Below are 72,089 nucleotides of genomic sequence, written 5' to 3'. Positions count from 1 at the left end.
TCTTTTTCCAGGTCATATTCATGCTGCTCTAGCGTAGGATCATTGAGCACCTGCTTAGTTATCCTTTGAGAGCATTATAAGTTTGTGATAAGGGCAAAACTATTCTTATCGTGTGACACAAATATGGCATCTTCCACTTGATAAAGGTTAATGGAGCATATGCTTTGTTCCTTTCCTTTTATAGCTTTATTGCTGCCCTTTCTCTGCTCCCATGCCACTGTCCTTCGCATATTTTTGTATCTTTCAGTTTGCTTGTTTTGTTACCCATCACTTAGCTTGTGACACTCGAATTTATACAGGACCCTTGAGGTAATGTGAAGATACTAGCACTTTATCTCTTGTTAGTTTTTATGTGATGATTGTTGCACAGTTTGAGGCTGGGTGTTTTATTATTATATTGTCTGTTCTCTTTCTTACTTCTGAAGAAAAATAAACCACAATATACAGTATTTATTTAACAAAAGGAGGTCTTTATTAGCATAAACATTAAATATCTGAATACCCAATTACCACAGTGTGCACTCTATAGAGCTTGAAAATCCAATTCAACCAATTCCCAACCCGACTATTACCATGACATAAATCAATCATAAACTGCTTAGTTTAAATCAAACAAGACTTAGGTCATGTCTGGTGACTTTTTTGTGACCCTTAGTTAGCAACCATATTATCAGGTTTCTTTCTTACAGAGATCATTAATTATCAGTACTAACTTGTCCTTAAATGCTAAGATACTCCTTTAACAAAACAAGATATAAGTCACATCATCCTCACATAACACTAATGACTACTGCTGGAAATGTTCAATGGGTTTGAGATACTTAATTAACTGCTATAAAGATACAGATTTGGCTAAAATGTATAGAAAATAACTAGTATGAATCTTTTTAACATACATTCATTACTTATTGTTAAACAACAAAATATATTTTTCTAATGATAAGATTTAAAGTTAATAGAGTAGAGTGCAAACCCTGAATAGAGACAAATATCTACATAAATACAAAACAAATTGTGCATATACTCTTCTACATTACTGAAATTATTTTTCTATGTATTATAATAGCTGCTTGCATGTGTATTTTGAATGTACTCTCTCAAAATCACTCATATTTTCCAAGGATGGACCCCTGGATGGAGTGCTGGACTGTCACAGGGTATAGACACGCATACACATCCATGCTCGCATGTGGCTAATTTACTACCACCAATTAACTTAACACACTCATCTATGAGATGTGAAAGGAAACATGCAGCAGCCATAGACCTCTGTCACTAATCCTGTTTGCCTATTTTTACAATTACTAACTTTTAGGGATATATAGTTCATGGTTGCGGTGCTCTTCCACCCAGGACTACGGTCCAGTAGGTTCTGTCAGTAGCTGTCTCTCAGATTTCATCCAGGTATGACTGTCTTACTTACGATTTCTTCTCTCATTAGGTATGACTGTCACTGTAGCTTACTTCTTAGGAGTTGTCTCTTTCTTTCAGCTGCAATTGACCTAACTGTTTCAAGCCCAAATAAAATAGAACAAAATATGCAAGCAGGAAAACAGGCTTATTAAGTTTTAAACTAATAGCTTGTGCCATTAACAAATGCAAATAGTGTGTGGTAATTCATACAACCTGATTGTTTTATATGTTCAATCTCTTAGGCAAGAGTGAATGTAGTTACACAAGGACTTACATTGACATCCCCCTTCCCTCTGAGTTTTTCTTTCTCTGTGGTCACACACGTGTGCATGGGAGGCAGCCAAAGGGCTCAAAAGAGGGTAATTCCATGCCGAACCAGGGGATGGCAGAGTGCACTGATCCTTTCTCTTTTTCCTCTGCAAACCAACCTCAGGAAATTTCGCCTGGGCCCGATGATGTTACTCCTGATTCTGGGGCTTGATGACGTCACTTCCGGTTCCCGGGTCATATGATGTCATTTCCAGTTTTGGACTAATGTCTGTTAAGACTGTTTGATCGAATCTTTGCCTCAAGCCTTTTTGCTATGTTGTCTGCATCATTTCACACAGTACAAAGTTTACTTACTGGCTCTGTCTTAGTTGTCTGGGCTCAAAAATCTGAATCCTTTTTTTCATTATTATTTAGATTTGATATACTTTATTAATCCCTGAGACATAAATTGTCTTTTTTGTAAGACCTTGTTGGGTCAGAGTTCATGGTCAACCATTCTTCAATGCTCTTGGTGTAATCATCAGGTTAAGAGACTTGCTCAAGGACCCAATGGAGTAGGATCCCTTCTGTCAGTAACGCAATTTGAACTGGCAACCTTCCAGATACCTGCCCTGTGTGAAGTTTGCATCTTCTCACCATACCTGTGTGGATTTCCTCAGGGTGCTCTGGGTTCCTTCCACAATCCAAAGACGTGAAGATTATGAATTGGCTTTGCTAAACTGGCCATAGTGTGTGTTTGGTGTGTGTGTGGGGGTGGGTGTCACTCTCTCCAGGGTTTGTTCCTGCCTTCTGCCCTAAGGTAGCTGGGATAGGCTCCAGCACCCCTGCCACCCTGATCTGGATTAAGCAGATTACAAAGTGTGTATGTGTGTAGGTGGTTAGGGGAGTGTGTGTTCGCCGTGTGATGGATTAAATTACACTGGTCTACAAAAAATATTTTTTGTTTGCTTCTGGGAAGTTCAGAGCATCTCTTTATTAAGTTTTTTACACTGATTTCATATATGAAATCAGAATTAAACTAGCACGTCAGGTTTGTGAAATCCACATCATTGACGTTTTGACACTTTTGAGTATCAATATAATATATCAACATGATATCTGGAGTTTGGACTATCTCCCACCAAAATTGTTTTGATGTGTTTATTCTGAAAACAAACCAGAAGACGATACCAGAGATACATTAAAGCATATTCATGTCAATTTACCTCAATATAAAAGTGAGGTCAGCATGCCCAAAAATGTTGGAGGCACTCACTCCTGCGCTTGTACTGCACATCCATCTCTCTTTGCAAGAACCAACAGTAGTCACCCATCATGCTCAGAGTTAATTTTTCCCGATATCAGTTTTCCATCACCTTTATATCTTGATGAAATCTTTCCCCATGCTCATCTCTGATATATATCAACAACAGCAACATTTATTTATATAGCACATTTTCATACAAAAAATGTAGCCCAAAGTGCTTTACAGAATGAAGAAAAGAAAAAGACAAAGTAAGAAATTAAAATAAGACAACATTAATTAACATAGAATAAGAGTAAGGTCCGTTGGCCAGGGAGGACAGAAAAAACAAAAAAAACTCCAGACGGCTGGAGAAAAAAATAAAATCTGTAGGGGTTCCAGGCCACAAGACCTCCCAGTCCCCTCTGGGCATTCTACCTAACATAAATGAACAGTCCTCTTTGTATTTAGGGTTCTCACATAAGGACTTGATGATGATGGTCATGCAGACTTCTGGCTTTTAATCCATCAATGCTGGAACATCACGGTGCTTTGGGTAGATGGTGGTGGTGCAGGCCGCCACCAGAAAGAAACCGGAAAAAGAAACAGAAGAGAGAAGGGGTTAGTATGGATTTTAGAGCCACCATGAATAGTTATTATAATAAATTGAATATAAAGAGTATCAGGATTAAATTAAAGTATATATGGTGGAAAAAAGTTGAGATGAGAATGTAAAATGCGTCTTCAGTGACATTCTGGCTCTCATAAGCTAATATACTTTCAGCATATTTTCTACAAGCTCAGTATAATTCTCTGCTCTGTGACTGTCAAGAAAATTCTGGACAACCTGCATGAATGAGGGTGCCGATTCAGTTGGTTTCAGTTTCCTTTTGAACTCATCGTCAAGCATCAGTTCACGTATTTCAGGACGAACAAAAACACCTTCCTTAATTTTGGCTTCACTTTTCTCGAGACCAAAATTATTTCTTAAATGCTGAAATGCAGCACCTTTACTGTCCAGTCACCCTAGTTGTCCAAGACCTGGAACATCATAACTAAAAAAATGGGACGTGCTGGATGAAAACAGTTTTCAGATTTGGAGTCAGCAAGTGAAATTTGTTAAAGTACAGGTGAAAGAATCCCAGTAGCATAATGCTTGTTGACCAGTGATTTAGCGGAGGCATTTAACAACCAACAAGAATCAACCAGGTTTAAATCTCAGGCAAATCGGCACAGTAAGCTTGTGGAATGAAGAATACGCTGAGATAGAAGAGCTGATAAATCTACCTAAGGCATTAACAGCATACAGCCCTGATCTGACTGTTTCATTTACTTATGCAGCTGATGTGTTTACCCAAAGCAACATTAAAATGTTACAAATGTTAAAATATTTCCTTTTCTCAAATTGGAATAGGGAACACACTAAGGGACTTGCAATATAGCAAACTGAAATAGCAACCTAGTGGTTTCCAGCTCAGTGCCTTCTCCAGTGGGCCACAGTGCCAGTTATTACCTCCTGGATATCTTTAAAAGACTATAAAAATAAATCCAGTAGTTCGTGTGATTCATGTCTTCAGCTCTCCAATTAATTTCTCAAGAGTCCTCTGTACTAAATGTGTGGCACAACGTACTGTGCTTGTTTAAAGCTCACACTACTGCTAAAACAGAAAAGCCATCCACATAATCAGGCACACATTCTGTGCCAAGCTCTCCTTTACAATTTATCAAATGAATTTTTGCTTGCTGCAGATGATTGTGCCATCATCTGAGCTTGGCATATTTTAAGTGAAGCAGCTTCTCTTCATTTACATATAAACTAGAGTGATTTATCAAACTGCACATCATTTGACATTCTGATCAGATTTTCAAGGGGCAAGTGCAAAGTCAAGTACAGTGCAGAAGCAGAGAGATGAGTGTCTCAGCTGAATCTTGGCATGGCTTTCACATTTACATTGCCCTGTTGTGCTTGACGATGGCCAGATGAAGATTCCTGTTGTTAGCCTTATAAAGATAATATTAAACAGCTATGTCCAATAAAGAGAAAAGAACTGGAATGTTAAATTTCTAAGACGTTAAAAATACAGGCCTTTACTTTAGTAGATGTTGCTTTGGAAACAATTCCAGTCTTCTCTATCACCTTTACACATCTGGGGCCTCATGCATAACATTGTGTGTAGAAATCACACTAAAACTTGGCATATGGACAAAAGCGGAAATGTGCATACGCACAAAAAAATCCAGATGTATGAATCTGGGCATATGCCAACTTCCAAGTTCTGTTGCCCCACCCCAACTCCTCCCAGAATTGTGTCTTTGAATGTGCAATTCAATATAAATAGCCCCTTATGTTTTGCGTTCTGTGAAAAGACAGTGGCAAAAGTACGGGGGGATAAAGAAGAATTTCAGCGAAAACCAAGTAGAGGCAAGGAAAAACATACTATTTGTTTACTTAAGCAGTGATATAAACAACAAAAGGAAGTTGATCGAATGACAGAGTGGCAGAGAAACTCAAAAGTTTAAGTTCAGAAAGTTGCACAGTGCCCGAAATAAATAAGAAGTGGTCAGATATCAAAGTCGCCCTGAAAAGGCGAGTTGTAGCCCACTGTCTGAGTGTCATATGGAAGCGTATTAGGGTACAGAGAAAAGAAAAAAAACTGGGACACAGTGGGGGAAAAAAGGTTGAAATTTCTACTTTAATCACGTAGTTTATTTTGTCTGAATTGTGCCAGGAGCAGTAGAGTGTGTACGCCTGATGAGCCCAAATGAGGGCGAAACACGTGTCGCATACTCTTTGCATTATTTGACAGTAAACTATTCAACATTCCATGATCTGCTTCTCGCAACCGAAGAGGGCACCATGGTGGATGTTTGCTGAATGTCAGACCAACCACAAGCGTTACCTGGTAGGTAACCACCCACACAATTCAGGTCAGGATTCAGACTATGATTGCAAAATATATATATACTAGTCATTTATCCCGTTACAATAACGGGCGCTAGAACAGTAGTGCATAAACATTAGTAGGAACAGTCTATATTAAATGGCAAGGGACTTTGACCTCATTCTTTTTGTTGTTCGTATTTTCCTTTCTTTCAGCCTTTCTTTTGTTGATGTTTACTTGCTGAGCTGACTGTTCTTCATGGGCTGCCGCCGTGTAGTGTGTGTCTTTAATTTTCTGTGACAGTAATACTATCTTGTACGGCTCTATTCAATAAGGGCGCGTAGATAATTTAGTTCAAATGGCTCTGGAATATGTGAAGAGCAACAGGTGCAGATCTTTCTTTATGCGCGCCTTTATTCGCAGCACCCAATTGAGGTCGTCCTTTTGAGGCTCGCCTTTTTGTGCGCGCCCTTATCGAAGGATTCCTGTGCGCGCCCTTTTTGAAGGATACCGTCTTGTACGTCCGCTTGCTTGTACGTCCGTAATATACGTCCGTAATACACCTTTAATTTTCTCTGGCGGTAATACAAGCGTGCGCATCGGTAATATGCCTTTAATCTCCTCTGACAGTAATACTGGCTTGTATGTGGCTGTAATATGCATCACTGTATTGTGTACCTTTAATTTCCTCTCGCAGTAATACTGGTTTGTATTTCCGTAAAATGCCTCTAACTTTCTCTGACAGTAATATCGCGCATAGCTCCGTGCCCCGCGCATGCGCACTTCACCAGAAGACACCCACACACGGACACCTGGACGCACATAGGGATTTTTTATATATATGTATATATATATATAATATTGTGAAAGAATAAAGTAACACAGGTTTAATTTTGAGGGGTTTCCACCCTGGTTTACTTGCAACATAAAGTATCGTCTCCACAATACAACTCAAGTGGTCACACCGGACAAAATACAAAGCAAATGAGGGAATATTTATACAGAGGGACAGGAAATTGAATCAGGGATGCTGGGAAAACAGGGAGGAATGCTGGGATGGAGACGTCATCAGCTCGTGACTGGAGGGTATACAGGAACCCGGAAGTATGGCTTCCTTTTGTATGTCGCGCTTTCTTACAGTGGCGAGTCCTCATATTGGCTGATGAGACAAGAAGAGAAAGGTTAGTGCGCCGCCTCTGTCCCTCGGCATGGGTTGTTGCGATGTGGTCTGAGTCCTTTAACTGCTCCCCATGCGCTCGTGCGTGACAATATATAATATATTAGTTGTCGATGACCACACAACTTTGAAAAGATGTGTCAACTATGACAACCCAACAATGTTCAGCATATTCAGCATTTATGGGCTCATCTCATCTACCCCTGGGGCCTTCTCACTTAACCAATTAGCCTTCAGGCCACAGATCTTGGCAGTTGCTTCCACAACGGAGGCTTGGAATAAGGTCCATTTGGACTCTCTGTCCTCTGCCTCCTAAACATAAAGATACACCTCACTAAGTGATTACTTTATAATTAGACTGCTTCTTATTTTATTTTTGGTCACACTTAGCAAGAGGTTTTGAGCCTACTACTTAATTAGTTTGAAAAGCATACCTATTTATTATTCTAAAAAATTAATTAGGTATAACTGCGCAGCGAGACAGGTCGAGATGCTGAGCAGGTCATGATAGTGATAATTTGTTAAATTGTACGTTTTGTAAGAATTTTGAGAGACCCAATGATGAGCATTGCAACCTTATATATTCACCATCCCATACTTGCCTTCTTTTTGTGTGGACTTTATAAATTCTCCTCACATTTATTTTGCCATTTCTTTTGGTGTTCCCATTTTCATCCTGATGTTAGTTTATTCAGTAATTGTAAATTGGTTCTATTGCAGGTGTGTGCAAGAGTGTGCACAATGTTGGAATGATGCACCATCTACAATGAGTTCCTGTCTATTGCTTGATGCTGCCAGGACATCCCCCTGGCCCTCTGATAACCATCCGACCATCCATTTTCTAACCCGCTGAATCCGAACACAGGGTCACGGGGGTCTGCTGGAGCCAATCCCAGCCAACACAGGGCACAAGGCAGGAAACAATCCAGGGCAGGGTGTCAATCCACCGCAGGACACACACAAACACACCCACACACCAAGCACACACTAGGGCCAATTTAGAATCGCCAATCCACCTAACCTGCATGTCTTTGGACTGTGGGAGGAAACCGGAGCGCCCGGAGGAAACCCACACAGACATGGGGAGAACATGCAAACTCCACGCAGGGAGGACCCGGGAAACGAACCCAGGTCTCCTAACTGCGAGGCAGCAGCGCTACCACTGCACCACTGTGCCACCCCCAATTGAATAAGTAAGCTTGATAATTTGGTGTTATTTTAAAATACTAATTTTCTGCTGAGCTGTTTTTCATAGTTCTCCCTGAAGGGAATAAGACATCTTTCTACAGTATATATTTAATAATGTGAAAACATGTTTTCAGAAAGGTTTGCAAATATATTAAAAATCAAAAACTAGAATCTCTCCTTCAGAGAAGTATTCAGACTCTTAATTCAGTACTTGTTAAGAAGCTCCTTTGGCAGCAATTCTAACTTTGACTTATCTTGGGAAAGTCTCTACAAGTTTTCACTCCTGGATTTGGCAGTGAATGGTAATGGAAATATTGGTTATTAAATGTAGATTGATGGAAAGAAATGTCAAAAACTATATAAAATTAAAGCTACAGCATAAGAAAATGTGCAGAAAGTGCTTTCTCAGTCACTGTATTTGTGTTTTTCAGAGACGCATTGACTATGGACAAGTACTGCCTGATTCTGTGGCCCATTTTTAACTGTATTTCTGTTTCTAAAGAGCTTCTGTAAAAAGACAAATTATCTGCTGGGGTCAAAAAAAGACCTATCTATCTATATGTCTGTCTGTCTCTCTGTGTCTGTCTCTGTCATTATTATATAGTGCCTCTCATATCTATCTATCTGACACTGGATATTTCTGACAAAACTAAGTAAATACACAAATAAATATAAAATAAAATGTCTCATTCCATCTTAATGGAAGAATGAGTGTCTTTGTGTCCATTGCTATGTCTCTGTCATTCCACTGCATGGTCCGTCACAAACATTTTTAGCAATAAACTGCTTTGCATTTGTCATTCCAACAGATGGCACATCACAGACATTAACACTGCTTTTATTGACCCCAAATGGCATATAGCAGCGACATATGCATTACATGGTGCACTGCAGATGTTAATTACTTAGATTTCAAACTGTCGTAGATAATAATAATAATACATTTTATTTATATAGCGCTTTTACGTGCTCAAGATGGGTAGCCTAGCTAGTCAATAAAAGTACAACGTTATTTGAACATAATTACATCTTGAAATATACTGTATTTTTGGTTGTTGCTTATTTCTTTACGCATTTATTTAAACATTTCCTCATTTATTTATTTTAGTGACACCACATGCTACATGAAATGCAGCTTGAAATGCAAACTGTTATTTTCACCTGTCAAATTTGAGAGGACGGCTCTAGGGAATTATGCATTTTAATTAGTGAATCAGCAGCAGAATGCACATAACTATAAACCACAGGATTCTCAAGGCAACCAAAGTGCATTCTCAGGGTAGTGACTGTGTGCATCTGCTGTGGACACGAGTGCAAGAAAAATTTGGCTACCATTTCCCATCAATCTGTCGCATGTAACAAGCTTCATTTTGTTAAAAAGAAAAAAACTGCAATAGATTGACATATCTCTTAAGAAAGCCATTGCATTTTGGCCATTTTTGAACCAATAATTGAACTTCAGGAATGCCAGTACCTTTCAACCCAAGTTTCAGCAGTGCTCAGTTAATTACACAGGTTTCTCTAATAACCAGTTGACTAATTAAAGATAATCTAAGGAGGCTGACCATTAGACACTGAAGGAATGGCTGCTGAAAATGTGGCTTTACTGTCATATGTGAATTTTAAAAAGACGTCATTTCAAGCAGTAATAGCAACACTAATAATGTCTTGGCTGTATTGTTAAATTAATTTAAAAAATATGATTAGAAAAAGGAATCGATTTCTATCAAAAATATGAACATTTCTGGGTGTGCCCAGACTTTTGACTGGTACTGTACATTTTAAAATAAGGTTGACTTGACTTAACTTGTGTAACTGTTGCTCCTCTAACCCGACAGACAAACGCTCAGGACACCAGTTAAAGGTACTAAGAAGAGTTTTAATTCTTCTTCTTCTTATTATTGTATTGTTCTAAGCACCACAGCCACCATACACAAGTAAATAAATAAACACAATAATCACAAATATCTCCTCCAAACCTCCCAGCAAGTTTTGTCCCTTACCTCCCATCTCCAGTTTCCTTACTGGGTTCACAGCAGTCCTTTATATAGTGCTTGACTCGGAAGTGCTTCTGTCCTTCCGTCCATGTCACTCGTCAGCACGTCCAGGTCAGATGGAGAACTTGTAATTTCTTCAGCCCAGAAAGTACTTCTGTGCTTCCCTACCCGAGACTTTGAAGTACATCGGTGCCATGTCAACAACAGGGACTCCCTAGTCTCCCTGCAGCGTCTCCTGGCAGCACCAACGGTACCCAGCAGGGTTGTATTGCCGAACTCTAAGTCCCATAGTAGCCTGCGGGCATCTGGGGCACTGCCACAGTCCAAGGAAGCTGTCATCTATTGTCCTGAGGGAGGCAGTGTCCTTGATAAGCTGCCTTCCCCATCCTTCCATTACTGGGGTGTCCCAGCTGGGATAAACTGCCAGCCGTCCCTTACACTTGTTTATGAATCACTACAAGGCGGGTTGCACAAGGATAGCAAATCAAGCTGTTTTCTGCTGTTTCAATGTTGCTATAAGCTGTGCAGTCCCGTCAAAAAGACAAAGACAATTTGGACCAGAAATGGACTTGCAGTACTCAAGGTCTAAAAATCAAAAGTTAACAAATGAACTTTTCTGATTTCATTTTAAAAAGGTTAGAAATCAAAGAAGCCCTTGCTAAGCCAGAGCTCTGAGAAATTTCCGATAGTAAACCTGGGCAAAGTATGTAAAACCATAAGGATAAGTTTCTCTTCTGTTAGCTACGTACAATTTAACAAATTATCACTATCATGACCTGCTCAGCATCTCGACCTGTCTTGCTGTGCAGTTATACCTAATTAATTTTTTAGAATAATAAATAGGTATGCTTTTCAAACTAATTAAGTAGTAGGCTCAAAACCTCTTGCTAAGTGTGACCAAAAATAAGATAAGAAGCAGTCTAATTATAAAGTAATCACATAGTGAGGTGTATCTTTGTTTATTATTTTATTATATATATAGTGTATATATTATTATACAATTATGGATTAGAAAAATTAATTATACTGTAGAATTACCACAAAGCAGTTTAAGAAGAGACTGCTTTCGAAGCAAAAACAACAAAAAAATACATTCAAGAAATGTTCACAACTGGCTTATAAAATGAGTGTGTTAAGAATTGGGAAACCCATTTTGGCTAGGTAGGCTTTTTTTTTTTTGCTTCTGATAATTTTATATTTTTAGCTGATGAGATTTCATTGTTTTGGCCACTGCATTTTTGAGCTTTATTCTAACCCATATGTTTTGATTTTACAAATGTTAACAACAACAACATTTATTTCTATAGCACATTTTCATACAAATAAGTAGCTCAAAGTGCTTTACATGATGAAGAAAGAGAAAAAAGACAAATAAGAATTAAAATTAGGGAACACTAATTAACATAGAATAAAAGTAAGGTCCGATGGCCAGGGAGGACAGAAAAAACAAAAAAAACGTCCACATGGCTGGAGAAAAAAATAAAATCTGCAGGGGTTTCCAGGCCACGAGACCACCCGGCCCCCTCTTGGCATTCTACCTAACATAAATGACCTCAATCAGTCCTCATTGTATTCAGGGTTCTCATGGAAGTACTTGATGATGACGGTCACATGGACTTCTGGTCTTTAATCCATCAATGTAGGGACATCACGGTGCTTTGGATCGGTGGTTGGTGGCGCAGATCACCACCACAGAAAACCGGAAAAAGAACAAACAAGAGAGTAGGGATTAGTATGGATTTTGGAGCCTCCATGAATAATAATGAATATACAGAGCATCAGGATTTAACTAAGATGATGCTATGAGAAACCCATGTTAAAGTAATGTGTTTTCAGCAGCGTTTTAAAGTGCTCCACTGTATTAGCCTGGTGAATTTCTATCAGTAAGCTATTCCAGATTTTAGGTGTATAACAGCAGAAGGCCGCCTCACCACTTCTTTTAAGTTTAGCTCTTGGAATACTAAGTAGACCCTCATTTGAAGATCTAAAGTTACGATTTGGAGTGTAAGGTGTCAGACATTCTGAAATATAAGATGGAGCAAGATTATTTAAGGCTTTGTAAACCATAAGCAGTATTAAGTTAAGTTAAGTCACAAGCAGTAGGGTGTTGTACCGTGTTAACCATTATGGATGTAATGAGAAGTCAAGTAAAACGACGTCTTTTATTGGATAACTAAAAAGACTACAACAGTTTTTAAAACGAACCTCTATTCTTTGTTTTCTCTGACCATTCTGATTATTCTAACCATGCTGTAACTGTTTTTGAAGAATGCTCCCTCCAAGGCATTTTGCTGAGGAGTAATTAAAAGATACAATGAACAGCTTTTCTCCTGCCTGATTACTGAATTATCCTGTTAGAGGATGTTTCTTTCTTTAATAAGATGTTAAATTTCGACCACAACAGACACGGCACTTAGTAAGCACTTTGCTGGCACCTCCAAGCTGCTTTGCCCTTTTTGCCTGCCTACTCTCAGCCTCACTCATATGCCTACTATCCACCAGCCCTGTGAGGCTTACTCACTGGTGACCGGATTCTAACCTGACACTTACACTTTAGAGATGTGTCTGAGGTGCTCTAACATAGCAATTGTGGAGTTGCTTTTATGTCAGCTTCTCCAGGTAGACCTGTCCTCCTCAGACAGGACTCAACCACCCAAGGAGGATGTCCCTCTCAGGTTCAGACCCAAGTGCGCTACACTGTTATTTTCACGGCGTACTTGGGTGCCTTGAGCATGGGAAAGGCGCTATATAAATAAAATGTATTATTATTATTTATTAACTCTCACAGTGCACTATTGTGCTCCACCACACTGGTTGAAAAACACTGCTCTAGATGACTGTGTAGCATGCAGCTGAGGTTCTTGCCTGGCTGGGACGCCTCCATGCTGGGAGGACCGGGGGAGCAAGTGTGGCCAGAGTGTTACCTCCCCCGGGGTGCTAGATGACAACCCCCCTGGGTTGTAGCGGTGCCTCAGACTCCCGCAGGGTTTCATGGGAGTTGGAGTGTGGTGCAGCCCTGTTGGGATCCGCAAGTGCTGCCAGGTGGTGGTGCAACAGGAGCTGCTGAGTCCTTATGGGCAGTTCTTCCACCACACTAAGAAGTGCTGCCGGAAACGAGTAATCAAGCACCTGGAGCACTTCCAGGTGCGTTATAAAAGGAGCCAGCAGCCACCACTCGGGGAGCCAGAGTCAGGAGTAGAAGCGACGAAGCTTGACCTGAGGAGTGAAGGAGTAGAAGGAAAAGAGTAAAGGAAGGGATTAATTGTTTGTGCTGTGCTTGTACCAGGACTGTGTTCCCACAAGGGAAAAAGAAAATAAAATCAGAGTGTGCATTGAACTTGTGTCCCATGTGTGTCTAAAGTATATCGGGTTCAGCTGGCGGTGCCAGCCTGGTTGGCCACAACTGCCACTGCTTTCATTCCACTTGCATTTTTCAGAAAGATGTTTTAAGACTCTTACCCTCGTTGTTTTCCACAATGTTTCGGCACTTTGAAACAGCAAACAGGGAAAGCAACAAAACACATTACTTACACCACATCCAGTTAGCCAACTTTGTTCGTCATAACAAGAGCAGAAAAAGTCCATGCGTAAGCTCGTCCTTGATCACTTACCTGCTGCTGAATTCTTAAGTCAGTTCAGTCCAGTCCAAGCTTCTTTATTTTCCTTTACTCTTCAAACGAATGATTTATGAAGGGGTGTTTCATTAAAGAAGTGCCAAATTTTCTTTGATATCTGAAGTTCCACTTGAAGTTGCGATCTCTGTAAAAGTTGCGCTCGTTCATCTGTAGTTACGTTAATGGTGGTTGTGAACTGTGAGCTATTGACATGAACTTGAAATGTTGCATTGATGATTCTCCATTCAAATTAGATTTAAAAAACCTAAAACGATACTAATTCTCTGACCATAAATGTGGGAGTGTTCGGAGTGCAAAAATCTGAAAGCAACCAATTAAAGGGCAGCCTCAGGTCACATGCTCAAGAGCTTTCATAGACTCTCATCTGACTGGTGTCCTTTGTGGACGAAAGTCGAGACAACAGCAGGCAGACACCAATAAAAAAGTAAAAAAGCAATTTCTTTATTCTTGGTCAGAGGAGGCTTGCAGCCCCTGTCAGCCAGTTCCACTGACAGTTAGATCAGATAGCCTAACCAAGGATGGGAGTTAGCTCAGTTTTATAGTAGTTTGTTTACTAAACAAAAAGAGGAAGTATGGCAGTTCAATTTGAGGTCAAGCAGAGTCTGCAAGTAGCTTAAGATGACACATCAGATCAGTACTGGAGAAGTACACGGTAGTCTTTAGATAAGATGAACTGTTGGCATATCCATAGTCCCAGGCTTCCTACCCAGCTTAGGCTATGCAATTCAGCTATGGCTAATTTTGCAAAACAGTTACAGAGACAGCACTTTGTAAAACATGTACTTCCCTATTCTTCTGCAACATCAGGGTTACAACACTTCAACGGCTATGTGGCAGTAACAATTTAAGAATCTTATTATAGCTTACATTTCACACATAATGATCATCACACATAATAATTGGTTATACAATATCAAAAGCTACCTTAAAAGTTAGTTTAGTACATTTGTCTTACAGAAATACACTCTTGCAGCTTAGTGTCTGTATTAGATTACATTTGTTCAGTTAGCTTAATGCCTCCTTATTTATTAATACATAAGTGACATGTTTCTTATAGTTCTATTAACATCATACTTTATTATTTGGAAAGACTGAAGCACCTTAATTTTAAATATGTCTTCCTCGCCTTCACTCAGGAAATACAGGTATTCGCACAGAAATGAAACAAATACAAGTTCAAAACAATTTTAATGGATGTTGACATGTGCTGACACCAGGCACATTGAGCAAATACATTTATTTCATGATTATTTCACATTGCCTCAATAATTTAAGTACAGTTTTTAAAATATTTGGAGGAGGGCAGTGCCCAAGTGCTCCACATTATAAACTGACATTGATGCAATGTGCTCTCTACATACATGACACAAATGTATATGTTTAATAAAGGTCTTTTTAGGAGACTTTTTGACTGTAGACAGTTTATCATATTTAGAAGCCTGCTCTCTGACAAAACAGGTTATCGAGATTACAACTGCCATTTGCAGTTCAAAATCACTGACCGTACTTTGAGCGTTGACTTCATGAGGTGTTGGATTGGTTTAGAAATGTCACACTCGGTGAGCTGTCTAATTTTTCCACCCAGCTTTTTAAGCAAAATTCTCCCATGGTTGTCTCCAGATATATATATTATATTTCTGTCTCAATGAAACTGACACCTCACAAAATCTGGTGTCCTGTGTTCAAATTCCATGTCCAGGTGTTGTCCATTTAAAGTTTACATATTCTATGTGGAATAATAAAAAATTTGAATCAATATATTAAATGATAGTTGAACAAAGAATCTTGGACTGAGGACCTTTTGACCTATTTTTGTACTTAGATAAACAAATCTAACATGCCTTGATGATTACTATATGTGTGCATTTGGGTGGATGGAAAATATATTATTATGCAAACCAGCTGATGCTAAGAAAATGTATATGTATATATATTTGCAAGTATAAGAGTTCTTTGTGTTAACCATATGAATGCATTAAGATTGTTAAAAGAGGGAAACCATTACCTGTATAATCATTTTAACAATATAAGTATATTACTAATTTGTATTAATAGGCTGTAGATTAATTGATTATTAATATGACTTACTTAAATTAATGAACTAAAGATTAATTGTTTATTAATAAGACTTACATATAAAAATTAAGTGTGTACGCAAAGCTGAAAGAACAAACTTGCAACATTTCTGTCAAACTGCTGACTCTTAGTCTGTACTCAGGAAAACTGCTAATCTTTTTTAAAGTTCAGACGTCTGTGATTTTTGTTTAATCAACAGTAACAGGTTCTTTCACTTCATCTTCAGTTGTTTTGAACAAATGTGTTGTAATATTACTAAATTCCCCCCAAAAATTGTGTAACCTTATCCCATGACAAGCTGTCTCTGTACTCTGTTACAAAAATCAAGCGCACCCCCCACAAGATTGGGCTATTGCTGGTAACTGTCAGTGACACAAGCTGCCATGAGCTGGAGTGGTCTCTCTGCTTACCAAGAATAAAGAAATTGCTTTTTTACTCTACATCTGCTGTCTGCCTGCTGTTTACCTCGAACCTTCGACCACATCTACATCTGCATTGGTTTTTCTAGGGTACTCCTGTTTCCCCCCCATATATACAAGGATGTGCTTCCAGGCCGTTTGACAATTTTAAATTGACCCAATATGAGCGTATGTGGGTCTAGCTATGTCCCAGCTAGTGCTGCTGGGATATGAATGTGCTTCAGCAGCAAAGGGTTTAGGGATACTTGACTGAACTTTTCCACCTGACTCCTCTCCTCTGCCTCACTCCCTTTATCAGTCCACCGCGTAAGTGCAGAATCATCTGAGAATATACCATTTAATGCAAACATCAAGACACTTGTTGTACTAATAATATTACACCATACAACCGTGTCCATTGATGCCCCCTTGATAGATAGATTTTATTTTTGCAAAACAACCTTCATTGATATAATTGTAAAAACAGTATATAGCATCACCCAACAGGCAAAAAAAACATTACAGAAAAATAAAAATAATCTTATTCAATATATCAAATGAAGAAACATTTCCAAAAAAAACATGTCCTAAAACACTCTAAGCATAAGTGAAAAAAATAAATTATAACATCAAGTGTAACTCTTCATCTTCACATTCACATAGCACACTATTTACACACCAAACATGCCTAAACCTTTCCATATTTTTCGTACATTTATAAAAATTTAAATCCACCAAGATTCTACTTTTGCCAAGCCTTTTGAAGAACCCAATTGTATCCTGAAGCCCAGACCCACTGATCTTATTTTTGTGGGTTTTCCATATCGTCAGTTTTCCTTGACTTATAATGGAGTTCACAAGATTCACGTTATACCCCTGTTCTTTTTGTTACCTTCCACCCAAACAAGAAATCCACCTTGTTATATTCAATGCCCAATGTTACAATTTTTGATCAGAGCAACAAGAGGCTGAAGCCTCATACAAAACATAAAGCAGCGAAACATGGTCTCCATTGTACTACAAAAGGTACAATTATCAGCAACCCCAAGACTAATTATTGCTAAAATGGAGTTCACCGCTAAAATGCCATGCAACAGCCTCCATTGCAGATCCCCCACCCGGTGAGCCAATGGTGGCCTGTACAGCGACCTCCAGGCCGGCTTTGCTCCCTCTGGAACAGTAAGTTTGTCTCACCAAGGTGTGTCTGGAAGCGTCTTCAGCTGAGTCTGATGGTTGACTGTCACACATTCTTACAGCTGCTTTCTTGTCAAAAACTGCAGTGTTACATATGGACAGTAAGCTATTTGTTTTATTACCTGTCCACTCACCTGCCGGGGACACCACAAGTGTAGGAAAAGCATAGTCACTGGAAGGGCAAATCTTTGTATCAAATAAATTTTCTATAAGTGTTAAATTGCTCTTGAGCAATGATGTTCTTAATCTATTTAAGAATTTTTCAAATAATCGCAGACAGTGCACTCCTGTCTCCTCTGCTATCGTTGTTGTGTCCTTCCAAACAAATCTGTCCAAATCAAGTAAATGACTAATTTTGGTCAAATGGCACCGTACAAAATTGTGAGCAAAATGTTGTGATTATTCCCAAGAGCAGCTGATATGAGGATTATATAGCAATGGTTCTTCCTGTACCCAAAACAAGGAAGTATTGTCAAAATCCCTTTTGACCCATCAGTGAACACCAAGCACTTAATAAACTTTTATAAAAATCCAGTAAATGTGAAATATCAATCTTGTCCAGTTTACACAGCACTGTGTTCTTCCCCAGCCTCATTTGTTCAACCTGGTCAAGAAAAAATCAAGCTAAAAATGTCCACAGGTGCTGCTCTTGTGAATATAACAGTTTTTGTAATGTTTGTAAACGGAAAGCAGCCACTCGACCCACAACATCCATAAGTCCTCATCCAGTGGTAAGAAGTTCACAATGGCCTCTTCTACCTGCTTGATCAGCTGTGATGGGGGCTCCAAACAGATGCACTTATGCCACAGGCTGGTTATTAACAGCCAGCATCCTACCCCTATAAGATATCTGGGGGAGGATCCAGGACCATTTTACCAGTCGAGATTGAATCTTTTGAAATAATCCCTCCCAGATCTTACATACAGATTGTCCATTGCCAAGATAGACATCCAGGTACAATAATCCTCCCGTGCTTCACTACAAACCCCCTTTAAGCTGGGGTGGACTCAGTCCGGCAGAGTCTCCCACCAGCAGAGCACTGCTTTTGGCCCAGTTTATTTTAGCCAATGACATTTTTTCATAAGTCCTCTGACAAGCTGTGTACTTATCCACATCTTCCTGATTCCTGATGAGAACCACAATGTCATCTGCATAAGCTGTAACTTTAAATGGCTCCAGCGTATACTCCGGGATAGACAGACCATTCAGCATTCTTAACTCCATAAAAAATGTCACCAATGCCAATGCATATAGTATTCCAGAAAGAGAGCAGCCCTGTTGAACTCTTCTTTGAACTGTAAAAGGGGTGCATAAACCACCATTGACTTTCACTACACTAGAAATATCACTATAAAGTAATTGAATATTTATAACAAAATTCTCCCTGAAACCAAAAGCCCTCATCACATCCCACTAGTAGGAATGACTGACCCGATCAAAAGCTTTCTCTTGATCTAAGGAATGTAAGCCAACCTTAAAATTAATAAGTTCTGAGGAAGCCAAAATATCCTGTTAGTCAGAACAGTCTGGATTCTGTTGGCCCAATGCTTTAGACAAAGTCTTATAGTCTGCACACAGCAGTGACACAGGCTGCCAGTTTCTAATTTCATATAAATTTCCCTTTTTAGGAAGGAGGATTATCACTGGGGGCGGCACGGTGGCGCAGTGAGTAGCGCTGCTGCCTCGCAGTCGGGAGACCTGGGGACCCGGGTTCGCTTCCCGGGTCCTCCCTGCGTGGAGTTTGCATGTTCTCCCCGTGTCTGCGTGGGTTTCCTCCGGGCGCTCCGGTTTCCTCCCACAGTCCAAAGACATGCAGGTTAGGTGGATTGGCGATTCTAAATTGGCCCTAGTGTGTGCTTGGTGTGTGGGTGTGTTTGTGTGTGTCCTGTGGTGGGTTGGCACCCTGCCCAGGATTGGTTCCCTGCCTTGTGCCCTGTGTTGGCTGGGATTGGCTCCAGCAGACCCCCGTGACCCTGTGTTTGGATTCAGCGGGTTGGAAAATGGATGGATGGATGGATTATCACTGCTCTCCAACAGCTCTGGGGTAAGACACCAGTCCTGATAATCTGTATGAAAACTTCCAGCAAGTCTGGACCATTGAGATCCCAGAATTCCTTATAAAATTCAACTGGGATCACATAAATACCTAGAACCTTGCCTACATTAAGTCCCCCCTCCCCCCCTCCAAAGCATCTGAAAGTTCTGATAGAGTCAATGCAGCATCTGGGTTTGTAACATCTCCCTTAGGAAGTTGAAAAATATTCTGCAACAAATGACATCATTCCTTGTTAACTTGAACCGTCTTTGCAGTATACAAAGTCTTATAGAAATCCCTCACCATCTCCCTTATCTTCACTGCCTGCTGTTGCTCTGTCCCATCTGCTGCTCACAAACAATATAAAACTTTGCTTTTTGTTGCATCCATTTAATTTATGCTCTGGAATCGTGATCTCACTAGAGCCCTTTTAACTCTGGTGTCCAATAGCTGAGCCAGACCCCTCTGTTTATCTTTAACGCTGTCTTAGTTGTGTGTTTGGGCCAAAATCAAAGAAGCCTCTGGATCTCTGTTAGCTCAGCTTCAAATTCAGCCATCTCTGATTTTAAACATTTAGTGACATTTCTAATGTATTGCTGGCACAACACTTGAATCTGCACCTTCCCTAAATCCCACCATTGTTGCAGGCTGATGAACTCCCTTTTTTTAATTTTCCACGTGTTCCAAAAAAACCTGAATATTTCCTTGAAATTCTGATCTTGAAGTAAACTAGAAACAAAGTGCCAATTAGCACTTTTAAGTGTGTAAGCCTAAGCAGCACTCTAAACTTGTGATCAGACAGCCCAGTGGGTGTGATGGAGCACGATTTAAATAGTCCAAGGTGATGCTTGAATGTATAAATGTGGTCCAGTCTGGCCAGGGACACCTCCCAGCCGCTTACTCTCCCCACATGTATTGCCTGCTCTCCCCATTTTTTCACCTCCATACATCCACCATTTACATTCTCCTCAGTATCCTCAGCAGTTCTTGGGCTGAGCGAGGATGTGGCTCAATCCTGTTATTCCTATCTATTGGTGAGTTGATAGTGCAGTAAAGTCGCCTCCCAACACTATGATTTCTACTGAACTGCAATGCTCTAAGAGAGCTTCCACTTTCTTAAAAAAACTGAACTCTGTCACTGCCATCATTTGGAGCATAGACATTTATGAAGCTAAAAAACTTCCCCTGGATTTGTGCCTTTACTCTCAGTAATATTTTGGACTTTCTCTTTAGTTTACTTTAGGGTTGCCAGATGTCAATTATATATGGGGCATGTCCAATATTTGATAATTTTGTCCCCTGTCCCGTACTGACCTTTCAGGGACACCCAAATGTCCCGTACAGTAGAACCTCTGGTCACAAACATTTCCGAACACGTACAAATTGGGTTACAACCAAAAAGTTTCGCATCTGCTCACAACCACACGCTCTGGTGGCGAACAAAAACACTGGAGGCCAGTTTCCCTTCTGGTTTGTACACACCAATGATTTCCTATTCTCTGTATTCTAAAGCAGAAAGAGGCCATTAAAGCAGCTGATGTTGCAAAAGGAGTTACAATGTTAACCAAGCAGAGGCCTCAAGTGCTGGAAGAGGTGAACAAACTTTTGCTAGTGTGGTTGAATGAGAAGCAACTTGCAGGGGATAGCAAGCAAGATAGAGAGCCAATCATATGCAAGAAAGCCAGGAAGATTCATGGTGATTTGCTGAAACAAAATCCTTCTTCAAGTGGCGAAGGTGAGGAATTTAAAGCCACTAGAGGATGGTTTGAAAAGTTTCGCAAGAGAAGTGGCATTCATAGGTTTTCTCAGTGTTATTCAATGTTTTTACATTTAGTTTACTATTACACTGTGCATTCTATGGTATAATTAACTATTTTTGTGCTTACAAATCTTAAAAAAAAAAAAAAAATTCCTTACAGTTTGTACGGTCTGGAACAAATTAATCGTATTTACATACAATCTTATGGGGAAATTACATTCGGGTCGTGATCAAATCGGGTCGCGTCCAGAGTTTTGGAATTAATTATGGTCGAGACCAGAGGTTCCACTGTATATAGTAATATAGGGAGAGATTTTAAGAGTGCTCCGTATTTCTAATTTTCTAATCTGGAAACCCTAGTTTAATTAAAATATTCTTTAATATCACAAGCTCTTGTGAGGTGAACATTGTGGACAAGGATGGACTTTTTCTCAAAATACTATGTCACAAACAGATCAATATCTGAAAAGTATTCTGACTTATCGACTCCTTTTCGCCAAGCATCTCCAATAGAAAATTTTTTATACTTTGGGCACTGTAACCCCCTTTGTCTTTTAAGTCTTGCGCATCAGACACCGTGGATGAATCAGAGATACTACATTCCTCTTCCTCACTTTCACTAGCTACCACAGCGTCTTCCTCCATCATAGCTGCTAACACTGCAAAGCTGCCTGCGGCGATGAAAAAGGCGGCCGCACAGCTCTCTTGGTCAGCAACAGGTGATTCCGCCATGCTTCGTTTTTTCACAGATCCTCCTTCAACTGTAAAATGGTGCTTTTGAGCTGGTCGTTTAAACCCATCATTGTTTTCAGGATCTTTAACTTCTTCCATTTCAGTCGATGCCCACAAACTGTCATCCACAACAGCAGGTAGTTCTGCTGTAGCCCCACTCCCCTCTTCTCTGTTCACAGATTCGTCAACACGTGCACCCTTCTCTACCAGTGCACGAATAGCAGCCCCCTCACTGGCTGATCTCGCCGCTACTGAGGACACCCCCTGCGCTGCACTTTCTAGAGCTGATGAGGATCCAGTGTGCTGTACACCTTGTTCATGTCCTCCCTCGTTATGTGCCATTGTCCATTGCCACACGCTAAACATTTCATCTCGTCTGAGGTAACAAAAATGACTTAATCGTGACCATCAAGCCTAAACCGCATAGTCATATTAAGATCCTCGTTCATCTGGTTAAGCACCTTATACAGCTGCCTTCTAAAGGAAAATACGTATCTTTCATACCAGTCGTCTGTGACGCTACAATTCTCTTTCTAGCACTTCATTTCTTAAAAATGGTGGATACACCTGCTCTAAAATACCATCGACTACGACTCCTTTTTCTGCAAGCATTAATACCAGATCAACAGAACTTAGAAATAATATGATTGATCCATTCATCTGAGAGGCTGATTTATTGTTTCCACATCCTATAACGTCTCCCACTGCCAACACCCCACTCTCTAAAGGAATAAAATCCTCTGACACAAGTTTAACGCCATGCTGGCGAGTCAACTTTTCTAGACCTGCAGCCATAGTGGCTGCCGTGGCATAAAGCCACACAATGAGTATGTTAAACCTTTTCCACCAACACTTAGAAAGAAAAGTAAGAAAATCAGAAAAGAAAAGTGATTAAAAGGTTAAACAAAACAACACATACCTCAAGCTCCACTCTCACACCCCACAACCTCCATCCGCGCCAACACAAACTCCCAACAAGCACTGTAACAGCGAATCAGGAAGGAAGCAGATAGATAGATAGATACAGTAGATAGATAGTGTGGCGGGAGCAGCCCTGGAGGCAGCAATATCTCCCCCTGGACGCTAGGTGGCCGCCCCCCTGGGTTGGAGCGGTGCCTCCGTTTCTCACAGGGCTCCAGGGGAATTGGAGCTGGGTACAGCCCAGTTGGGTCCCGCAGGCACCACCAGGAGGTGCTATAACTGGGACTCCTGGGCCAGTGTGGGCAGTGTATTCATCACACCTGGAAGTGCAGCCTGAACTCGGCGATCAAGCACCTGGAGCACTTCTGGGTGGACTATAAAAGGAGCCAGCAACCATCACTCAGTGGCCAGAGTTGGGTGGAGGAGGACAAGGTTGCCTGGGAGGAGTGGTGGTGCCAGAAGAGAGGAGTGTGGTGTGCTTACTTTGTGTGTTTGTACACTGGGGACTGTGTTGTGCCTGTGGGGTTTACAGGGAAGACGTACCCCACAGGTGAAGAACAATAAAAGACTTTTTATTTTATACGTGCCTCCCGTGTCTATCTGTGTTGGTGCATATATAGCGCCTTTGTTACAATAGATAGATAGATAGACTTTTATTTGTCCCCAGGAGGAAATCTGTTTTTTTATAGAAGCTCTTTAAATAAATAAACCTAAACAGACTCCATCATGTTCTGAACACATACAGATTGACTCAAATAGGAAGATACAGGAAAAACTAGGGTGAAATGACACCTTTTATTGGCTAACTAAATAGATTACAAATGCAAGCTTTCGATGCAGCTAAGGCCCCTTTATCAGGCAAGGGATAGGAAGAGAATTTTAAAAAGAAAGAAAACTTCTGACTTGGTAGTCCCAGTCCCAGTGAGGCATTATGTATGTGTATTGCTGCTGTTGTGAATGAGCCCCCACATACATAATTTGAATAATTTGCTGAAAGTCCTCAGTGTTTGTGTGTCACAGAGACGGTGTGCAGAACTGTTCATAATGGCACTCAGTTTTGTTTTCATTCTCTCATTTGCTACAACCTCCAGGGGGTCCAGAGTATGCTGCATAGCTGAGCCGTTCCTTTTAATTAGCTTGTTGATTCAGTGGGCCTCTCTTGAAGTGATTTTACCAGACCAGAATACCACAATGTAGAAAATCACACTGGCCATCACAGAGTTATAGAAGATGTGAAGGAAATCACTACCAACATTAAAGGAACACATTCTCCTAAGAAGAAAGAGCCTGCTCTGCCCTTTCTTTCTTATATAGTTTGGTGTGGTTTCGTGAAAGTCAATAAGCAGTTCTTCGGTTTTGCTGATTTTATGATGCAGACCATTCTCTTTGCACCAAGAAACAAACCTCCACCTGACTCCTCTCCTCTGTCTCACTCTCCTTATCAATCCACAGCATAAGAGCAGAATCATCTGAGAATTTTTGCAAGTGACATGACCTGGTCTTATATTTATTGTCTGTGTCACACAAAGTGAAGAGAAAAGCAGAGAGGCTCGTCCCTTGTGGTGCTCCAGTGTTGCTCACATCAACATCAGAGACAGTCCTTGAGCCTCATAAACTGTGGTCTACCCGACAGATAGTCCATTATCCAGGACAGATGCACATCTCTGAGCTTATCCCAAGTTATTTAAACTGTATTTACTGTTTATAATTAAAATTATAGTCACACCTTTGTTACATGAACCAGATATTCAGTGTTTCTCTATTTGTCATCCCTGCTGTCATATATACTGTAAACCCAAGGTAAATAAAATTAATGATGCTTTCTTCAGTGGACATTACCACCTACAATTACAGCACCAGGGAGCTAGCAGTTTAAAATTCAAGGTCTGTTAATTACTCGTAACTTACTTAGACCCGCTTGTGGTAAATCAATTTCCCAGGCCTGACGGCTTGTATGTTTGCTCTTGTGCATGCTGTCCATAATTCTAGCTGGAAATCCGCTTCTCTGCAGCTTATCATCCTTAACAGTTAATTGGCAACATGCTGTGTGTTAATGCTCACAAAGAAAAACTCCATATAAATTATATACTTTAAAATATATGTTTAGTATCTTGGGGATAAGGTATAGTATGGCGATGATGTTTCAAATGTTACACTTTATCTTCTGCTCCTTTATACTGAATAAATTATCATTCTCGAAGCTTCTTAATCCAATTCAGCATGGCACAGGGACTGATCATATCCTGGTAACACTGCAGGGCAGGAAACAGCCATGGTGGGGTGCCAGTCCTTTCTCTCACACATATAGTCATGGTGATACAAGGGCCATACACCGACTATTTCTAAGGGATGCGAAAGGAAAATTGTATCATTCATTCAGACATGGGCAGAACTTGCAGACCACACAAAGACCATATCTGGTGGCTGGACTGAACTGGACTGGATCCAGACTGACTGGATCCATGAGGCATAAGCTAACTACTGCACCGCCATGCTGTTTGATACATACTGCACAGTGCCATCATAAATGCTGTGTTTGATGTTTGAGTGCCTGCTCCATTTGATGCATGACTTGTAATGAGATATAAATGACTGAATAACAATGAATTCTGTTAAAATGAATTTTTAATTAAATTGTTCCAGAAGATATGCAAATACCAGTGAAGCATTGTTATTCTGTTCACAACAATGCACTGATGGATGCAAACACTAGCCTTAGTGCAAATTTAACTTTTTATTTTTTATTGTGATTTTACAGATCATTTACCCATTTCATCTGTGCATGGTTATACAGCAAAATTAGAAGCTCTGTGAGGGAGTTCTTTTTTTTAATTGAATAAAATGTTTAATGCTGGTTTATCTGCTTGTAATTTGTAAAATTTCACTCAAAATCCATTCTCATTTAATATCAGCCAAAAACAGCTTCATTTACTGTTTACATACATAACTATAGTGTGGAAACTTGTTAAAGATACAAGAACTTTTCCTGAAAAGTTACAGTAAAATTACTAAGCTTTTGACCATTTTCTTTAAAACGGATGTTTATATATGTCCTGGTTATTTTCAGAGGCACTTGTACATGGTCATTGGCTCTCCAGCCACGGGTAGAGAAGACTGGAGAGAATAGACGCCATAGGGCTGCCGGCTGGGTATATGAAGCATAGTATACTGTATGCACACATACCTCAGAAGGGAGTGCCCACCTACAGCAACATGACTTCTTTATTATAATAATTCTTTATTATGACTGCACTCTTATCAATAGCCATTGGTTTTCATTTTTATTATTATTGTTTTTTTTACAATTTTTGCGTCTTTAATGAGAGTTGTTACTTGTCATAATATCTATCTATCTTTGATCCCCAGTTCAGCGCTGTTCTTATTCACAAAGGCTCTTTAGATTCCAGCAATATGCATATAATTTTTTTTTTTATCTAAGATACCTTGTGAGCATAATACAAGACAGAAGTCTTTTTTAATTATTGTTGCAACTTGCCATTATGCCAAAGTATCTTTGTTAAAGAATGGCTTTATAGGATTATTCTAATTACACACAGGTTGCATTTACATATAATCAAATGAAGTCAAGTGACTTTATGGTCATACCATCGATACACTGTATTGCAGCATACAGTGGTATAAACTAATGTTCCCCAGGACTGCAATCCAGCATTTACATAAACACAGCACAAGTGCAAGACAAGTAAAGTACTATACTGTAAATAAATAAATAAATACAATGTAAATGAGTAGATAATACATGTTAAAATAGGTAGTAATAAATTAATAAATAAATAAATAATAACAACAACTAGTATTTAAAAACAATAGTAACAAACGTAACAAATGGACTGCATATAAATAAGCTGCTAGGAGCAGATGTGAGGACCAGGAACAGCATAGAATTCAGAGTGCAGACAGTGAAAGAGTAGAAGCTGTTGCAGAATCTGACAGAAGTGGTTTGGATGCTACAGTACCTTCTGCCAGATGAAAGTGGGACAACAAGACTATGGGGGAGTCCTTCATTGACCACCCTAACCTACTCTCACCTCAGAGTACTGCACCCTCCACCCATCCTTCTGCTGATACCAGCATAGGAGAGAGTTTCCCTCCACCCACAATTACAGCAGCCCAGGTAAGCAGAGAGCTGAGGAGACTTTGTGCCAGCAAAACAGTGGGTCCAGATGAAGTATTGCCATGACTGCTGAAGGCCTGTGTGTTGGAGCTGGGGGGTTCTCTATAGCACATCATCAACCTGAGCCTGGAACAAGGGAAGAGTCCCAAGGCTTTGTAAAACATCTTGCATCACCCCAGTCCCAAAGGTATCACATCCTAGTGAGCTGAATGACTTTCCGGCCTGTCGCTCTGATGTCACATGTGATGAAGACCATGGAGCTGCTGCTACTTCACCACTTGAGGCCACAGGTCCGCCACGCCCTCGACCCTCTGCAGTTTGCATACCAGGAGAAGGTGGGAGTGGAGGATGCCATCATCTATATGCTACACCGATCCCTCTCCCACTTGGACAGAGGCAGTGGTGCTGTAAGAATTATGATTCTGGACTTCTCTAGCGCTTTCAACACCATCCAACCTCTGCTCCTTAGGGACAAGCTGACAGAGATGGGAGTAGATTCATACCTGGTGGCATGGATCATGGACTATCTTACAAACAGACCTCAGTATATGTGACTCGGGAACTGCAGGTCTGACATTGTGGTCAGCAACACAGGAGCGCCGCAGGGGACTGTACTTTCTCCGGTCCTGTTCAGCCTATATACATCGGACTTCCAATACAACTCGGAGTCCTGCAATGTGCAAAAGTTCGCTGACGACACTGCTATTGTGGGTTGCATCAGGAATGGGCAGGAGGAGGAGTATAGGGACCTAATCAAGGACTTTGTTAAACGGTGTGACTCAAACCACCTACAACTGAACACCAGCAAAACCAAGGAGCTGGTGGTGGATTTTAGGAGGACCAGGCCCCTCATGGACCCCGTGATCATCAGAGGTGACTGTGTGCAGAGGGTACAGACCTATAAATACCTGGGAGTGCAGCTGGATGATAAATTGGACTGGACTGCCAATACTGATGCTCTGTGCAAGAGAGGACAGAGCCGACTATACTTCCTTAGAAGGCTGATGTCCTTCAACATCTGCAATAAGATGCTGCAGATGTTCTATCAGACGGTTGTGGCAAGCGCCCTCTTCTACGCGGTGGTGTGCTGGGGAGGCAGCATAAAGAAGAGGGACGCCTCATGCCTGGACAAACTGGTGAGGAAAGCAGGCTCTATTGTAGGCATGGAGCTAGACAGTTTAACATCTGTGGCAGAGCGACGGGCGCTGAGCAGGCTCCTGTCAATCATGGAGAATCCACTGCATCCATTAAACAGTGTCAACTCCAGACAGAGGAGCAGCTTCAGCGACAGATTGCTGTCACTGTCCTGCTCCACTGACAGACTGAGAAGATCGTTCCTCCCCCACACTACGCGACTCTCCAATTCCACTCGGGGATGGGGGGGGGGGGTAAACATTAACATTATACAAAGTTATTGTTTGTTATACCTGCATTTTTATCACTGTTTATTTTAATATTGTTTTTTATCAATATGCTGCTGCTGGAGTATGTGAATTTCCCCTTGGGATTAATAAAGTATCTATCTATCTATCTATCTACATAATGTTGTAGGCTTTGCAGATACAATACAATACAATACAATACAGTTTATTTTTGTATAGCCCAAAATCACACAGGAAGTGCCGCAATGGGCTTTAACAGGCCCTGCCTCTTGACAGCCCCCCAGCCTTGACTCTCTAAGAAGACAAGGAAAAACTCCCAAAAAAACCTAGTAGGGAAAAATGGAAGAAACCTTGGAAAAGGCAGTTCAAAGAGAGACCCCTTTCCAGGTAGGTTGGGCGTGCAGTGGGTGTCAAAAGAAGGGGGTCAATACAATACAATGCAGTACACAGAACAGAACAATTCCTCAATATAGTAAGAAATAAAAAATATAAATTTTAGAAGTACAGAGCAGAATTTAACAGTAGATGATATATCCCATAATAAGATTTGGATTTGTGTAGAGTCCTGGAGACCTCATCCTTCAAGCTGTTTCCCCCATTTGGCCATTCCACGGCTGAAACAGTGCTGGGCCAGCCAATCCGATGAAAGGACCCCTCTTTCCCACGATTCCTGTGATCCTCCATCTGGGATGACTTTTCCTTAGGCAGGCAAAACAACTTGGCAGGTGGGACATGGCACCAAGTGCCACATTTGAGTACCGAGAAGAAAAACAGAATAAGTGAGGGTTAGTATACAATTATAACTGTCATGTTACTTATGTTTAAGTGCTAATGACTAACAACAGAGATGCAGTCTGCACAGTTAATCAGCAGCTCTAGTCAGGATATGCTAAACTGAAGTAGTGAGTCTTCAGCCGGGATTTAAAAGCTGAGACTGAAGGGGCATCTCTTATAGTAGCAGGCAGACCATTCCACAGTTTAGGGGCCCTGTAACTAAAAGCTCGACCTCCCACTGTTATTTTATTAATCCTTGGAATCATAAGCAGACCGGCATCTTGAGATCTTAATGTGCGCTCAGGTTTGTAAGTCATGATAAGTTCAGACAAGTAAGCCGGACCTTGGCCATTTAATGCTTTATATGTTAAAAGGAGGATTTTGAAATCTGCCCTAAACTTAACCGGGAGCCAGTGTAAGGATTTAAGAACTGGAGTTGTGTGTTCGTATTTTCTTGTTCTTGTAATAATTCTTGCAGCCGCATTTTGGATTAACTGGAGGCTGTATAAAGAACAGTTTGAACATCCAGTGAACACCGCATTGCAGTAGTCAATCCTACTAGAGATAAATGCATGAATTAGTTTCTCAGAATCCTGTTTATTTAAAAAGCGCCTTAATTTTCTAACATTTTTAAGATGGAAGAAACATGTTTTGGACAACTTTGTAATATGTGCTTTAAATGACATGCTAGAGTCAAAGATAACTCCTAGATTGCGGGCTGATTCAGTAAAATTGACTGGGATTCCAACTGAGTTAAATGATGACAAAATATTGTTGTGATCAGCATTATTCCCTCCAACAATTAACATCTCTGATTTATCTGTATTTAAAGACAAGTAGTTCTTATTCATCCACTCCTTTAATTCACTAACACAACTAATTAAAGACAGCATTGGAGAAACTTCATTTGATTTAAATGAAAGGTATAACTGGGTGTCATCTGCATACAAGTGAAAATTAACATTATGTTTCCTAATGAGAGATCCCAGTGGAAGCATGTAAAGTGAAAACAGTAAAGGTCCTAGTACTGAGCCCTGTGGGACACCATATTGAACTTCTGTGTATAATGATGGAGTACTGTCAGCACATTTCTGTACATATTGGAATCGATTTGATAAGTAAGAACTAAACCAAGCGAGCATGGTGCCTGTAAGCCCAACATCATTTTCTAGCCTGTGCAGTAAAATAGAATGGTCGATGGTGTCAAATGCTGCACTTAAGTCCAACAACAGATCAGATGCAACTCTTGATAAAGATGTCCTTAAAAGAGGGTAGCGAGGTCTTCATGATCTTTTCTGTTGTGTGTACTATGTGTTGTAGGACCTTGCAGTCAGAGACACTGCAGTTCAAACTCAACTTAACTGCTGTATGAGATGACATAAGATAAACTATTAATTGTGAATAATATAGCATGGCATGGTGGTGCAAGAAATTTCACTGCTGCCACTTTGCTGAGTGAATGTGCATTTTAATCTGGACCCACTCGTTCTTTCTCCATATACTTTGCATGGTCTTTCCATATTTTTATGTTTTTTTTCAGGTATTACTCTTTCTTCCACTTTTCACTGATAAGAAAATAATTCTAGCTGATGTATTTAAATTAAAGGATATAAGTGAGTGTGGGTGGCTGCATGAGACTGACCTCTGATGGACTGCTGTCCCACCCACAGCTTGCTATTTCATTGCACCCAATATAGTTGGAATAGACTTTAGCCTCCTGTGACCTTGTAATGAAATAATATGTTAATTCTGTACATAATATACTAATATACATTTTTTAAAGTATCCATATTCTTAATTAGACCACTTTCAGCAATAATCCCAGAAAAATATTATAGTGGTAACTTCAAGTAATAGAATAAACAATAAAGATGTGTGTTTGTACTGCTGTTTACTGTCATAGGCACTATTTCTTTTTGTACTTTTTCATCTGTATCATTTTATATTTAATTTACACCTTTTTGCAGAGATCTGTTTTCAATTTAATATTAAAAACTATTTTTTTCTGTTATTTAGAGTGAAAAAGCCACATTAAATCCATTGTTTGATTCAGTGCCATGTAACAATAAAATGTGAACATTTCCAAAGGGTTAGTACTTTTTATAAACCTTATATTGTCTTCCACTCATGTCTGTTTTCAAAATCGTTCTTCTTTAAGTGGCCTAGGCCCTACTTACTAATGGGGAAAAATTGAAAAGTAAATGTCACCACTGAATTCCTTCAGCTCAAAAACCCCAAAACCTTAATATAAAAAGAAAAAAAAATTAAAACAAAACACCAATATATATTATATATATATAACACCAATCTGAACTTATCAACACATACTTACCAGAGCACATATTGTGACCTCAATGTGCCAGTCTGCTAAAGATTTCAAGAATTAATAAAATAACAGTGGGAGGTCGATACATCAGGCCACCGAATGATCTGCCTGCTTGTGTAGAAGATGAGCCAACAGTTCCAACATTTAAATTCAGGCTGAAGACTGTTTTTCTTAAGTCAAGCATACGCTGATTAGAGCTGCTGATTAACTGTTCACACTGCAATTCTGCTTGTTAGCCATTTGCACAATCATTATCAACTGTTACTGATCTTCTCCAGTTTCGCTTCTTTTCTCAGTATCCTGGTGTGGCCCTTGATGCATTTTCTGTTATGCCAAGCTACCACTGCTGCCAATGGGAATTGATAGAAGAGATATTTTCAGCCATGGGCTCTGCTTCCTATTAGGCTGTCCAGCACATAGATTTAATATTGTAGAATGCCCAGGAGGAGGTTTGCAGCCAGTTGGCCTACATCAGTACTACTCAAAGTTTTTTGGACTGAGAATCACTTTGCTAAAGTCAAAACTAATGGCGGACTGTGATGGTGTGGGTCAGTTCCACACTCCCAGTTGCTCTAGGGAGCCTCTTGAACCCGCTACATACCCAAGGGATGAGCCAGTGGATGGGGGCACAATATACAAACATAGCAAGAGGTAGATGAAACAGTGCCAGTGCTTTTATTACAACAATCAAAACAAATGGTGTTCAAAATAGCACTCGGCAAAAATTAAATAAATAAATAATCCAATAAAAACAAGTAAAGGTGGAGATTAATAACAGTCAAATAAATAATCCTTTAAAAGCGAGGTTAAAAACATGTCAGAAATCTATCTTTAAAAATCAATTCCGCGGTGGATCCCTTTGAAAAAACGTCATCTCCTCAGCTAACCCCAAGGGGGGTTTATTGCAGCCAAGGAGACGACTAACCGGCAGTTCAACCCTCCTTCTGTGCCTGCTCCTAAACTCGGACCCCTGCATCCTTCTGTGGCTTTGGCAGGGCACTAAGCCAAGCCTCTGACTCCTGCTGCCAGGTTCGTGTCCCTGTGTTCTTTTTGTGAGCCACAGAAACCCGCTATGCCACTAAAATCCAACACTCACCTGTTAGTATAATTCTCATTTACATTTACATTTTCTGTATTTTATGAAAGGCATGCATTTCAAAAGTGCAAAGATACATATCCAGGATGTCTGGGATTTGTGTTTCATAATAACCTTGTAGTCATGAAGGACTGCTTGAGCAGAGTTGGGTCCTCCGGGCAAACATCAAAATGAGTTTAGATGAGATACCTGTCCATGTATTCAGGATGAAGAAGTGCCACACCAGAAATGGGATTGAGCAAGTGGGCATTTGGGTCAGAGGCATCCAACACCAAATAATAGCAGCGGAACAGGAAGGCATTGAACCATAGTCTGCAAAAAAGTTGGGACTAAAACCACTACCATGGACACACCACCCATTTTTAATGTCTGCGTTTATTGATTCATCATGGATTCAGACAGTATTGAGACCCCTTCACTTTTTACACATTTTGTTATGCTGCAGTTTTGTACTAAAATGTTACAAATTGATTTTTTCATCATCAGTCCACTCTTAGCACTCTAGAGTTACTCTAGAAGTTAAATGTAAAAGAATCATTTTTAGCAATTTATGAGGGAAGTTTTATATTTTCATTGGAAATGGTGACGGCGGGAGGAGTAGTAATTGGGCATTAAAAAGTTGGTACAACACTGGGAAAATTGCATCACAAACAGAGGTGACTATGTAGAAAAGTGATGTAATTTGTTTTTGACATTCTTAATAAATAGAGTTAAAAAAGTGTATGACACTTGAAATCTTGTTCAGGTGCATCCCATTCTTTAGAACATTGTTGAGATGTTTCTACACCTTGTATGGAGTCCACCAGTGCCCAATTCCATTAACTGCACATAATTAGGAAAGGAACACGTGTCTATAGAAGGCCCCACAGCTGACAATGTGTATCGGAGCAAAAACCAAGCCATTACATTAGAGGAATTTCCTACAGCGCTGCACAAATTTGAGGAAGGGTACAAAAAAATTCCTGCACCATTGAACATCCCCAAGATCACAGTGGTTTCCTTCGTAATTCTTAAATGAGAGAAGTTTGGAACAACCACAACTATTCCTAGTGCTTTTTAAAAATGATCAATTGTGGATGAAGGGCCATGGTAAGAGAGGTGACCAAGCACCTGCTGGTCACTGGCTTAGCTCCTGAGGACACTCCACTGGGTTTATGAGCCTTATGACAGAGTCTCCAGAAAGAAGCCTGTACTCAATAAGAGACACATGGAAGACTGCTTGGAGTTTGCAAAAAGGCATCTAAAGAACTCACAGACTGAAAAATAAATTCTCTAGTCTGATGAAACAAAGTTAACTTAATATCTGGAGGAAACCAGGCATTGCTCATTCCCTGCACAATACAATTCCGGTAGTGAAGCATGGTGGAGGCAGCATTATGCTGTGGGGTTGTATTTCAGTAACAAGGACTAGAAGGCTATTCAGGGTCTAAGCTAAATGAAGCAAAGTTCATAGATACATTTAATGAAAACCTGCTCCAGAGTGCTATGGACCTCAGACTGTGCCCAAGGTTCACCTTCCACTAGGACAATGACCCTAAGCACAATGCAAGGATAACACAGTAGTGGCTTAGGGACAGCTCCGTGAATGCCCTTGAGTAGGCAAGCCAGAGTCCAGGCTTGAACTCAACTAAACATCTCTGGAGAGTCCTGAAAACAGCTGTCCACCAACAGTCTCCATCCAACCTGACAGAGCTTAGGAGGATCTGCAGAGAAAAATGGCTAGAAATCCAAATCCAGATGTGCAGAACTTGTTGTGTCTGACCTAAGAAGACTTCAGGCTGTAATCACTGCCAAAGGGACTTCAACTGAGTACTGAGTAAAGGGTCTTAGTACTTGTGTAAATAGGATGTGTCAGTTTTTATTTTTAATAAATTTCTAAAAATTCCTATAATCCTGTTTTTGTTTTGTCATTCTAGGATATTTAGTGTTGAGGGGAAGGGGAGGAGGGAAAAAATTAACGTAAATGATTTTAGCACAAGGCTGTTGTATAGAAAACTAGCTGAAATACCCAGTGTTTTTTTTTATTGTTTGAAAAAATTATAATTAAAAAAACCCCACAACTTTAAAAATAAAAATAAATTAACAATAAAGACTCACTAATATGCTTGTCTTGCGGTCTTGTATGTATGTTATCATTCAGTTGAACTGTATTTAAAGAATGCTGGTATTCACCTCCAGTTCGCCCTCTGGTGTTTGTTCCGAGTGTCAACTGAATGATAACATGCATACAAGATTGTAAGATCACCCCCTACCCTACCCAGAAGGGGGTGGGTTAGGGTTGACTTCACCCTACAGTATTGTTAGTTGACCAATGAGAAACATGTACCAAGTTTCATGAAAATTGCTCCAGCCATTTGGAAATGATGCTGGAACATAATAATAATTCTTTGCATGTATATAGCGCTTTTCTCACTACTCAAAGCGCTCAGCAATTGCAGGGTAAGGGCCTTGCTCAAGGGCCCAACAGAGCAGAATCCCTATTGGCATTTACAGGATTCGAACCGGCAACCTTCCGTTTGCCAGTGCAGATTCCTGGCCTCAGAGCCACCACTCCGCCTACATACATACATACACATATACATTGACTTTTATATATATAGATGTGCAAAAAGTGAAGGAGCCTGAAGACTTTCTGAATCCAATGTAGTAGTGCCAATGTTGGCCAGTAGCCATAATTGTTACAAATTAATTCTTATGTAAGTACATAAATTAATATATCTGACCAGTTTAGAAATCACTTTGCCCCCATCTTGGTGTTGCAGTGGTAGCACTACTATGTTGTAGTACGGATATCAGGGTTAACATCCTTGGTTCTCCCTGCGAGGAGTGTGCATGTGTGGTAGAAATTAAATTACTAATTAAAGAAAAACCTTATCCTCTACTAGGAAAAGTTTGATAAAACCTCTTTGAGTCAGAAACCAGGCAGGAGGAAACTTGTCCATTGCATCCTTTATTTACTCTTGCAGCAAATGCTGAAGAGGGAGCGTTCATCACAGCAGGCTGTTACAAAATGGTCAGAATAGTCAAAAAAAAGAAGGGCTGAGGTCTGTTTTATAAACAACTGAATTTACATACCAGTACTGATTAATGCATATATTTAGTCTGATTGGTTTGTTGGTTTACACCAAAATGACTTATTGAAATAAAAGTCTGTTCTACCACACTTTTCTTCTTTTCATATCTATAATGTTCAGCTATTACCCTTGGAAACCTTTGCATGTTACAGCTGTCCAGTCTTCTTGTTAATAGGACATCTGCTGATTGCTTAATCTGCTAGTACATTTGGTGTATTACAATCAACGTTCTCCTGATACATCCTTGTCTTAGTTGTTCACTTGACCTTTATCTTGTTTCCTGAGCAGGTTTCTGATATTTATTAAAACCTTTTATACTTCTAAGATGGATGTTATATTTTAATACGGAAAGCATACTAAACATTTAATGTCATAACCTCCAAATTATTCTCTCACACATGCTCTCTTCATGTCTATGTGAGTGTTCTGGTTTCGTTCCGCTGTACAAATACATGCAGGTTAGGTACAATACAATACAATGCAATTTATTTTTGTATACCCCAAAATCACACAAGAAGTGCTGCAATGGGCTTTAACAGGCCCTGCCTCTTGACAGCCCCCCAGCCTTGACTCTCTAATAAGACAAGAAAAAACTCAGAAAAACCCCTTGTAGGGAAAAAATGGAAGAAACCTTGGGAAAGGCAGTTCAAAGAGACACCCCTTTCCAGGTCAGTTGGGTGTGCAGTGGTTGTCAAAAAAAGGGGGTAAATACAATACAATACATAGAACAGAAGTAATCCTCAATATAATACAATAGTGCAATAGAAATATTAATAGTACAGAGCAGAATTCAACAGTAGATAATATCAAATAATATGATTTGGATTTTTTGAGAGTCCTGATGACCTCGGCCATCAAGTTGCCTCCCCTATTGGCCATTCCATATCAGAGACAGTGCTTGGTCAACCAATCTGATGAAAGGACCCCTCTACCAGATGATTCCTGCTATCCTCCATCAGAGATGACTTTACCTTAGGCAGACAAAACAACTTGGCAGGTGGGCAGTGGCAGCAAGTTCCACATTTGAGTACAGAGAAGAGTAGAATAGGTGAGGGTTAGTAACAGATTATAACTATCATATTACTTATGGTTTAGTGCTAATGACTAACAACAGAGATGCAGTCTGTACAGTTAATCAGCAGCTCTAGTCAGGGTATGCTAAACTGAAGTAGTGTGTTTTCAGCCGTGATTTGAAAGCTGAGACCAAAGGGGCATCTCTTATAGTAGCCTGCAAAGATAAAATTAGTCCTAAGGTGTGGCTGGGGCGTGTGTGAGTTTGTTTGTTCACCTGTGATGGACTGTTTGTTCCTGCCTTGCACCCTGTGCTAGCTGGAATAGGCTCTAGCACCCCCTGCAACCCTGGCCTGGATTAAGTGGGTTCAAAAATGACATGACATGACTTTGCCCCCATGACAATAATTTTGTAGATCATTTGACTCATACTTGGGACTGCTGGTGGACTATGGACCCCAGTTTGACAACCACTGGCTTTGGTCATCAGAACTTTGATTAGATCTCATAAAAACTGAATATGGCTCCCCAAGAAGTTCATTTTCTCCAGTAATGCTACTGACTGAGTTTTTCTAGCACTCACCTCCATTTTCAACTGGCCACATCTCAAATATAATTTGAGAAGTTAGACTGTCATAATGTATGTTATTCAAATTGAAATTGTTTCATTTTACTATGTGCACAACCTCATGTGTGTATTCATTTATATGCTTCATAATTGAACAAGTACTCTGAATTTATAGTCCTTGAAGAACATTAAACACAAAATACATTGAATTAAATGGAAATTAAATCAAACCCAGGGGAAAAAAGCTACTCTCTGCGGCATCTTGCTTCTCACCAATGAAATTTGTACTGCCCAGAATATTAATGTGACATTCTCAAGAAAGAAATGGAATCCTTCAGGATCTCCACATTCTGTTTTCATACTTTAAAATATTTACTAGGTTTATATGGATTATCGGATTACACAAGATACATGGCATTGTAATAGTAACCTGCTGCCTACAGTAATGCTAATAAGGTTCAAATGAGGCCATCTGGTTTTTGTTCAGAGAAGCGAGTTATTTAACACCAGCACATAACCCCTGTGTTGCAGATCGCAGAGACAGAAAAGAGTCAAATTGCCTGAGCAGGATTTCAATTTTTCATTTTAACTTACTATGATCTTTTCAGTTCTCATAAAAATAGCCTTTTAAATATGATATTGGCTGTGGCAGTAAATCCTAACACACACATTCTTTGCCGCTGTGCTAAACCTGCTGTCTCTTCATTTTTTTGTCTCCCTAACATTGCTCTGTTGTAGGTGTTTTAACATAACTTGACATATGCCATTATCAGTAAGTAAGTTTAGGGCTACATCACTAACAAAGCACTTGTCAGTGCAAATTAGCATAATTAGTGGCTGATATCTCAAACTTCATACAGGTGTTTGTTGTATTGTTTTTCATTTTTTCCATGTTTTCATAGAATGATTGCTAATGCATCCATTCAGCCATCCAATCGTGGGCAGTACAAGCAGAAAGAAAAGGAACAATTCAGGATGGGGTATCATTCTACCAGAGGACACAATAATATACACCCACACTCACGGCTCATTTGGCGTCATCAGTCAGCCTAACCGGTGCATCTTTGGGACGTGGCAGTAAAAATCAGAGCAAGTGAAGAAAAACCCACCAAGAAGCATAGAACTCTCCACAAAGGCAGTCAGCAGTCTGGAAATTAGAAGAAGGACTCTGGAGCCGTGAGGCGCCCCCTAAAATATGATTTGATAAAGGAGGTTTTCCTATTGTAATGGTCGCCTATTGTAATTGTCCAAAAAAAAAAAACGAGTTTTCATGCCAAGTTTCTGTGAACTCTTTATACTGGAAATATCGGTTATGTTGAGGTCTGGCACAAGGAGAGAAGTTCCAAAGCGATCGTATCAAATGGCACTTTGGTCAGGGTGGAATTTTAATTTATTGTATAACAATATTAAAATAAAAAAAGAAATGAGAGTTAAGTATGAACTGTAACAGTTACAAACAAATTTGTTTTTTTAGTAGTTTTTATTCAGTTTTGGGGATTTGTCTTCCTAGCTGTGTTTGTGAATTTCCCCTTGGGATTAATAAAGTATCTATCTATCTATCTATCTATCTATCTATCTATCTATCTATCTATCTATCTATCTATCTATCTATCTATCTATCTATCTAGCTCAAGAATTCGAAACTTTTATTAACCTTTTTATTCAGACTTTAGTTTTGATCCTTTTTTTGTAAACAATTTGCTATTATTTTTAAAGACAAAAGAGAAAAGTTCATGTCAACAACTGACACTGGCATTCATTTACCTGATGTTTCAGATATCCTATTGTTTATATTTTGGTTGTTATTTTGTAAAAATTTGCTAATTTCTGGTATGGTGTGAATGTGTCAGTCACATTTTTTAATGTCAAATAAATGTGTCTTAAGTTTGCAACACTCACACCTAGTTAGAAAGTACAGAAGTCTTTTTAGCTTGCAGGACAATTTGAAACTGCACTTTTCAGAAACTTTTCAGAAGTGTGCAGGATCAGTAAACATTCAGTTTTGCAATTGTAAAATTCAATATTTTGAGTCAAACAGAAGCCATGCTGAATTTATACCTTTGTACTGTTTTTAATGCCTGTTTTTGTGTGTTTAATGGATTTGTCATTTTTTACAAAAATAATCTTATTTCCCTGTATTTACTATTTTTCCCATTGTTTTTAAAGATATACCATGCCATGATAGTATTATATCATGGACCCTGTATCACAATATGTATTGCATGTGAATTAAGTGTATCAACCCATGCCTAGTAAGTATATATATACATCATACAGGGATGACTTAGTTCAGGTATTATTTAATTATTTATTATTTTGTGAATTTCCCATTGGGATTAATAAAGTATCTATCTATCTATCTATCTATCTATCTATCTAATGTGCTGCCCTTGATTATATTGCAGGAATTCTCCAAGTATGGATTTTGAGAAGAAATTCCACTGAAAGGGCAGTATGGAATCTGGGCTTATTGTGATATTTCAATATATTTATATAATACATCAAGCTATCCATTATCACACTTGCTTAATCCATATCAGCCAGTCATAATAACAACATAATAATGAATAATATACTGTATATATGTTCTTGGAACCAAGGTTATTATAGTTAACGAAAACTAAAATCAAAACTGAAACTATTATTAAAAAAACATTTTCATAAACTGAAATAAAATAATTAACAAAACTGAAATGAAAAACTAAAACTAAACAAAACTATTAAAGTAGGTGGAAAGACTAACTGAAATAAAATAATAATTTACTAATATATTTTTAGTTTTCGTTTTTTGAATGAATATTCTTGCCGTTAGTCTTTAACACTTGTAAGTTTTAACTCTAAAACAGAAAGTCATCCACCACGAGCCGTCCCCGCACATTTTCATCCAGTGAATGGTGGCTGGTGATGGAGGGCGTCTGTTCACACAGCATTTGCAGAGACAGAGGAAGCTGAGTGCGGGTGTGTAAAGCGTGAGAAATAGAAAGCGATTTGCGTGCCGCCTTTTTTGCACTTGTTTTTGTCGGATAGAGGAGAATGTCCTAAAATGGACACTGTACAATGGCTGAAATCAGAATGTGCTGGTCAACAAAAACTTTAACATATGGACAGAAAAATCACGAGTGTGTAACGTTTCAGTTTAATTCTCAGGTGACTGCTTTTTGTTGACAGGAATTCACCTGCCACTTCGCACAGGAGAAATCGTTTTTACTTTCTCATATACGAAGTATAGAGAAAATATAGTAATCACAAAAAGATTTGACCTCGATATTTTGATGAATCTTGACGTTATAGACCTCCCAGAGTCCAAAAATACTGTTTTTTGGAATTTTGTGTGTGTGTGGGCGCGTGTGTGTCTGTTTGTGTGTGTAAACACGCTAACTCAAAAACGCAACTAGATAGATGGATGAAATTCGGCATGTGATTGTTACACCACAATTGTAGATCTGTATTAACTTTTGGGCCAAATCCATCACCCGGAAGTGGTACTTTACCTAAACAAATACGATTTTTTTTTTATTTATGCAGCTGCTGAGTCCGATTTATTCAACATTACTTTTATAATAATTGTTCAATATATTATTAATTTGATTTGTTGGTGATGGTTTCTTAATGCACGTAATATAAAAATATAATCATTGTCTTGCAGTTTACTCCTCAAATATCCATCCCCATATCTGAGTATACAAGAAAGTCAAGGGGAGACCACTCCCGATTTTTGAAAATAAAATGGCACTGATCGAGAGACTGACTAGGTCATCATACAAGATCAGCACATTGTTGCTGACCAATCACTTTTGCTTTAAAAACATCGTTTAACAACGTAGCAATACAAACAAAGGTAGAGAGTCTGACAAGTGATAAAAAACTAAACATACTAATGGGTTTTTGTATTTATTCTAGATTTATTAATTTATGTTTTTTAGTTCATATTCACAACTCAAAATACCTGATATTGTGCAATGTAATCCATTAGCAGAATTATATTTTAAAATATTTGCCTCCCTTTTTTCAATGTTTTTCTCTCTCTCTCAAAATAGATAGTTGAAATATCATATTCTTTTTGTTCTTAACATTAGCCATATCATACATATTGCATACCAGGGAGTTTTCCTGCCTTACATTCAAACTTGCTGTGGAAGTCTCCAGGTTTCATGTGATCCTGCTCTGGATAAACAGGTTCTAGATAATGTATATATTGTTCTTAATCTCAGATGCTGTCTCTGTTGTTTTGTGCCTGTCCGTATTCCTATTACCTGCTCTTGCTCTGCTCATTATGGGTTTACTGTTCTTATGGTAGGCTATTCAAATCTCACTACCCCTAACCTTCACACTACATGCTTGTTGTTCTTTGTTTCCCTCAGTATAGCTAGGTGGGGTCTACACACTCATTCAAGTCTAAGAGCCCTGTTTTTCCTTAACCCCTGTGATTTTCATGAGAAAATATTTTTAAAAATTATACAATTGTGTAAAACTATTCATATTCAGTATCTAGTTTTGATTATGCTTGTTTTTTTATCAGACAAAAAACAAAACCAGATAGTAAACCGGGTAGTGTAGTAAGCTTCCACTAACATTAAACTCATATCCAAATCTGTTAAGTGTACAGTTCTGTCTGATTGTGACACAAAACTAACTCTGTATGCGTTCCATGCCATAATTACTAAAACTAATATATATAAAAATAAAATAGAAATGTCTTTGTGAAATAAAAACTAAACTAAAACTAAAAATACACGATGAAGGAAAACTAAAACTAAACTGAATTTCCAAGTAAGGTCAGACAAAATATAAAAATAAAAACTAATATAAAAAGGCAAAACTATAATAACCTTGCTTGGAACACACACGCACACATACTTATATTCTTATTTATACAGTATATATATTGTGGTTACCCAACCGGGATGCCTCTATAATGGAAGGACTTGGGGAGAGAGCATATTCAGGGGATTACCTCCCCTGGAACACTAGAGAGCAGCCCCCCTGGTTTGCAGCAGTGCCTCGGACTCTCACAGGGCTCCATGGGAGTTGGAGTTTGGTGCAGCCCTGTTAGGTTCCGTGGGCACTGCCAGAGTGGTGCTGCAGGTACTTCCGCCACACTCGAAAGTGCTGCCAGAAGAAGGTTGTCGAGCACCTGGACCACTTCTGGGAGCCCTTTAAAAGGAGCCAGCCACTACTACTCCGGGAGCCAGAGTCGGGAGGAAGGGAGACGAAGCTTGCCAGGAGCAGTGGGGGTGAATTAAGAAGAAAAGAAAGAAGAAGAACAGAAAGGGCTGCATGCTGTGTGTTTGTGCTTTGGAGCTGTGCTGTATTTGTGGGAAACAGGGGAAGGCCTTTCCAACAAGGAAAAAATAAAAAAATAAAAAAAACATCCTGAACTTGTGTACTGCGTCTGTTTGTGTCTATATATAAATATACAGTATATATATACAGTATATATATATATATATATATATATATATATATATATACAGTATGTATATATATATATATATATATATATATATATATATATATATATAGTAAAATTTTATAATTCTTTTGAGACTGTCCCCAACAGTGCTGAATGGCGAAACACAACTGACGTGTCTGTTAAGGTTTGCTTGTCTGTTGCTGAAGCAACCTCAGGTTTGCTGCATCAGAAAAGCAACTACACGTTCAAAGACTCCCCGTGTAACATGACTGTCTCCCAAAGGGTGATGCGGGAAACATTATAACCTGGACACTCAACTGGCCCCATCCCTGCTCATTTGAAGTGTCTCTGTGTGTATTGAACTGGTAGCTTTCATTTGAATAAATACCCTGACTGTTCCTGTTTTGATTGGAATAACGTTGGTTTTCTTGAAGCCTGTGGACTTAAGAATCTTCTGTTGGGTGCAGGACAGTGACTCACGCGTCATTATATATATAGTCACACATGCGCGTGGGAGGACCACCTCTCAGGCTCAATTGAGGTATTTGATAACCACCAGGGCGAAAGGGGGTGCTGTCACTGACATTCTTTTCTACTTCTCTCCCCACAGCACAGAGAAATTGCCCAATGAGGGCACCTAGCTCAGCCCCATCCTGTCTGGGACAATATAACAAGCCTGTCTGCCCAGAAGATGACACCTTTTTCAAAACAGAGCGACCCGCCGTATGGAGCTCCAATGATCGATCTCTTATTCTGTGGCAAAGAGAAAAATACTTTTTGTTGTCTTGTCCAATTGGCTATTTACAGTGAGGCAAGCTTTAATTAAATGGGATGACCCCGTTGGTGTCCCAATTTTTCATTTGTTCTGAGACCTGTCATTACTGTTCCCGGCCACAATTTATATATGTATTACATATGCTTCTGGATAGTTTTCAGGTTTCTTCAATTTTAACATTTTACTATGTTGTAGCCTTTTGCAAACATCATTTAAATTCACTTTTTTTCTGTTGTGGCCCACCAGGCTGGCACCGCCAGCTGAACCCGACACAGAAAAGCGTGGGACACATGTTCAAGGCCCACCAGGTTTATTTTTCTTTTTCCTTTGTGGGAAACGCCTTCCCCATTCCCAACAAGTATAACATAGTCCAAAGCACAGCACAATGCACAAACCATTAATCCCTTCCTTTACTCCTCAGGTTAAGCTTCATTACTTCTCCTCCCGACTCTGGTTTCCCAAGTAGTGGCTGCTGGCTTCCTTTATAACACACCTGGAAATGCTTTAGGTGCTGGATTACTCGTTTCTGGCAGCACTTCTGGGTGTGGTGGAAGAAATGCCCAAAAGGGCATAGGAGCTCCTGCTGCAGCACTCCCTGGTGGTGCCTGTGGATCCCAACAGGGCTGCACCACACTCCAACTCTCATGAAGCCCTGTGGGAGTCTGAGGCACCTCTGCAAAGCAGGGGGGTTGCCATCTAGCGTCCTGGAGGATTTAACACTCTGGCCACGCTTGCTCCCCCTGTCCTCCTAGCGTGGAGGCATCCCAGCTGGGCAAGACCCCGGCTGCACACTACACCGTTATCAAACAACATTCAATACCCCACAATAACAAAGTGAAAAACAGGATTTTAGGAATTTTGGCACATTTATTAAAAGTAAAAAAACTGAAATATCAATTGGCACAAGTGTTCAGACCCTTTGAAATGACTCTTAAAATCTGGTTCTGGTTTATCCCATTCTATTGATCACCATTGCAGTGTTTTACCCCTTGTTTGGAGTTCGCCTCTGGCAAACTGAATTGATTGGACATGAATAGGAAAGGCACACACCTGTGTCGATAAGATCCACAATTCACACTGCATGTCAGGATAAAAAGCAAGCCACGACGTTCAAAGAGCTCTCAGCAGATATTTTGGTGAGGCATAAATCAGGGCAAAGGTTTAAACCATTTCTAAAGCTTTCACTGTTCCCAGGAGCACAGTGTCTTCAATCACCATGAAAAAGTTTGGAAACACAAGGACTCTTCTTAGAGATGACCATCTGGCATAACTTATTTGACAGTATTTCTGCAATAAATGTGTGTGTTTTGCATGTTGTAAGCATACAAAGCATGACTTTCCATCCATCCATGTTCCAACCCGCTGAATCCAAGCACAGGGTCTCGGGGGTCTGCTGGAGCCAATCCCAGCCAACACAGGGCACAAGGCAGGAACCAATCCCGGGCAGGGTGCCAACCCACCGCAGGACACACACAAACACACCCACACACCAAGCACACACTAGGGCCAATTTAGAATCGCCAATCCACCTAACCTGCATGTCTTTGGACTGTGGGAGGAAACCGGAGCACCCGGAGGAAACCCACGCAGACACGGGGAGAACATGCAAACTCCACGCAGGGTGGACCCGGGAAGCGAACCCGGGTCTCCTAACCCTGAGGCAGCAGCGCTACCACTGCGCCACCGTGCCGCCCAAGCACGACTTTTCGTGTGGATTATACAACACATGTATTTTGAGATTTTTTCATAGACATTTTTTGATATTGTTTGCTCTTGTCCAGCAGAGGTAACCATTGGGCTTCATTCCATCAGAAACTTTATGTTCATTTGCCATGAAAACATAAGATTAAAAAATAATTCTGACCATCACCACAATGAAAATGGGCTAAGTAACATAGAATAAAATATAATTTTTGGGGAGAATAGTCCTTTCATCTTCTTATTTGACATTTTCTTTGCTTATCAGAAGTCAAATGAAGTTTACAGTGAATGACTGGTAAACATTTATCTAACATGCTAAGAGATACACTGAACAGATGTGACAGAATCTGTGATAAAATAGTGCAGATACTCCAGTTGGAGATAAACACAACATTTGATCACAGTGAGTGCAGCACAAAGAATGAAACTGTACACCTGCCCCTCAAGTACAACAAAACAGCACACTGTTTCTTGTCCACATTTAGGTCATTTTTGCTGCATGCTATTTTGCACTAAGTTTGTATGCCTTTGGCCTTTTTTAGTTCTTCTCGGCACAGAGGTCTAGCACGATGGCCTCCTTTTATACTGTATGTGTTTCTTTTTCAAGCTCTGCTAATATACATTGAGACTGAAGAACCCAGTATTAATACCGTCTAACATCTCTGACTCAGGGAGGAATTTGATATATATATGGTATGTTACAATCCAGTGTATTGATCGAGCCAGAGGCAGCTTGTGTGAAAAACCAGAACTTGAGGCTAAAACAATGGAGACAAATCCCAAAGCAAAGCCCAAGGAAACCATATAAAAGACAGACACTCCAAGGCAGAAATAGACACTAAAGTAGAGGAAGAGAAACCTGAAGCAAAGTGTGAGGCTAAGACAGGAGAAATAAAGCCAGGGGCAGAACCAGAGGCTAACTGAGTTGAGACCTAATCGGAGACAGACTACAAGGCAATACCGAAAAGGCAGACTTAAAGTTGATTGGTGTAGATATTGTACAAACTTCTTCTATTAGTGATTTCCATTTTTGAAATCTTGAAATCATTAGCCAAGAAGCATGGAAGCCATGCATACAAAGAAAGTAGACACTGTGTCATCATCTGCAGGAGGGTGTGTCCATAAGTATCTGAAAAACCAAAAGGAGAATGACCTTGATCATTAGATGCCTCAGGTTGAGCTTTTGTCTCGTAACACTCAACTATGGTCTCCAAAGGTATGTAGGATACTGTTTTGTCTTGGTAGAGTAATATATTACTCTACTTTCCCCTTTTGTATTATTAATATGTAGCCTTCGTCAGAATGCCTCAAATGTCACAGACCTACCACTGTTTATAAGTTATTGTAACATATAACTTCTGCCCACCTTCCCTTCTCATTTATAACCTCAGGCAATTCAGTATAGTAAAAGACAAGAAGGAGTTAAGTTACAATTTAAATAACATATTATTGATAATATTCATAAATAATAACAATATGCAAAATACACTTGAATATTAGCAACCGTACAACCTGATACATGGTGATGTGTAGTTTCAGGCGGCACACAGACTTGTGAGTTACTTAAAATGTCTCTAGTTAAGTCTTCATTTGAGGTCAGCTTTCTTCACAGCAGGCCACATGCCTGTCTCAATATGGCTGCCAAGCTGTGCTCTTCATTGTGTTGTCCTATTCAGTTCATGGTGTGAGATGCTCCTTCGTCATTTGGTAAGAGAGCAAGCAAATTTATAGATTTTCTGTCCAACCCCTACAGCCAATTGGGCATCATGCTACTTAAAGGCTTCTGATACAAGCCAGTTCCAAACAGCCATACTTCATACCAATGGGGCACAGAATACCTTCACACCTGCTCCCAAAATCATTTGTTGAGCTGAAGTTTGCCAGCTAGGTAGTCTGGCTTTCCTGTGTGGGTTGATTTAGAGAGTCCAGCAGAGAATCACTTGCCAAACTTGTTTGAGGCACTTCCCACAACCCTGTTGTAAAATTCACTATCCTGATTTAGTCCTAGGGGGTAAACATGAATGATTCTCACTAATGTAACACTAATATTACATTGCTTTGCCTAAGTTACAAATAAAGACATACAGAATATTTATCAATTTGTATGCAAAATTTCACACAACAACAAATACCCACAGATGCGAACCCCCATCAGGCTTCAGTATAGCAATAGCCTAAAAGTACATTAAATTCTCTCAAGTCTATTGTCATTATCCGTGGAGGTTATTCTCCTGAATAAACACTGGATATGGAAAACCTTGCTAATGAAGCATTTGGTCAATCTTACATGATGCTCATGCACGACAGACTTCTGGGAATTTTTTTTCTGTGTCACATGTGTATGAATACAGCCCACTAATGTTTGTCCCCAACCCATCTAGTGGCCCACAGCAAGGACCTTCTGTTCAAATAGTGGAGATTAGACTAAAGGTAAAATGAAGCGGGTAACACTTTTGTAATAGCAGGTCGGTGAAACAGAATCTGCTGATACTGATGATTTATTGTATATTATACAGACAATTATATATTGTTCAATTATTTATAAGAAACAAATAAATAAATTGAAGGTCTGAATTGTTGCTGATGTTTGGCATGACAAATAAAACAAAAACAAAACAAATCCAAGCAGCTCCCCACAGGTACTCACATACATGTGACTGGGCCTTGGCTCGTCCTCTGTAGATGTTTAAGTCCTTAGTAGATAAGTGAGTTCACCTCATTAGCATTTTGTTTTACAGGATGATCCACACACGCATTTCATTTTAATTAAATGTGGAACCCGTCACTACCAATCACTCAACTCAGATGTCACCATTTGCGTTCTGTCCATTTCTTGCCTTTTTTCCTTTCTCGATGCCCATGCTTCTTACTAGGCTGCACCTTTGGTACTCTTTGTGTTGTTGGCTTACAGAACAGTAGGCTTCTTGCCACTCTTCTCTCTCTCGTTTTATTAAAGCCTTACATTTCTCCTAGGCGCCTGACCCTTCTCAAACCTTCACATATTTGTTTTTTCTCTTACTCCACATTGTCCAATCACAGCAAGCAACTGGCATTATTAGGCTGGAATATGCAACTTTGGCTGATACTAACAAGTTAGGGTGAATTTTCCACTAGTTATTCTATCTGGGCTTTGAACAAAGCCTTGCTCACTAGTATTAAACTTTATTTAAAATTCCTCAGTGGGCTACACCAGTTTGAACCCATTCAATGTGTGTCCAGAACAGCTGCAATTCTTCAAGGAAAAGGATTCTGCATTGTGCTGGAAACATTTCTTAGTCCATTCTGACACAACAGCATGTGGTATAGCAGGTCCACAGTTCATGTCAAAAGGGCCAGTTTTAAAATAAATAATCGCCGCACTCGCGGCTTAGAGAGGGTGTGGTAAGTGTGGCGGATCGGTTCCTGGGGTGATTCGTTGATGCGGGCGATTCTCACTTAAGTGCACAGGTGAGGAGTCGTCCACATCTGCAATTGTTCCCAGGAGCTATTGATTGCCACAGCTGATCCACGTCCCCGTAATATATAGTAGCACAAGGCGGCTAGCGGGAGGATGAAGGAAAAGTAAAAGAAAATAATGGAGGTTGCAGGAAGCAGTGAGGAGGAAGCCGGAGTGTGTGATAGAGCAAGCGAGAGGGCGCTCGTAGGCAGCTGGACAGTGAGCCCTAACGGGGTGTTTGGCCAACACTGAGGTCAGTTGGTAGTGGTCGCTCACCGCTGAGCTTTGTGAAGAGCGGGAGTGACCAGCAGAAGGATGCCTCACCATGGAAGACAGCGGGAGTCAGGAGGATTGGGTGATGGAGTCCCCAACGTGAGCATCCTGGCCATTGGGGAAAAGCCAAGTCTCGGTCTGGAGGGAGTGCAACTGAAGCCAGGGATCGGGAAGCCTCCAGACCAGTTGAGCGGAGAGAAGGTCAGCTGCAGGAAGGTCGACTCCCCTGTTGAGAAGCCTGATGGGAGAAGCAGGGGAGCCGCCAAGTTAAAGAAGGCACCAGGCTTTGTTTTTAAAGGACTGCTTCCAGTCTTTGTTTTAAAATAATTTCTTTATTGTTTTAACCTCCACTTCACTTCTGTTTTAATGGATTATTTATTTAATGACTTATTTGAAGCACTGCACTTTATTTATTTGGACACTTTGATCGTTTTGTTTTTAATAAAAGCACTTGGCACTTTTTTACACCATCCCCTTGCTCCATTTGTTGTGCCTCACTGCCAAGCTCATTGGTGACATTACCAACGGTGTCGGGTTCAAGGGCTCCCAAAGCAAGAAGGGAGCATGGAGCAGAACCCGCATCGTCACACAGCATCACAAAGTTTCTGCTTCCTTTTTGCTCACACATTGTTCCTCACCCCAGATGTGCTTCATTATGGTGACTATGCAGGCCATTGAAATAATCAGAAGTCACTATCGTGTTTGTGGAACCAGGTTAAGATGGTATGTGCTTTGTAATAGGGTACATTATCCTGCTTAACATATCCATTTGAAAATGGGGAGACTGGCCATATTAAGGGATGTGTATGTTTAGCAGCAAAGTTTACATATACTGTGGCATCCAGATTACTCTTAAATAGTATTAGGCAAAAAGACATTCCTTATACCATTATATCCACTAACATCTTGTACCATTGACACAAAACAGCATGGGCTATGGATGCATGCTGTTTACAATAAATATCGACCCAACTACTTTTATGTCATAGCAAAAGATTGGATTGGAAGATTGGAGTTGATGTAGCGGTAGTGCACTATTACAAGTACTTGGGGGTCCACATCAATGGCAGGCTGGAGTGGCCTTGGAACACACAGGAGCTATATAAGAAAGGGCAGAGCAGGCTGTCTTAGGAGACTACGTTACTTTAATGTGGATTCCTTCTACAACTCTGTGATGGCCAGTGCAATCTTCTACACTGAGGTGGGCTGGGCTGGTGACGTCACTTCAAGAGAGGCCCACTGAATCAAAAAGCTAATTAAAAGGACAGGCTCAGGTAAAGGACACACTCTGGACCCCCAAGAGGTAGTAGTAAAGATGAAAAATAAAACATAACTGAGTGCCTTTATGAACAGTGCTACACTTCCACTCTCTGACAAACTAACACAGGACGTTCAGCCAATGAATCATTCAGTAGAAGTGTGTCAAGAAACGCTATGGGGTCCTTTATACCAACAGCAATGCAATGCCTGCATAATGCTGCACTGGCATTGGGACTGCCAAGTCCGAAGTTTTTCTTTCTTTTTAATTTTCTTCTTTTGTAGTCATTCTGATGTGTGTTCAGACCACAGTGTATAAGTCAGTCAGTCAGTCAGTCAGTCAGTCAGTCAGTCAGTCAGTCTGTCTGTCTGTCTGTCTGTCTGTCTGTCTGTCTGTCTGTCTGTCTGTCTGTCTGTCTGTCTGTCTGTCTGTCTGTCTGTCTGTCTGTCTGTCTGTCCGTCCGTCCGTCCGTCCGTCCGTCCGTCTGTCCAGATTTCCCCCTGCAATAAAAAAAGTTCTATCTATCTATGTCAGGACAAAAAACAAGCCATGAAGTCCAAAGAACTCTTTGTAAGCAGCCTTGAAAATATTGTGGTAAGGCACAGATCAAGGCAAAGGTATAAAACATTTTCAAAGTTTTCACAGTTCCAAGGAGTACAGTGTCTACAATAATTTAGAAATGGATAGAGAGTTTGGAACTAGAAGGACTATTCCTAGAGTGGACCATCTGGCAAAACTGAATAACCAGTGTGATAGATTGGAGGTCTCCGTGACCCCTTGAACCCTCAGACTAGACGTCACACACCAGGTAAAAGTCCAAATATGAATATTTATTTTAATAATAAAGTGCACAAAGCACCCTCCTCTCCACAATACTCAATAATAAATCAATAAACAATACACAATAATCAATCCTCCACACTCCCAGACGCGTTGCCACCCTTCCACCCAGCTCAGCTCGACGTCTGGGATTTCCCATAGTCCTTTTGTAGTCCTTGATCCGGAAGTGTTTCGCTCTCTCTGTCCACGTGACTAGGAACACTTCCAGGTCATATAAAAACTCTTCTTCACCCCCGGAGGCACGTCGTTTCCTGTCATGTGATCATGACGCACCTCCGGGTTATAGGGCACGTAAGAGTCCGACAGCCTCCCTACAGCGACTCCTGGTGGCCCCCATGGTATCCAGCAGGGCTGTGCATATAAACTACAGAGTCCATGATGCCCTGCTGGAATTCAGGGCACGTCCACGCTGCTGGGAGAGCTCCTCCTGGCGGCCTGGGGGTGAGGGCCGGAGTAGAAAGCCGGCAATCCTTCACACCAGGCAAGAATGGCCTTGTTCAGGGAGGTGAAACCCAATGGCCAGTCTAATGGGAACATAAGAAGCCTTCTGCAGAGATGAGAGAACCTGTCAGAAAGAGGACCATCTCTGCAGTACTCCATCAGTCAGGTGTTTACAGTAGAATGGCTAGATGGAAGCCACTCTTGAGTAAATCAATCTATCTATCTATCTATCTATCTATCTATCTATCTATCTATCTATCTATCTATCTATCTATCTATCTATCTGTCCAGATTTCCCCCTGCAATAAAAAAGTTCTATCTATCTATGTCAGGACAAAAAACAAGCCATGAAGTCCGAAGAACTCTTTGTAGACAGCCTTGAAAATATTGTGGTAAGGCACAGATCAAGGCAAAGGTATAAAACATTTTCAAAGTTTTCACAGTTCCAAGGAGCACAGTGTCTACAATAATTGTGAAATGGATAGAGTTTGGAACTAGAAGGACTCTTCCTAGAGTGGACCATCTGGCAAAACTGAATAACCAGGCAAGAATGGCCTTGTTCTGGGAGGTGATTCAATTCAATGGATACTGGATACTTGGGACAAAGCAGGAAACAACCCTGAACAGGCCTTCAGTTTGCCACTAAGCACACACATTGAGGCCAATTTATATTTGTTAATTAAACAATTTGTTTTTTAAATGATTCTTATTAGTATTATTTTGCAAATTCACTCATGTTTAATCCAAGTTGGCTTACAAAATGAGAATACAGTACAATTTGTAGGTGTGTTATTTATAATCAGAGCACAGGCAGGCCAAGTGAGAGTGAATGGCTGAGGCTGAACCTTTTCTTTAAAAATCCAGGACCTTAGCCACAACACCACACTGCCTACCTTTGTAAATACAGATGATAATTATATTATTGTCTCATTTATCAGTGACAGTGCAGATTGCCTACAAATCAAGATGCACTGCTGATTGGCTCAGTAGTTTGTCAAGCTAATGGCCAGAAGGACATGTTAAAGTACAGTTGTCTCTACTCCCACTTGGCTGTTTTCCTCAAGGTAAGCACTATCCTCCAGTTCATGTTGTCCTTCAGTAGCACATTATGTTATCAAATCATTTTGTATTCTCATAAATGCATTGCAGTGACTGAATAAATAACTTTAATTGCATGAAAGCACAAATCAGAAATTGTGACAGCACACTGATACTTTGGGCAAACTCTTTATGAAAAACACATCAAATTCTGTTTTAATGGCAGACCCTTTTTGGGAAACTCTCCAAAGCAGGTGACACTGCTACAAATGTCTAATAAATGACAGATATAAAACCTTTGAAGTGTAAGACAGGCGCACATCAGGTCAAGTGGCTCTCATTTATTTTCATCTTGACCAAATAATCCTGGATGGCAAAAAGTGAATTGTAAATAAATATTGTGACAACGGGGTTTCAGTAGTGGAATATTTTAGACATTTAATAAATCCTGTCACCATGTCCAGAAGGTGTTAGTGGCGTAGAATCATTGCAGACATGCAGACATGATGTCCTGTAGGCAAATTCTGGAGGAGGAGCAGCTGTACACAATAATTAATAAAATTAAATGAAATAAAATGGAACTGACATTGATTAAAGAGCTTACTGCATGGACAGTATTTCATAATTTGACCCTGATTTTTTTCAGATAACTAATATCATTATTAATTACTTAATTTTAATGGGTAGCTCTGCAGCTCATCATCTCAGGTTTCAATCCCAGGCTGGTTTCTTTCATTGTAAAATTGAATTGTTCTCCACATGCCTGCATCAGATTTTCTCCATGTACACTTTCTCCCATTATTACATTCATAAGATGTGATCTTAGATGGAAACCCCAAAGCCTGTGATGGGATTTTTAACAGGACAGATTCTGACTGTTTTTAACCTTTGAATTTAACATAATTTTTTCAATATTTATTGTTGATTTAGTTGGGATTATTTATTATGGATTATTAATTTATATGTAAAGACTACACTGCAGTTTATTAATTGAACATTGTTTGAATAATAAAAGTATTTTGCATGAATTTGTCCTCATTGCTCAGTCCATCTTGGTTTGATGGTTACTAGTGTCCCAGGTTCAAGGTAACGCCAGCTGCAGGCATCACACTGGCTCAGAAGCAATCTAATGGGAGAACTCCTGCAGTAAGCCATGCAGACACTGCTTCTAAACACTGTGAGTGGAGCGCTTCCAGGTGATGTCAGCTGAGCTGTCTCTCTCACTCAGCCCACAACTTACTGCATGGCTCCACCGCTCCCACACTTCACTTCTCCAAATTGCAAATCCTGCCGACTACGCCAGTTGTTTTGCTGTGGACTCACACCACGAGCCATTTCAGTTTGCAGGTGTGCATTGTGGTAACTGTCAGAAGTCATCAGGGAACCCACAATGTCTGAATTACAATGGCTCTCAAAAGCAGTTTCTTATCAGCCTGAGCTAAAGGAGACTCCTGGCCTTGGCAGAGCAGATACTGCTTTTGAACACTGTGAGTGGAGTGTTTCCTGGATATGTTAGATGAGTTCTCTTTCTCCCTCTCTCTTGACCCCCACCTTTTCTCCACAGCATTGCCACTACACTACACTCATCCTCAGTGCAAATCCTGGTGGTCAGTCATGAACTTGTAATGTCTGTCTCAGAAGCGGTCCCCTTGCAGCATGAGTTAAAAGGAGAACTCCATTACTCAGCTGCACAGAGACTGTTTCTCAATACTGTGAGCGGAGTGCTTTCTGGGGTCAGTTGAGCTCCTTCTCTGTAAGCCCCCATGTTTTATGCACAATGACACCACTACACAGACTGAACTGAATCCTTCCATCTGTAAATGGATTTATAGTTTTCTGACAAACCAGAAACAAAAAATGAATGTGGGCTCCCACCTCACAGACTGTCTCCATGTTAGCACAGATGCCCCTCAAAGCTGTGTATTTCCCCCCTTACTTTATTCTTTGTACACCAATGACTGTAGGTCCACTGATCCTTTAGTGAGAATCATTAAGTTTGCTGATGACACCAACATGTTTGATCTAATTAGTAATGGTAATGAAACAGCTTATAGAAAAAAGGTGTCTTGTTGTGTTTCTTGGTGTGCTTCCTAACACCTAGTCCTCCACACCACCAAGACAGTAAAAACGGCCATTGACTTTCGCAAACAGCAGTTACAATCTCTCCCACTAGAAATGTAAGATTCTGCACTCAATATGATTGAATCCTTCGAATATTTGGGCATAACTATCACTAACACTCTCGGCTGGGACATTAACACTACTTCTATCACTAAAAAGGCCCAGCAGCAATTGTACTTCTTACGGCAACTAAAGAGTTTAAATATTTCCCAGCCAATCCTAGTTCAATTTTACAAAGCCGTAGTTGAAAGTTTCATCACATTCTCTATTGTTGTCTGGTTTGGTTCTGCAATGGCACACTCCAAATCTAAATTACAGTGTGTTGTGATGTTTGCTGTGAAAATAATTGGCTGTGCTCTTCCATCTGTTGCAGACCGGTATACATCTCATGTCACTAACCGTATAATAAGGATCACCACAGACTCATCTCACCAGCTCTTCACTTGTTACAAACATTCCCCTCTGGTAAACGCTTCAGGTCAATTAAAACTAAAATTAACAGGCACCTCAATAGTTTCCTTTTCAGAGCCATAGACCTCTCAAGCCAGTAACTTAGCCTGACTTCTTTGTATATTCATGTGTTCCATCATATACTGTATGACGGTGTGTGAGTGTGTGTGTACAGTGTATGTATGTGCATGTACATAGACACTACACACTCACACTTTCACTTGCACATCATCATTTGCACATCTCCTTTATAATTGTACCATTTTTTAACTTTGTATGAAGTTTTTCTTTTTAGTTTATGCCATTTATGTTATTTGTATGTGTTGTTGTGTTCTGTTATAAGCAGCTACAAATTCACCAAGTCAAATTCCTGTACATTAAGTACTGGCAAATAAAAGTAACTCTAATTCTGATTCTGATTAGTGGTTGCCAAAGGATATATCACTATATGTAAATGTTTACTACACACTACACACAATGTTTTAGAATTTATCCGTCACGTAAAATGAGGTTCTACTCTGCAGAGTGGTGGCTCTGAGGCTAGGAGTCTGTACCAACAATTGGAAAGTTGGCAGTTCGAATCCCATAAAACAGCAAAAGTGACTCCACTCTGTTGAAACCCTGAGTGAGGCTCTTAACCTGTGATTGCTGGGTAGGATGTTAATCTGCATCCACTCCTAGAAGCAGGTCCTCCAACTTGCTGAGAAAGATTTTTGGTTGGTGGCAGGATTGGCACTCCAGCTACTGTAAAAAAACTTACACTGCTCAGTGTGGTGCTGAACTGTCACCAGGTGGTTTGCTGTGTGATGGGTGTGCTAACACGCTGTAATCAGCGCATGCTCCCAACCTCTCTCACTCTTCCCTCTTTTCACTGATTACAGGCTCAGAATATTAATAAGTTTAAAGGTAAAATACACATTGCAGATTTTACTTAATGCATATTGTGCACTCATATTGTTTCAAAAATGCGGATTTTTTAATTACTCCAAAATGTATTAAAGAATGCAAAGATTTTACATTAAATATTGGCATGCTAAACTACTAAAAACTACAGGAGACACAGTGTATATAACTTGGTCTCAACCTATGAAGAATGTCAATATGAATGTAAATATAAATATATGTGTGCCATGATACAGTGTGATCAGAGCCAGGTACAGTATGTAGATATGAAGATTGAATTGCAGCAGCCACTTTTGAAGACATCTTAGAGTGGCACAGCAAACAATGTGTTTAAGATGACATGACCACCTGCATTTCTCAACAGCTGTACCTCCATATGTTGCATCTAAATTACTGTTTGAAAAGTCAGTCATGCTTAGGAGATACAGTACATACAGTATCAGACAGAATGATCTACGTAAAGTGACAAGCATGCTTTTCTTGTCTTAGTACTAAATAAATTATCGCTATAAGGTATATATCCTCATAATATCCATATTCTCTTTAAGGAAGAGAAATGGTTATAATGATAATAACAAAAATACTGGGAATAATTATAATAGCTTTAATGTCACAGCAATTCAATCTGGTCCAGGAAACTGAATAATGATAATCAATATGCCCACTGGCTATAAAAAATATTTACCTCTTTACTAAATAACTTTTCACATTTTATTGTTATAATGCCAGGGCTGCCCTTTGTCACCGATTCTGTTCATAACTTTTATGGACAGAATTTCTAGGCGCAGCCAGGGTGTTGAGGGGGTCCGGTTTGGTGGACTCAGGATTGGGTCACTGCTTTTTGCAGATGATGTTGTCCTGTTTGCTTCATCAGGCCGTGACCTTCAGCTCTCTCTGGATTGGTTCGCAGCTGAGTGTGAAGCGGCTGGGATGGGAATCAGCACCTCCAAATCCGAGACCATGGTCCTCAGCCGGAAAAGGGTGGAGTGCCCTCTCAGGGTTGGTTGCGAGATTCCTGCCTCAAGTGGAGGAGTTCAAGTATCTCAGGGTCTTGTTCACGAGTGAGGGAAGAATCGAGCGTGAGATCGACAGGCGAATCGGTGCGGCGTCCGCAGTGATGAGGGCTCTGCATCAGTCTGTCGTGGTGAAAAAAGAGCTGAGCCGTAAGGCAAAGCTCTCAATTTACCAGTCAATCTATGTTCCTACCCTCACCTATGGTCATCAGCTATGGGTAGTGACTGAAAGAACGAGATCGCGAATACAAGCGGCTGAAATGAGTTTCCTCCGCAGGGTGTCTGGGCTCTCCCTTAAAGATAGGGTGAGAAGCTCAGTCATCCGGGAGTGGCTCAGAGTAGAGCCGCTGCTCCTCCGCATCGAGAGGAGTCAGATGAGGTGGCTCGGGCATCTGATCAGGATGCCTCCTGGACGCCTCCCTGGTATGGTGTTCTGGGCACGTCCAACCGGGAGGAGGCCCCGGGGAAGACCCAGGACATGCTGGAGGCACTATGTCTACTGGCTGGCCTGGGAACACCTCAGAAGTCTCCCGGAAGAGCTAGAAGAAGTGGCTGGGGAGAGGGAAGTCTGGGCATCTCTGCTCAAGCTGCTGCCCCCGTGACCCGACTTCAGATAAGCGGAAGAGGATGGATGGATAGATGGATGGATGGAAGGATGGATAGATGGATGGATGGATGGATTTTATTGTTATACAACATGGAATCACAGTGGATTTAATTTAACTTTTTTTGACAAAAAACAGAAAAGGACTCTTTAATGTCAAAGTATAAGCATATCTCTGCAAAGGTCTGAATTAATTACTAATATAAACTCTCCAAATAACTAATCACATATAAGTATTCATCCCCTTTAATTTGACACACCATAATCCTCACTGGTTCAACCAATTTGCTTTAGAAGTCACTGAATTAGTTCACGGTGGCGCAGTGGGTAGCGCTGCTGCCTCGCAGTTAGGAGACCCAGGTTCATTTTCCGGGTTCACCCTGCGAGGAGTTTTGTCCTTAATGTGTGCTTGGTGTGTGTGCGTGTGTGTGTGTGTGTGTGTGTGTGTGTGTGTGTGTGTATGTGTGCACCATGTAGTGGGCTGGTGCCCTGCCCGGGGATTGTTTCCTGCCTTGTGCCCTGTGTTGGCTGGGATTGGCTCCAGCAGACCCCCATGACCCTGTAGTTAGGATATAGCGGGTTGGATAATGGATGGATGGATGAATTAGTTCAATGGAGACTACAAGCCTGGGGTTTCCGTTGGCTGTAGTATAAATACTCCTCTATCCAGAAGATCCAGCTTGTGCTGAGTCACTATGGTCGCCTAACCTACACAATAAAGACAAAAAGAACACTCCAAGCAACTCCATGAACAGTGTGACAGATTAGAGGTCTCTGTGACCCCTTGAACCCTTGGATCAGACGTCAGACACCAGATAAAAGTCCAATTATTATTTATTATATAATAATAATGTGCACCAAGCACCCTCCTCTCCACAATACTCAATAACAAAACAATAATAATCAATCCTCCACACTCCCAGACACTTTGCCACCCTTCCACCCAGCTTAACTCAGTGTACTGGGCTTCCCATCGTCCTTTTATACACCCTGACCCGGAGGTGTTCCCATTCAACAGTCCACAGTTCCTTTTCCCTTCCGGGTCAGGGTAAACAGTCCTTTTCTTCAACCCGGGAGCACATCGTTTCTTCCTGTCACGTGACTGTGACATACTCCTGGGTTATAGGGCACATGCGAGCCTACGAGCCCCCCTACAGCGACGCCTGGTGGCCCCCAAGGTATCCAGCAGGGCTGTGTATAAAAACTACATAGTCCATGAGGCCCTGCTGGAACTCGGGGCATGTCCACGCTGCTGGGAGAGCTCCTCCTGGCGGCCTGGGGGTGAGGGCCGGAGAAAGAAGCCGGCAATCCACCACAATTCCCCCCCCCTTAGCGAAGTCAACTGGGACGAAGCTACCAGCCCCGCGAGGGACGTCCTCCTCCAGGAGAACGCATCATCCGGACCTTGGCTACGTTGTCTAGATCCCCCGGCGAACCTTGGGGGAACGGTGTATCTTCTCTCCCACTGCTCCCCTGTCCTCCGGGGACAACTTCGCCACACGTGGCCCGGTTGCCGACAGTTGTAGCACTGCCGACGTCCTCCTGGTGTCCTCTCTTCCCGAGACCTGAAACATCTCGGGAATTCGGTCAGCTCCACCTTCTCCTCCGCCAAGGAGGGGTTAACTGCCGCTTTGCTGCTCTCTGCCCTTTTCTTTAATATGTCAGGAGACCCACGTTTTAATTCGGGGATCTCCTGCTTTCTCTGGGGCTTGTGCACAGCGTGAGGTTCTCTATGGAAAAGAGAGAGCCTCTTTGCTGTTTGCACACCCGTTGTCCTGTGTAAAGTCGGAGGCGGCGTCATTAGTACCGTATCGCTCCGGGTACCAGCACTATTCAGCTGTACCGGGGAGATTGGCACTTCCCCCACCCCTCCAGTAACGAGCGACAACCCCCTTAATTTATCGGCCGGTGTCTGGAGTGGTGACTTGCTCCGGCAGGCCACGTCACACGCATGCCTCCGAACGATCGCTTCCTCCCCTGGCCAATCAGTCATGGTGCCACACTCCAGTGTCGGGTTCACAGTGCTTTGGCAGCCGCTACTTTTTAAATGCGGTGCCGGATCACACTGTGTCCCCTTATTATATACGATACGGGCAGGACTCACCTGTATTCCCGCATCGATCACCGGAGGAGCTTCTCGCCCCAGTCGCCGTAGGAATCCCTGCAGTCCCTTTAGTGGCACCTCGGCCGTAGCTCCCAGCTCATCCACTCGCTTCCTCAACTCATATAGTCCCTGGAAGAAAGCATTTAGGGGCTCGAGATATTTGTCGAGCTCCCATAAGTTTATAAAGTTATTTGTCTCGGCCGGCGGCAAGGCTACTTCCTTGTTATGATCACCTGCCGACCGGGAACCAATGAGCATGTCCGCTCCTGGCACGTGCTCTGCTGGGCTTCGTGAAGGCTTCTGGGGATTTGAGTCCCGCATTTTAGACGGCCTGGGCGCTGCTACCGGCAGCCAATGGGCACGTCTGTTGTCGGCACGTGCTCAGTTGCATGCAAAGACTCTTGGGAATTGGAGTCTTCTGAGGGACGGGTGGCTGCAACAAGCCGACTGAGGTCTGCCTTCTTTCCATTAATGGCAGATCCTTCAGTCACATCCAGCCCCTCTTTCTCTTTATATAAAGTTGGCGCTGCTTCGCTCGCCGCCCCCTTCCCCTTCAGGGAGCGCAGACGTGTTGGGGAATTATTTACCTCACCGACGGCTCTAAACTGACCTTCTTCCTGGTCGCCGTCGCGCGAGGTCACGTGGACATCGTCCTCGAATGGGCTTGTAGATGGACGACTCCTAGCCTGGCCTGCCTTCTGGGTAACGCGGCCATCTTGCCAAGGTATGAGGAAGGCATCTGACGCACCGTCTGCTTTCTGGAGGCATGCCTCTGTAAAACAGGAATAAAATGTACCCGAAACTTTGGGCGTTTTCCCGGTACATACCTCCAGACGTGGTAGCGATGTCCCCAATCCGTTCAGGGATTCTGGCGCGGCCGATGGCTGACAGCAACCCTGCTGTTGCGCCCTTCGGGCTTGTTCAGCCTTTATCGGCTCTCGGTCCTCCTCACACCCAGTCAGATACGTCCAGGTCAATTCGGAGTCTGTCATAGCCTTCACCCAGTCGGGACTGCCCTTCTTTCCAGTTTTCTTCCCCATCGCGATCTGCTGTATCTTAAAGCTCACGGAGTATGGTGAACTTTTCTGTGCGTCCTGACGCTGTCTTCTTGGGGTTCTCTTTCCAAAGAAATTTGTTTAATTTCAGGTCCTCTGCCAAAACTGAACGGCCAGAGAATCCTGCCGACTACGCCACTGTGACAGATTAGAGGTCTCCGTGACCCCTTGAACCCTTGGATCAGACGTCAGACACCAGATAAAAGTCCAATTATTATTTATTATATAATAATAATGTGCACCAAGCACCCTCCTCTCCACAATACTCAATAACAAAACAATAATAATCAATCCTCCACACTCCCAGACACTTTGCCACCCTTCCACCCAGCTCAGCTCAGTGTACTGGGCTTCCCAGAGTCCTTTTATACACCCTGACCCGGAGGTGTTCCCATTCAACAGTCCACAGTTCCTTTTCCCTTCCGGGTCAGGGTAAACAGTCCTTTTCTTCAACCCGGGAGCACATCGTTTCTTCCTGTCACGTGACTGTGACATACTCCCGGGTTATAGGGCACATGCGAGCCTACGAGCCCCCCTACAGCGACGCCTGGTGGCCCCCAAGGTATCCAGCAGGGCTGTGTATAAAAACTACATAGTCCATGAGGCCTTGCTGGAACTCGGGGCATGTCCACGCTGCTGGGAGAGCTCCTCCTGGCGGCCTGGGGGTGAGGGCCGGAGAAAGAAGCCGGCAATCCACCACAACAGGTAATTGAAAAGCACAAATTATGTGATGGAGTCAAGAAGATATTGGAGTCACTAAATTTCCAGTTAAACCAATCATGAAGAAATAGAAAGAGAATGGCAGACCTGTAAATCTGCCTAGAACAGGCCATCCACAAAACTGAGTGATCAGCAAGAAGAAGAAGAGTGAAGGAGGTCACCAAGAGACCACCAAGAACTTTGAATGGTTTATAAACTACAGAGAGGAAGAGTGGAGAGACCATGTCGACAACAACTGCTTCCCAGGTTCTTCACCAGTCATGGCTTTATAAGACAGTGGCAAAGAGAAAAAAAACACATAATATCTCGACTAGAGTTCACCAGAAGGAACATGCGAGACTCTGAAGTCAGCTGGAAGAAGGTTCTATGGTCTGATGTGACGAAAATTGCGATTTTTGGCCATCAGACAAAATGCCATTTTTGAACGCTACACATTATCAGAAACACACCATTCCCACTGTGAAGCATGGTGGTGCGTACCATCAGGCTATGAGAATGCTTCTCTGCAGCAGGACCTGGAAGGCTTTTGAGGGTAGAGGATAAAAAAATGAAAGCAGCAAAACATGGGGAAATCCTAAGGGAAAATCTGATGCAGACTGTAAGAAACCTACGCCTTGGGAGAAGATTTGTTTTCTTGCAAGACAAAAACCCAAAGTATAAAGTGGCTGGAGTGTCCTGGAGTGGCTGAGTCAAAATCCAGATCTTAATCCAACTGAGAATTTGTGGCTGGACTTGACAAAGGCTGTTCACTCATGATCACCATAACACCTGATTAGGCTTGAGCAGTTTAAGAAAAAAAGGCCTGGGGTAAGTGCAGCATAAAGATACGGAGAGACCTGTATACACAGACTGAAGGTGGCCAAAAAAATATAATGCTGCCATCTTTATCCAGGTGAGAATAAGCCTTGTGGAGAACATTGATAATTGCATCCTTATCTCCAATCTCTGCCTGATAGGCAAAGTGCAGTGGATCGAGGTGTTGTACCACACGAGGATTCATATAGTCCAGGACCAGCCTCTCAAAGGTCTTCATGATGTGAGACGTAAGTGCCATTGGTGTGTAGTCTGTGAGGAGACACCTGCCTTCTTTAGTTATAACAAAAAAAATGAAAACTTCCAAGGGGTGAATATTTTTTACAGGCACTGTATACTGAATTTACTTTCTTACTTTACTTAATTATACTTTACGGCACGAATGTCAAGCTCTCCTCCTGGAGGGCCGCAGCGGCTGCAGGTTTTCATTCTAACCATCTTCTTCATTAGTGACCAGTTTTTGCTGCTAATTAACTTCTTTTGCTTTAATTGTAATTAACTTGACTCGGGCCTCTTAGTTGTTTCTTTTTCCTTAATTAGCAGCCAAACAATAATGAGACACAATACACGCCACCATAAGACCAGCTCATCTGTGCCCATCACACAATATCTGAAAATAAAGAAAAGTGAAGGTCTAAGTAAGATTGATCTCTCAGGTCACTAAAACATTTTGACGGTGGTCTTAGAAAACACAGAAAATCAACAGTTTTAGAAATGTCTGCTGTGGCAGAAAGAGAGCAGCAGCAAGCCGTGGAATTAAATAACGGGTTTAATTAACAGCAAGAATCAGCTTCTCATTAAGAAACTGGTTGGAGTTTGAAGCCCCAATTTAACTGGTCATCCGTTGGCTCATTTCATGTCTCATTTCTGTTTGGCTATCATTTAATGAAGAAAAGAATCAATTCAAAGTACTGAATTCTTAAAAACAGGGCTATTAAAATAAAGGGATAATAAATTAATTAGCAGTGAAAACTGGTCATTGATTAGGAAAAAGGGTTAGAATGAAAACCTGCAGCCACCGCGGCCCTCCAGGCCTGGAGTTTGACACCCCTGCTTTACGGTATACTTAGCTTATGGTGTATACTGAATTTCCTTCTTTACACCCGTCTGCGCCTTATCCTCATTTGTGGGTACTAATTATTCAAAATGGAATGTTACTTCTTTTTCATAGAAACTCTTTTTTTATACCGTTTGCAAAATGACTTTAACAAGAATTAAAGGTTTGTGGCTACCGGAAGGGCCTAAAAGGCTTACCATTAAAGTGTCAAAAGAAGATAATTTTATTTTTCCATAAATGGAGGTAGGCTCAATAAAAATGCATGCAGATGAAGTCCTTAACGCATCATCTTCAAAGTCCAAAGGTCAGGTAATAAGTTGTACACCAGCCAAGAAGAAAAAAAGAAACACTAGCAAAAAGTATATACTGAATATATATATATATATTTATTTATGAAAGGTCATCGCTGATAGATCCTGAAAAGAAGAAATCTTTCACCATAAAATTGCTATTTGGTGCACCCTTGCACTTGATGATCTGTGATAGAAGATTCAGTGATCTGTAAACATGTCTTATTTGCTTTTGTTCCTCATTGGAGTCTGGGATAAATTTAATATACTGCATCAACTATTCAGCCATAAATTACTTACCACAGATGAAGAGACTGGCACATTGGATATGTTTCCTTGATTCAATCAGGGGGTATCCTAACAAAACACGCCATTGCAGACAGAATGCAGAAGTTGAGCTTTTGCGTTTACTCAGGTCTAAATGCTCCACCGTATTCAGTAACTGTCACTCTCTCCACAGATTATTTGTTATTCCAACTTTGCTGAGCTTGTTAAGGAGACTATACTTTATTTTTCCTTCAGACTTAAGTTGCATATGTTTAATTAAAAAATTTGCCCTATCCAGGTTATTCCACTGATTTATGGTTTAGCTTGACCTCTTGGAACCAGTGATGCTTTTCAGTATGTCAATGTTAATGTCATGTTTGCAAACCATCCATGCCAATTATCTTCTCAGGCCTCGATCAACACAAGTTACAACACACTGCTTGTTTATGCTGTTTCTTATATTTTGTTACAACACTTACTTAAAGTACATACTGCTTGTTTTCTTTAAATTGCAAAATACATTTACTGAGAAAATTCTTAAGACCACTATACTAATATAGGGTAGGGTCTCTTTTTCCTCCCAGAATAGCCTCAGTACTTTATGGCATGGATTCTACAAAATGTTGGAAACATTCCTTTGAAATTCTGGTCCTTTGTAACCTGATTGCATCACCCAATTTCTGCAGATTTGTCAGCTACATTTTCATGTTGCGGATCCCCTGTTCTACCGCATCCCAAAGGTGTTCTATTTTATGTAGATCCAGTGCCTGGGAAGGCCACTTAAGACCACCGAACTCATCGTCATTGTCCATGAAGTCATTTGCTTTGTGACATGGTGCATTATCATGCTGGAAGGAGCTATTAGAAGATGGGTAAATTGTGGCCTTGAAGGTATGCACAAAGTCAACAACAAAACTGAAATAGGCTGTGGCATTTAAGCAATGACTGATTGGTAATATTGGGCCCAAAGTGTGCCAAGAAAACATTCATCACCCTTACACCACCAGCACCAGCCTGGGGCTGTTGACACAAGGCACGTCGGCTGCATGGATTCATGATGTTGGCACCAAAGTCTGACCCTACCATCTGTGTGCCTCAACAGAAATTGACATTCATCACAAAAGGCTGCATTTTTCCAGTCTTCAGCTGTTCAGATTTAGTGAGCCTGTGCCCACTTCAGCCTCAGCTTTCTGTTCTTGGCTGACACAAGTGAAGCCCAACATGAACTTCAGCTGTTGAAGGCCATTCACTTTGAGGTTTGATGGGTTGCCTTTTTGCTCACCACATCTGAGTCACCGTAGCCTTTTTGTCAGCTCAAACAAGTCTGGCTATTCTTCTCTGACTTTTCTCATCCACAAGGTGTTTCCATCCACAAAACTGACACTCACTGGATGTTTTTATTTTTTGCACCATTCTGAGTAAACTCCAGAGTGTGTGAAAACCCCAGAAGATCAGACATGACAGAAATACTTAAGCCAGCCCATTTGTCACCACCACTCATGCCAGGGTAGAAATCACTGAGAAATCTCATTTTTATCCCCATTCCAGTGTTTAATGTGAACATTAACTGAAGCTCTTGACCTGTATTTTTATGATTTTATGCATTGCACTGTGTGAGTGCCATAGTGGATGGACAGGCATCCTGACAAGAAGTAAGGGCAACTGGGATGCCATGAGAAAAGAAAATGGCTGGATTACCATTCCAGCCTGTTTGGTTGTCAGGACCTATCCCGGCCTGGATGCCATAGTGGAAGGACAGAGGATATCTGCTTCCTGGGGTTATATATTCCCCAGATTCATTGCCCTGGTGGACTTCCTATTTGGACACCTGGAGGGCAGGGGAGATTTTGTAGTCCAGATGGTCAGCCCTGTTGTGGTACTTCAGCGCTGCCAAGGAGAGTTGCAGGTGACCCTACTTTGGGGGGCTTCCACTTGGCCCAGAAGTGCTTTCAATGTGCAGTGTTGTGGCACTGGAAGTGCAGGGATAACAAAAATGCCACCTCACCTTCATCAGGGAGTCAGAGTTGGGAGGAAGAGCTTGACACTCACTGTGGATATGGAAAGAGACTGAAAGGCATTTGGTTTGTTATATTATACTAGGGGGGCAAGCACCCCTGGAGCCTTTGTCGCCCAACCCCCAGTTGCGGCCAGTCTGCCTCTCACATTGTGAAGAGGGGGGCTGAACGCACCCCATGGTGATGCGGTCACTCCTCCGAAACCCCCTCTTAAACAGTGATAATATAGGAAACAAATGCAGTTTTTTTTACCTCCTCTTTGCTCGATCAGCTGCCGGTTTGCTGCTGTCGTGCTGCATGATCTGCATCTCGGGCATCGCTTCGAACATTTAAAAGCCTGTACAGCAGCTGTCCTACTCTTTGTCTTTTATTTCTGGCCCCGGGCGTGGTTAAATCTCTTGGCGCTCTTGGTTAAGTCTCGAGTTGCGGGATGTGAGTTCTTCATATTTTTATAATTAAAAATGGAATAAGAATCTGAAAATCTAACAACATCACATTAAAGTTCAATAAATTCTGAAAGGAATGATACCAAACATACAGTATATATGTAGGTTTTAAAATAAGCCTGATTTAAAGCGTGACAAAAAACGTGACATAAAAATGTCACATAAAATCGTTGCACTTTTAGGCTTAGGATTTTATATATAGAAAGTAGATTGTTTGGACTGACCTAAAAGCCTGTCAAGGTATTGTTATAAAATAAATTACATTTGTTTTAACTTGTATGATGGGTGGCCATCATTACTCGGTTGGAACGGCAGCTGGATGGAAGGACCAGGAGAGAGAGGCACTACCTTCCCTGAGACGCTAAAGGGCAATCCTCATGGGTGGCTTTGGTACCAGCAGGGCATGCTGGGATTTGGAATTTGGCACAGTCCTGTTGTGTTCCATTGGGGCCACCAGGGGGAACTGCAGAGTCCAACATTGGGCTTTCACCACACCTGGGAGTGATTCTAGGTCTGATTAACAAGCTACCTGGAACACTCCAAGGACCACCTTAAAAGGAGCCGCCTCACTCCATTCAGAGAGACAGAGCCAGGAGGAGTGAAGACAGAAGGAGACAGAGAGAGAAAGGAGACGGAGTACTATGTGTATGGGACTGTGTCTTAATGGGCTGTGCACTCAGCACTGTGGTTGGGAAAAATAAGTGAAAAGCATTTTCCACTGTAATAATAAAGGCTTTTGTTGTATTGCACTTCAGTTGTGTCGGGTTGGGACAGCTGGGGCGCCCCTGGTTTCCACACTTGAAACTGTGTCTGTAGCAGTTGCGTCCAATGTTTTGAGGCTTACTGTTGCCTCTTAGAGCCCAGAACTGCTGCCACATGATTGTCTTATTAGATAATTACACGGAAAAGCAGGTGTATGGGAATTACTAATAATTTTCCCAGTGTGTATATTTAGCATGGCTCTGTGTGTGTGTGTTCTTACTGAGTTCTCTCTACTGCTGGCACTTTCTATTTGTCGCTGTTTCTCTCTGTACTTGATTTTTGACTCACTTCCTTATGTATGAGCTGGCTTTGTACTTAGATGTCTACTTTTTGTTAGCACTCATCAGGGTCATGTTTTGTGCCAGTGCGGATTACACATACTGTACTTTTATCGGTAAATTGTCTGTCTGTTGTTTAGCATTTAAAAATTGCTTCTTACAGTCTCTGCTACTGCCATTATGTCTGGCATAGACTTTTGCAATTACACTAGCACTCTGTGGCCGAGGCCATAACCATAGTTAAACAAGTGCATGAAAGAAATGTTCAGCATTCAGTGTTGCTGGAGCATGACATTTGCATTTTACTTAAATATCTATAATCACTTAAATAAAAAAAAACAAATTCAATATCCCTGTGCTTAATTAGTAGCTGAGTATCATTAACTGAAAGCAAGTGCTAAGAGGATTGTAATATTCAATAGCAATTTAATACAAAATGAATCACTTGAAATCAATCCACCTCACTTTAGGTTTATTAAAATAGTACAAAGATATTGTGCATTCAATTTACTGTCTTGGCTTTAGCTTTGGCTCATATTTTTATTGTGTTTCCTTCTTGGATTTCTGTTTCTGCTCACTAACCATAATCATGATGTCATTCTGATGGACACCTCTACTTGGGAGTTGTGATGGTCCAGGTTAGCTCCGCACTACTTGTTTCACTCGGGAGCCTCTTGATCATCGATAGTCATAGCTGAGGGTGAGTCGGGCAAATGAGGACACTCGCATAGCAAGGGGTAGGTGTGTAAGTGAAACTGTGCAAAAAGAACAGCGTCCAACAGTGCAGTGCTCCGAACATTCAACAAATAAATAAATAAACCTTAAAAAGTGAACTGTGGAGGTTAAAATCCAAAATAAATAAATCCATAAAATAGAGGTTAAAACACTGCAGGAATCTCCTATAAAAATATCAGTACCCAGTGCTTCCCTTTGAAACTAACATCTCCCCGGCTTAGTGGCTCTGAAGCTAGGGTTCTGTTCGGTTTGAATCCTGTAAATGCCAGAAGTGATTTCACTCTGTTGGACCCCTGCAATTGCTCTGTCCTGGGTATGATGTTAGCCTGCATCCAGCCCTGCAAATAGGTGGGGTTGGTGGCAGGATTGGCACTCCAGCCACTGTTAAATGTTCCATTCCATCCTAGTGTGGTGCTGAGCTGTCATCCATTGCACCACTGCACGTGGGTCCTAATTTGGGATCCTGAAGAAGTTCGTTGTGTGGTGAGTACGGCAACACACTGTATCAGCGCATGTTCCCAACCTCTCTCCCCCACTTACCCTGATTGGGTCTCGTAGTACCGAGAGACATGCCTTTCAACAGAGACAGCCAACCATCATCTACAGGCCCATGGACAGCACTCCGTGGAGCTCCCAATCTGATTCATCTCCTGCTGCCTCTCCCCAGACTTACACAGGAGCAAGCACCTGATCACTCCAGCTTCTTGATCGCTCAGCTGGTGTGGCCACCTTCAGCCCCCAAGTGTCGGCCAAATGCTTCCCAGAAGGGCACTCCTCCCAGCAGCCTGCCTTCTTCCTCTCTCTCTCTCTCTATCTATTTTTCACTCGCTCACTCTCACACCTGCTCTCTCATGTTCCCACCTTACTTTTTTCCCTTCTTTAATCTCCTCTCTGTTCTTTCTTCTTTTTTCCGATGAACCCTCTCTCATCCTGGCTCGACCATATATGTCTCTGTCGGCACAGCACCTCAAATGGAAACCACAGAAAGCCAATGGAGCAATCAAGACATACCACACTCTTACATGCAGGTGCAATCTATATCAGTCATTCCACCAGCCTCCTGCAGCCATGTGAGTACACCCACCCACCCATGGAGATCAAGCTGGCTATTTAATTATTTATTTATTAACCAACCACTTGCTGCTTAGCCGCAGATCCACTATTCCACAGGTGTTTGTGGGATATGTCCACCTTGCTAAGTCATGATGCAATGTATGGCTCCTACAGCATTATTAAGTTTGCCGATGAGAGCAGAAGTACAGAATAGAAGTGGAATAGCTGGTAGACTGGTTCAAGTGTAACAACCTGTCACTCAATGTTGATAAAATTAAAGAGATGATTGTAGACTTCAAGAAGACTTCATTCAGCCAGTACTCCATTTTACATAAAGAGATCTGTGGTAAAGAGAGTGAAAAGCACCAAATTCCTTGGTGTGCACCTGCTGGAAGACTTGACGTGGTCTGTCAATACCTCCTCCTTGACCAAGAAAATACAATAGTGACTCCACTGTTGGCATTGGTTGAAGAGAGCAAACCCTCCATGCCATATCCTCACCACATTCTGCAGGTGTAGCATTGAAAGGGTCCCGACCAGTTGCACCACTATCAGGTGTAAGAACTGTAATATGTCTGATCATAAGTCCACACATGGAGACAATCATTTACACTTCACTCCCTTCCATCATGGACATTTTTATAAAGGGCTGCATCTGTAAGGCCTCCAGCATTGTGGGGCATGGGATCCCATCTCCCAAATTTCTTTTCTCTACTTTCATCAGGTGCTCATTTAGCCTTGCCAATCCACCTAACCTGCAAGACTTTGGACTGTTTATTCATTTTATTGTTATTCTGTTTTTGAAAATCAGTTCTTTATTGAAAGACACAGACAAAAGGTGACATCTTAAAGAAACAAAAAGCAATTTTTACATGTAAGGCATCATCCATCCATCCATTTTCCAACCCGCTGAATCCGAACACAGGGTCACAGGGGTCTGCTGGAGCCAATCCCAGCCAACATAGGGTGCAAGGCAGGGAACCAATCCCGGGCAGGGCAACAACTGCAGGACACACACACACACACCAAGCACACACTAGACACAATTTAGGATCACCAAAGCACCTAACCTGCATGTCTTTGGACTGTTTATTCATTTTATTGTTATTCTATTTTTGAAAATCAGTTCTTTATTGAAAGACACAGACAAAAGGTGACATCTTAAAGAAACAAAAAGCAATTTTTACATTTAAGGCATCATGGTTGCTGCCATTTTGTATCGTTCATGGCCATGTTAATTGCCATTGCTGTGCCAGTTAACAGAAGTATGACACAGAAAACATGTGACACAGTTGTTTAGGATGATGGCGCCCAGCAATTTGCTATCTGACAAAAGAACACCATGACAAATGTTACAACTCCATTTCCAAAAAAGTTGGGATAGCATGTAAAATGCAAGTCAAAACAAAAAACAGTGATATGCAGATTCCTTTTGTGCATATTAATTGTAAGCAGTACAATGACAAGTAGGAAGTGTGGTGTTGTGGTTAAGGTGTTGGACTTCATGCCCTGAGGTTGTGGGTTCAAATCCTGCTACTGTGTAACCACGAGCAAGTCACTTAACCTGCCTGTGCGCCAATTGGAAAAACAAAAGAAATGTAACCAATTGTGTATCAAATGTTATAAGTCACCTTGAATAAAGGTGTCAGGCAAATATGTACATAATCTTCATAAAGTTAAAATAAATTTCTAATTATAAGCTAATTCTAATTTTGTTACCTACAACATGTTCCATGACTGCTGCCACAGGTGCCTATTTACCTGTGGAATGTGTCCAGAAAACCTGTCTGGAACTTTCCTTAGATAAATAGGTGATTATGGAACCGGTGACACTCATGATTGGTTATAAATGGAGCATCCACAAAAGACTCTGTCTTTTACAAGCAAGGATGGGTTGAGGGTCGCCACTGTGATGATCCGGGTCCACTCCAGGCTCCCTCTTCACATATGGGAGCCTCTCGAACCCAATACTGTCGATAGTTATGACCGAACTGAGCTGACTAATGGGGACAAATCTCATATGGAGCAAAGGGGTGGTGGAAAAGTGCTAAGGTGCTTTTATTAAAAAAAATAAAAAACAAAACCAAAAACAGTGTCCACAGTACATAAATAAATAATCCATAAAAACACGTGAATTGTGGGGATAAAAATCACAATAAATAAATCCAATAAAAGCAGAGTTTAAAATGCAGTCATTGGCTCCTCCTAATCTCAGCCCACCTCCTTCATTGTCTCCCCAGCTCACCCATCACTTGGAGACTCAGCAGCCACGAACTTCATTCTTCCAACCGCTGTCTTCGCAGCCTCCAAACCGCGTAGCCAGACTCTCCTCCCATCTTCCTTTGCACTCCCCCAGTCATACCTTGGATACACAGGGAGGTCCTCTTCTATGCTCGCCCCACTCCACACCAATAGTACGGCGAACAAGCCCCTAGAGTGCCACAGCCTATGCTCCTTCATGGGACCCCAGTTTGTGCTGCCTTTCTCTCCCAGGTGGCCAGATTGTCCTCCCGAGACTGCTTTTTCTTCATCTTTTTACCTTTGTTGTCCTTCTATCACTCTTTTTTCTTTTCTTCGATCTCCACTTTTTTTTTCCTTCACCCTTGTGCCAGCCCATACTTATACATCTCTGAGGACGCAGCATTTTATTCACGCATCACAGGAAGTCAGTGAAAAAATTGAGAACGATGATATCCTCATGTGCAGGTACGATTCACCCCAATTACCTCGTTAACTCCCCGTGGTTGTGTGATTATGCCCATGAAGACTGACACGGCTATTTGGATTATTTTAAACTGGCCATTCTTTTGAAGCCAAGGACCTGCTATACTACAGCCACTTGGTGCAAACTGCTTGAGCAAATAGTTGGACAGTTTAGAAACAATATTTCTGAACATATGATTGCAAAACCTTTAGGGATTTCACTACCTACCTTCCTGGGACGAGACAAGACTTTTTCAGA

This window comes from Erpetoichthys calabaricus, chromosome 10 (genome assembly GCF_900747795.2).
Source record: "Erpetoichthys calabaricus chromosome 10, fErpCal1.3, whole genome shotgun sequence".
NCBI classification, from domain to species: domain Eukaryota; kingdom Metazoa; phylum Chordata; class Cladistia; order Polypteriformes; family Polypteridae; genus Erpetoichthys; species Erpetoichthys calabaricus.
This window is presented reverse-complemented; position numbering follows the sequence as displayed.